Source organism: Phoenix dactylifera, chromosome 2 (assembly GCF_051530095.1).
Source record: "Phoenix dactylifera cultivar Ajwa chromosome 2, Ajwa_hap1_PhDact_Kaust_v1.1, whole genome shotgun sequence".
Taxonomy (NCBI): domain Eukaryota; kingdom Viridiplantae; phylum Streptophyta; class Magnoliopsida; order Arecales; family Arecaceae; genus Phoenix; species Phoenix dactylifera.
Window position 1 is genome coordinate 28,972,467 of NC_143191.1, and position 72,089 is coordinate 29,044,555.

At 42.1% G+C, this 72,089-nt stretch overlaps 3 protein-coding genes across 12 annotated transcripts; 1 reads left to right on the forward strand and 2 right to left on the reverse strand.

Annotated features, from left to right (window-relative positions):
* The first annotated feature begins 221 nt into the window (after positions 1-221).
* Positions 222-3,445, forward strand: LOC103698019 (14-3-3 protein 6-like). 2 transcript variants are annotated; one of them, XR_602639.5, is made up of 5 exons: positions 222-770; positions 995-1,117; positions 2,775-2,891; positions 2,994-3,196; positions 3,295-3,445. XR_602639.5 is itself a non-coding variant. In XM_017840797.4 (4 exons), exons 1-4 carry the CDS (start codon positions 279-281, stop codon positions 3,048-3,050), a joined length of 789 nt encoding a protein of 262 aa, XP_017696286.1. In that variant the 5' UTR covers positions 222-278; the 3' UTR covers positions 3,051-3,445. The 2 variants fall into 2 exon arrangements, 1 of the variants encoding a protein (XP_017696286.1); XM_017840797.4 differs by having other exon boundaries at positions 2,994-3,445.
* Positions 3,446-21,378: 17,933 nt separating this feature from the next.
* Positions 21,379-46,472, reverse strand: LOC113461419 (VQ motif-containing protein 9-like). Of its 9 annotated transcripts, XM_089928852.1 has the most exons (4): positions 45,196-46,472; positions 42,363-43,881; positions 23,716-23,780; positions 23,246-23,631 (listed from the first exon to the last, which is right to left on the reverse strand). In XM_089928852.1, exon 1 carries the CDS (start codon positions 46,068-46,070, stop codon positions 45,252-45,254), a length of 819 nt encoding a protein of 272 aa, XP_089784978.1. In that variant the 5' UTR covers positions 46,071-46,472; the 3' UTR covers positions 23,246-23,631; positions 23,716-23,780; positions 42,363-43,881; positions 45,196-45,251. The 9 variants fall into 9 exon arrangements, with proteins under 9 accessions (XP_088571924.1, XP_089784978.1, XP_038972070.1 ...); XM_039116142.2 differs by lacking the exon at positions 42,363-43,881 and having other exon boundaries at positions 23,246-23,553; XM_039116137.2 differs by lacking the exon at positions 42,363-43,881.
* On the reverse strand, positions 26,845-27,300 carry LOC148714657 (uncharacterized). Its single transcript, XM_088714421.1, has one exon. The coding sequence runs from the start codon at positions 27,298-27,300 to the stop codon at positions 26,845-26,847; it is 456 nt and encodes a 151-aa protein (XP_088570547.1).
* Positions 46,473-72,089: the final 25,617 nt, after the last annotated feature.

Genomic DNA, 72,089 nt, shown 5'->3' on the forward strand with positions numbered 1-72,089 from the left:
CATAAACTTATCGTCGAAACGACCGCATATAAACTTCCTTTTGGTGCGCCACCATAAATGAACAGACGAGATTCTTCCACACGTGTGTGATCAACGGCGGATCCAAGCAGCGCATGGAATTCCCAAACGACTCACGTTCAGCTTCTCCTCTTCTTGCGGACGACCGCACAAATTCTTTTTCTGATTCTTTATTTGATCGACAATAATTGATAATAAAATAGAAAAACGAAAAGAAACACTTTTTTTCCGTGTTCTTCTTCTCTGATCGGTGGGCAGCGATGGCGGGAGAGAGGGAGGAGAACGTGTACCTGGCGAAGCTCGCCGAGCAGGCGGAGCGCTATGAGGAGATGGTGGAGTTCATGGAGAAGGTGACCGCGGCGGCGGCGGCGGCGGCGGCGGAGGGGGAGGAGCTCACCGTGGAGGAGCGCAACCTCCTCTCGGTGGCCTACAAGAACGTCATCGGCGCCCGACGGGCTTCGTGGCGGATCGTGTCGTCGATCGAACAGAAGGAGGAAAGCCGCGGCAACGAGGACCACGTCGCGGCCATCCGCGACTACCGTGCCAAGATCGAGGCCGAGCTCACCAGCATCTGTTCCGGGTTCCTCAAGCTCCTGGACGCAAGCCTCATCCCCTCCGCCTCCGTCTCCGACTCCAAGGTCTTCTACCTCAAGATGAAGGGCGACTACCACCGCTACCTCGCCGAGTTTAAGACTGGCTCCGACCGCAAGGACGCCGCGGAGAGCACTCTCGCTGCCTACAAGTCCGCCCAGGTTTCCAGTCTTTCTCTAGTTCTCGTCTCCCCTCGGTTTAGGGCTCCGATTCGATCCGGTGCTCCGATCTGCTTGTAGGATTAGGGGTTCGGAACTGACTCGGAGATCCAGTTGTTTGATCTCATGCAATGCTAGGGTTAGGGTTAGGTTATTAATTTGATTTGTTTTGATATGGACGGGTGGTGATGATTTGTTGGGATGATTAATCTGATGTGATGCGATAGGATATTGCGGCGGCGGAGCTGGCACCTACGCACCCGATCCGGTTGGGGCTGTCCCTCAACTTCTCGGTGTTTTACTACGAGATCTTGAACTCGCCGGACCGGGCTTGCACTCTCGCGAAGCAGGTGAGCTGAATGGATCTTGGAATTTTCAGTTTCTGGTATTTTGATTTTTTTTGTTCTTTTAGTTTATAGTTCTCTTGCTATTATTAGAACGTTGGTTTTTGAATTCCAGAATATATTTCATATATATAAATTCGATTCATATTTTAGATCCATAATTTGCCAATCAATGATACACATTTGGAAAAATAGCTCTGCACCTAGAAGATACACAAGGTAGACAATTCAACAACTGAGTAGATGACCTGAGACCACATTGTTCCCTCATTCCCTTGTAATTATAAGATATAAACATGTATGCATGATGTGATGAATAACAAATCTTGAGCGATGCTGTTCGTGGATTGTACTCCTTTAAAATGGCAATGGACTTATGTGATGTGATTTGATGGTCGATGTGTGTTTTTAAATGATGTATGCGACAAATGTGAATGCATGCGCCTACTTAAGGTGGTTTGGAATGCACTAAATCAAATAAAGGAAGGGCGGCAAGGTAGTCTTTTATCTGAGCTCACAAGCTCATGTCTATATGTATATTTTGTAGGTAGATGTTAAAATATTGATTATTTTTATGAAAATTCCCCTTTCTTTTTATGATATCATTGATTTGATTTTTGTTTTCTTTTCTTTGACTCTGCTGTGTTTTGCTCAGGGGGCAATTTCTTCCTTTAAGAAAAAGGGCAATTTCTTTTCAACCGCAGGATATTTGTTTTAGTAGCTGTGGCATGATTGAATGAAATTGGGCACCTCATGTTCTTTGATTAGGCTATAATAGTCAAGAATTCTATTGGGTTGGAAGGTTATTAGTTTCTTCGCAACTAAAATTTTTGGCCTTACTCTTTTTATACTTAGGTGAATGCCCTTTATTAGTATTTGGGTTCAAAATTTGAAGTTGTTGCTATTTTGATCGAAGGTGATTTCCTTTATTTAGTACTTCAATTCAAATATTGGAGGATCCTTTATTTGTTTAGGATCTCTATCTCATTCACGACCGCATTTATAGTTAGGATATTTTCTTTTCCTTTTGTGGTCGATCAGAGTTATAGTGCCTCTCTTCTCATTGTGTTTATTCAATGCTGAATAACTCCATCAGCATGTAATCAGAATGCCTGAAGTAAATCGCTTGTTTGAATATGTACTATAAAATTGGGCATATAGCATATGTTATTGCTTTTGTCAAGTACTTCGGAACAATTATGTTTAACAAGCTGACATGGATACAATCTGATCTTCTGACAATCTGATATGTCCTTCATGTTAGTTGAATGCTGGTATTATTTGATTCAAGGAGGGTTAGCCTCTCTCTCTCTCTCTCTCTTTGCTCCCTCTAAAAAAAAAAAAGATCTTTTGTTAGGGTTATACTTAAATTTTAAATCACCTTATTCTATTAATTCATTTGGGACAAGCTTTAATGGATGTTTTTAGTTTATGAAGACTTCTTAAAATTTTGTTGGTCCCTTTAGGTTAAAGTTTCAGTATTATTTTCCCTTTTTTGGTCGAGCTTTTTCTTCCATCCGAAAAACATGTAAAGGATCATTTAAGCCCAGTATTTCTTCATCTTGTGCTATCAGGCACTTCTTTAGATCCTTGAATGGGAATTTCATGCGACTCTTGATGTATTATCAAGATATTAATCTTACCTTTCGATTGGTGCTGTTAGGCATTTGATGAAGCGATTGCAGAGCTGGATACGCTTGGTGAGGAATCGTACAAAGACAGCACTCTTATCATGCAGCTCCTCCGAGATAATCTTACCCTGTGGACCTCAGACATGCAGGTCTTTGAAAGTTTAAAATAAGTAGCCTATATTTTTTTTTATCTTTAATGTGTGATCACATTCACTTCAAGAATCCAATTAATTAGTATCTGTTGTTTCCAGGATGATGGGGTAGATGAGATCAAAGAAGCACCCAAGCATGAGGATGAACAGCGGTAGCTGGTATTTCATTGGTTCCTCATAGCTGATCAAGGGTCCCCCGCTGATTTGCCCCATTAGAGATATAGATATTACTTGATCTCATCTGGCCGCTTGATGTCTTGGCATTCCATTCGTCACCTATCTACTGCCCCGTGAAGTTCCAAGTATCATTCTGTTTGTGTTTTTAGTTTATCTTGCTCTCTCTGCTTTTCCTCTTAAATTTGAATCTTTTGCTTTTGCCTGTTCCTTTTATCATCATTAGGTTTGCTGCTGTTGGGTTTGAATTTGAAAATGCCAGACTCTGATATGCTGGCCGTCAAAGCCCCCTCTTTTATGGTATACAATGGCTTTCCTGGATGATATGTAATGACAGACTTCATCTAATGTTATTTACAGAAATAGCTTATGTACAATTATGTGCCTGCTTTTGTTATTCGTTATAGTATTATGCTCGATGAGCTCATTCAAAAGAAAATCTCGACAGGCTGTTTTTCTGACAATCCCAGGTATCCGGCTCTTCTTGGCTGAAAACTATTACGTTTTTACATGGAACTGGGTTCTGCTTGTTTGTGGAAATGGCCCAATACTCCCTCTGATATCACTTGTTTCCTGGGGTGGAAAGCGCGGCTTATCGTTTGACCTTGTCCAACTGAAACGAGGCCCCAGTACTGCCCTCGAGTGAAACGTAACCTCCAAGTAAGGATGGAGAGTAAGAAGTCCATTTTTTGTCGATATGGTAGGACCATCATGTCGTCGCAGGGGATAATTTGGTTTCACGAAAATCTTGGAAAAAATAAGAAATAAATTATTTTTATGGAGAGATCTTTTGGAAATGGAGGGAACTTCTCGAAATGGAGAGAACTTCTGGAAGATTAGTTATATAAACTTGTTCGAATTCACTAGTTTTCTATATTCAAATAAACGATCAGAAAATCAGGTTGTTCGGAAAAAAAAGAGAGAGGATATGTTTGGTTCGAGGGAAGTGGGATTTTGGAGCGGGAATGGATGGTTTATATTGTAATTGCAAATCAACTATATTCTTTTTTAAATTTTGCCACCACGCTTTTTTGTTGGTTTATAATTTGTTAAAAAGTAGTGTTTTGGGCGGTGAATTGCACTTCTTTGCATGTGATGTGTGAAATACCCATTTCAACAACAAAAAAAAAAAATAAAAAAAATAAAAAAAATTGCACTTCTTTGCCCCAAAATTGATAATAAAGGACCAAGTGGGCAGGTGGGCCCGACGGGATGGAAACTTTAGCAGAACCGGCGCCACTTGAGACCACAGAAGCAGAGAAGCTATAGGTGTGTTAATAAAACCGACACTTAACTGGCTTCTCCCTTCAATGTTCTGATTGCATATTTGCATGGACTGAAACTTCCCAGAACCGGGGCGTAAGAGGGCTTACCCTCGTATGCAACCGGAGTTAGACCATTGGGAGGGCCACATGGGGAGAAAGCCACTGTAGGTTCTGTCATCGAAAAAGAAAGCCACACCAGGTTCCATCATTGACATCAACTGCCGACACTAAAACATGATAGCGTCGCCACTAGGATAAATGTTTTGCAGGGTGAGCTGCAAGACCAGTCAAAGTGACGACAAGCCACGTTGGCCAACGTCTCTTTTTTATGCTTTCTATAGGTGCGGAGTTTGTTGCAGAACCAGTTGATCCATATTCATCTATCTCGGTCACATCAAGTCTGTTGGTTGTGGACTGAGGCGTGCACCCAATTGGACCGCATGGGCTTGGGATTCGATTTTTATTTTTTATTTTTTATAAATTTATGAAAGGGACGTTCGTGGTTGACATCTCGTGCACCAAGCACGACTTCAAAAACCTCATACTTCTCTCTCTCTCTCTCTCTCTCTCTCTCTCTCTCTCTCTCACATAAGATAGATAGTTATGCATGAATATATATCTAACAAAATTAGAAAATAAAATATCAATAGAGTTGCCTTCTAGAAGATATGCCTGGCATCTTGGAATACATGCTCTCCCAATCCTCCAAATATCATCTAGGAGCAAATAAGTGTTAGCCAACCTCATGTGGCATTGAATCCACCCGACTATTGCGGCAGAATCATCCTCAACGACAATGATGTCAACCCTCAAGATCTATCTCACATAAGTGATACCTGTCCAAGTCACTCAGCTTTGCTCCAAAAATTGAGATATCGAAGATCGGTCACTTGCCTGCAATCATTAACTTGGAGTCTGGGCATCGGATCACGAACCTTGCTTTTGCTCTACTGCCGCCACCAATTACACTACTGTCGAAATTCACTTTGAGGAAGCTCGAAGGTGGGGGCTCTTAGGTGATGAAAATCAATAAGGTCGCTATAGGAGCAGAATAGGAGTCTCAGGTATCCCGAGCTATCACAGTCTCTCGAATAGAAGATGGGTTAGTGATCTCAGCAGCCTGAATTAGAGCTCTCTCTAGAATGAACCTCACAGCCTGGCTGGTCCCCTCGAAGATGAAATCATTCTTGCCTTGCTAAATGTGATAGGTGATGGAAGCAACTCGGATACTCCAAAGTTTGGATGACACTATTAATACTACCCCACAGGAACTCAAAAAAGGCCTGGACATGCATCTTCGACTGAAGGATCACCGAGGTTGAAGTGGTGAGCCTCCATACATGCATTGCCCTCTAGCACTGGAACAAGACATGTCCAACAGTCGCATCATCCATATCATAGCAAGGGAAGGTCGGAGGGATGTTAATCCTCGAGACACTCAACATGCTCTTGTTGGGAAGGCTACCTCAAGCCACCTTCCAGATAAAAAAGCTAACTCCAGGGTGGATCCCGAGCCTCCAAATCCAAGTACCATCTAGCCTCCAGGCGGCTTCCTCTATACAAATCATAGAGATCCTTCGCCCTTACTTTTGGACTGTAGGAAGACCTCCAGACCCACATATGATGACCATTGAAAAGGAGAATCGCGAGAGAAAGGACCACCACGGCTAGCTGATCGTCGTAGAGACGGACAACTAGATTAGTGTTACACCTCCTCTCGTCAGGAAGGAATAGGTCACAGACACACATGCTTGACCTGGCCTCCATGCGGACCATAGTTGGCCACCGCCTCAAGGTGTAACAACCCAGAATCTCACCCAAAATGGCTAGTCAGAAGGTTATTATTTGGGTTTCTTGATCTTATATAAGTACCCAAGATCTCTTCGGCAAATAACCGATATAAGACTAAACACACGCCCGCACGGATCCTCATATTCTCCCTCCATTTAAGCCCTGACGTCCTCATTAGGTTAAATGTTCAAATTCATTCAAATCTAATTACAAACAGCACGATAGGCCCATGGTCAGCCTTCATGAACCCGACTGTAGTGTTCCCTAGTCCACATAGACTATGAGCCGAGCTCGCTCTGATACCATTTGCAACAATCCAGAACCTCCCTCAAAATGGCTAGTCGAAAGATATTATATGAGTTCCTTGATCTTGTATAAATATCAAAGATCTACTTCGTGAATAACCGATGTTGAATTAAACACACGCCCGCACAGGTCCTCACATACTCCATCCATTTAAGCTCTGATGTTCTCATCAGGTTAAGGGTTCAAATTCATTTAAATCTAATCACAAACACCACGATCGGTCCATGGTCAGCCCTAATAGAACCATGATGTATTGTCCCCTAGTTCATATAGGTTATGGGTCAGGTCTGCTCTGATACCATTTAAACAACTCAGGAGCTCACCCAAAATGGCTAGCCAGAAGGTATTATTTGGATTTCTTGATCCTGTATAAGTATCCAAGATCTATCCAGTAAATAACCGATGTCGGACTAAACATACGTCTGCACGGATCCTCACACAAGGGTAGGTCAGAGAGCCAACCATTCTCTATCATGTCCACTAATTGGCCATCCTCTATCAACCATCCGATATTAGACATCACATCCGGAGCATGGGCATAAATTTCTTTCTACATGAAGTAGCAGCTTTGGTTAGCCTAGATATCAGCACCAAGGGTCCACGAGCAATACTTGGCCCTCATCAGTGAGCTCTAGAAACCCCCCAGCTCTAGCAGAAATCTCTTGGCATGTTTGACTATCATGGCCTCTCTCCTAACCAGCAATGGTTGAATACCTAAGCCTTCCTTGCGAAGTGGCTGGCAGATTGTCCCCAAGGCCACCAGGTGCATCCCCACTCCCACCTACGCAAGCCCTACAGGAAGCTCATGAATATCTGCTCAAACTTCAAAAGCAAAATTTTCGACAAGATGGTGTTATTCAGAAAGTAAATCTCCCGCTTGATTAGCTAAACCCATCAGTGCAGAGCAAACCAGATTGAGCTCGCCCTCGCTAGAAATGCCACGAGATTAACCTGGATGCAAAAAAACATAGGATTGCTTACCAAGCACAGCCATACTTGACCGAAGCTTTCTTACCCAAACCAATGGCAAGGTGCGTCAAACTATGTCAAACCATGCATGCACCGCACCATCTTGTGCCTACCTTGAACAAACTTGTTCTCCATCCTGTTGAACCACGGGGGGATTTCACTCAAGTTTTAAAAATGGATATGATTTCACACTAGCCACCAATCTCATAGCCTGGACTCATCTCACGTCCAAGATGCACCAATCTCATAGCCTGAATTCAAACCTGTTGCTGGAAATTGGACCCGGGGGTGACCACTGGCTGAGAAGGAGGAGCTCCGGTAGGTGGTGCAGCGGCGGGCTGCGTCCTCCGGAGAACCTGCAAGAGACTGGTGGCCAGGGTTTCCAGCACCGGCCCTCCGATGCTTAAGTCAGAGGGAGGCTTTTGTAGAGAAAGAGAGATATTGCATGTATATGTTCGAAAAATTTCTCTTTTAGAGGAAGAAGTTTCTCTTTTTATAGGAGGGGTGCCTGGATTACCTGTGATGTGACTGGATGAATTAATGGGTTACCGTCATGATTGGAAGTGATCGTGTGAATTAATGAGTTGTCGTGGATGACTGGATGGAATTGAGTGAGTCAATAAGTTGCCGTGGATGGCCTGAGATTTTAGGCTGACTGGAGGTCCGTGGAGATTGTGTGCAATTAATTGTTGACAGTAGCTCAGGCGGAGATCGCGGGATTGTATCCCGGATGAGAAGGAGAGGGACTTGATTTTCGGTGGAGTGGAGAGGTCTGCTTCATCCTTTAACTGGGTTTTCTTCGGACTTGAGGTCGATCTAGCTTAGCTTGGCCGAGATCAAGGCCGCAAGGCTGTGAGCTCTGAGGTCGGGCGTGCTGAGGTCGGGCGTCTCAAGGTCGGGCACCTTGAGGTCGGGCGCTTTGAGATCGGGAGCCTTGGGGGTTGTTGCTGTTGCGCTCGTCATCACGTGCCGGCAAACCGTCCACGTGTTTTGGGCAATCCATTTTTCTCCTAACACTACCCTCCGACTTCCGAGTTCGAGCCGTTTGCGAGCTCGGGCGAAGGAAGTAATTACCTTCATCACGCCAGTGGGGTCGGGCAGCTTCAAATTGTCCCGCCATCCCGTGCGCTTCGAGGCATCTTTAATGAGAGGCGACGCCAATCTGCTTTTCGAGGCAGTTTCGAGCTGCGGGCCCATGATGAGGCTTCGGAATCCGACAAGACGCCGCTTCGATTCTACTTTTAAAGCATCGATCCAGGTTGATACGCCCCTTCGGTTTTCGAGGCCAACACGTGGCGCGATCTGGACGGAGAGCGGGATCTGGTTTTGTCGATCGAGGCCGTCGGGGGGGTCTATATAAATTCTGGCCTGGCCCTAAAAGCTCTCATTTGGCCACCGCAGCTGTTGCTTTCTTCTTCTTCCATCTTCTTCCCCCTTTTTCTTCTAGTTGTTGCTCAGTTTTTTCCAGCGGTGCTCCAAGGTGATTTCTGGTGATCGTCTTGATCCCTCACGTTCGGTCGGCGGCATTTCCGGTGAAACCCACAGTAGGTCTCTCTCCCTCGTTTGCTCGGAGGATTTTTGCCTCTCTGCTTCTTTTTTTCTTCCTCCTTCGTCTTCCTCTATCCGGTGAGCACAGTAATGTCAAGCGGTGCCTCGTCCTCCGGTAGGGACCTGTCTCGCAGAGAGGTCGTGTCGGAGACTGGTCATGTCCCAGACGGAGTCGGGTCCAGCTTGACCGAGGAGGAGTTGGAGTTGATCCGCGCCCGATTTTCCCTCAGCGCGGGTTTCGCCTTGAGCCCGCGAGGTCGGAAGACCGGGTGACGAGACCTCCTCTAGGTCAGATCGGGGTGTACATAGAGACACTCTAGGCTGGCCTACGATTCCTCCTACACGGGTTCGTGAATGAACTCCTGGCGGCATATTAGCTCATCCCAGCGCAGCTCGCTCCAAACTCGTGGAGGACCATCATTGGTTTCTTATTCCTTTGCCTTGCGCACAGGATACCAACCTCGGTGAACATCTTTCGCCGGTGCTTCATGTTGAAGTCCAACCCGGCAGATGGGGAATGGCTCTACCTCGCCCTTCGAGGCGGTAGGCCGTTCTTCCGAGGTGCTCCTTCCTCCATTCGTAGGTGGAAGGAGAAATTTTTCTTTCTCTCCTCCGAGCGCACGTGGGAGTTTGACCCAAGGTGGGGGCAGCCCCGGTTCAAGGCCATCAACAAGCCCCCCAAGCTTTCGGCGGACGAGCAGAGGATTCTCGATGCTCTTCGCAGCCTCGAGGAGAATATTCTTCTGAACGACCTCTTGAGCAAGGAGGCTTTGGTGAACGTCGGCCTGAGCTCGGTACGCCCCCAGGATAAGGACGGTTGCAGTACTCCTCCTCTGTCTCATTGTCCTTTGTTTTACTTGTTTCTTTTTTATCATCATTTCGTCATTTTTTGGTGCCGACCTGACACTTGAGCTTTTCCTTCCTTTCAGACATTGCACAAATGGTGACCAGCAACGCAGCCCTCCTTGCCCGATATAAGAAGTGGGTAGCCGAGGCCGGCGGGGCTCAACCCGTGCCTCGGAAGAAGGTGAGGACAGCCTCGGCTCTTGCTCCTGCCGAGGGGAGGGACCCTGAGGTTGGAACTTCCGACTTCATCCGGAAGGAAGCTCCCCCCACCGAGCGTGCGAGCTCGAGCTCTTCTAGGGGCGCGAGGAATCCTGCGCCCCCGGCTTGCCCGGCCTCCATTTCTCAGCGACCAAGTCACCAGGTCGTCCGCCTACGACATTCGGGTCCCGAGCCAGGCATCTTGGGGTCCCGAGCTCGTCTCAGCCGAGCTCAACAAGGCCCGACCTCCTGAGCTCTTCAGGGGCTGAGAGCCTCTTTGAGAGGAGGCCCTACTGTCCGGAATGGTTGGTCTGCAAGGGCGATTAGGCCCTCCATGACAGCAACATCGCACGCGAAGTATTTCGTCGTGCATTGCTCCCAGCTGACCCGGCCGAGTTCGAGGCCGCCGATCTCGACGGTCTTGTTGATCAGACCTACTGCTCCGCCATCCGAGTAAGTTATCTCATTGCTTTTATCTCCTTGCTTTAATTTTTGCATCCTTTTGAACTCTTGACCTTTGCTCACCTTCACTTTCTTTCTCTATAGCACCTTCATGAAGTCGACATGTTGGTCCTCGTGGCGTCGGAGTGTCGGAATAAGGTTCGGAGGAGCCAGAGGGCGCAGGAGGAGGCCGAGAGAAAGCTCGGCGAAGCCGAAGTCGCACGGAGGGAGGCCACTGCGAGAATGGAGGCTGCCAAGGCCGAGCTGCGATCCGCGGTCGAGCGCCTCGACGAGGAGAAGGCCTCGCATGCTCTGGCCAGGTCGGAGCTCCGCGCCTCCGAGGTGCGCCTGGCCGACGTCTGCTCCGAGACCACCGGCCTCAAGTATGAGGCGGGGGTCATTCGACTGAAGATCGAGCAACTCGAGGCTCGAGAAAAAAGGGCATTGGAGCAAGCCCAAAATGCGGTACAAATCTTTCGGGAGTTGGAAGAGTTTTGCGAAATAATGGAGGAGGAAGCTGTGGACGGGCTCATCCGCAGCTTCAAGGACTTTCGGAGGCAAATGCCACGGATTTGCCCCTAGTTCGACCGTAGTGGTCTTCGGCCTAATATGGGGATCGTCGAGAACGAAAGCGAGCTCGGGAGCTCTGACGGTGCGATCAGCACCACGCCCTCAAGCCCTGAGGCCGAACGAGAGACCGTCGAGGCTGAGGCCGAGGCGGCCGAGCAGACTGCTTGAGAAGCTTCGTTTGGAGAAGTCGCCGGAGGTGCTCCTGAAGGAGCATCTAAAGCTGCTCCCGAGGCCACTGGCGAAGCCCCGTCCGAGGCCGCTGCGGATGCTCGTAGGGACAGAGCAGCGGAGGACCCCGGGGCAGCTCCCGCTGAGAATCCCGACATGATCGTCGTGGACAACCTCAAGGCTGACGCGAGGCTACTGCTGCTCCAGAGATGCCTTAGGACTTAGCTTTTCTTCCTTTTCTTCTTTTTGTAAATGAGGTTGACCACTGCAGCCACTGTGCGGCTAGGTGGGTTGGCCTCAAAATCACACTTTGTACTTAGCCTTTGGGCTTTCAATCAATGAAATACCTTCCTTTTCAAATTCCTTTGTGTGTTCGGACTTGTTTTTATTTGTGCAGTTAGCGAATCCTTATTCCAACCGCTAGGTCTCTGGGCTCAGCTTTCGGAAAAATCCGCCAAGTCTTTAGGTTCAGCTTCCAGAAAAATCCGCCAAGTCTTTGGGCTTAGACTTCAAAAGAATTCCTCTAAGTCTTTGAGCTCGGGCTCAATGTCAGTGTAGATCGAGGTTGAGCTGCCATCGGAGCTTGCATGCCTCTTGACCTCGAATTTGGTTGAGGCATTGTTAGGCGGGACCTGAGGTTGAGTTCATGGCCAATGCGACTGGGTGTCCCTAAGCTTGGCCGGGACATCATTAGGTAGAGCTTGAAGTCGTCGTAGCAGGTCATCTCGAACTAAATTCAGGGGTCCGAACTTGGCCGGGCCTCTGTTGATGGAGAGATTTGAAGTTGATGGAGATCGAGCTGGAGGTTGGCGCTACAGAGCATCCCGAGCTTGGTCGAGGCATCCTGAACTTAGTCGGAGGATCGTGCCCGAGGTCGAGGGAGCTTGGGCTTGCGGTCGACTCCGTGATGCTTTCTGAGGTCGAGAGAGACTTGGCTCGCGGTCGACTCCACGGTGCTTTCCGAGGTTGAGGGAGACTTGGCTCACTGTCGACTCTGTGGAGCATCTCAACCTTGGTCGGGGGATCATGCGTAAGGTCGAGAGAGCTTGGGCTCACGATCGACTCTGCGATGATTTTCGAGGTCGAGGGAGGCTTGGCTCGCGGTCGACTCAGCGGGGCATCCCGACCTTGGCCGGGGGATCATACGTGAGGTCGAGGAAGCTTGGGCTCGCGGTCGACTCTGCGATGCTTTTCGAGATCGAGGGAGACTTAGCTCGCGGTCGACTTAGCGGGGCATCACGACCTTGGTCAGAGGATCATGCGCGAGGTCGAGGGAGCTTGGGCTTGCGGTCGACTCTGCGATGCTTTCCGAGGTCGAGGGAGACTTGGCTCGTGGTCGACTCAGCGGGGCATCCCGAGCGTTGTCGGAGCATCCGAACTTGGCCAGGCATCCGAGCTTGGTCGGGCATCCCGAGCTTGGCCGGGGCATTTCGAACTTGGTCGAGGTCTTGTTGGAGATCGAGACCGAGCTTGAAGTTGTCGTGGTGGAGCATTCCGAACTTGGTTGGGGCATCCGAACTTGGCCAGGCATCCGAGTTTGGCCGGAAATCCTGAAGTTCACAAGTAGATTTACATCAGGAGAAGTATCAAATAATTAAGAGAGAGCCTTAAGTAGATTAACATAAGGAGGAGTGTCAATTGTGTTCTCAAACATCGAAGACTCCTGGGAACTTTACTGATAATATATCCAGAGATTTTCGGAGTTCCAGCTTTGGAGGATGGGGGTCCCCTCAAGGGACTTCAACTTGTATGCTCCGGGCCGCTGGACTCGAGCAACTCGGTATGGCCCCTCCCAGTTTGGGGCAAGCTTTCCTTGCTTGGTAGGTTGAGAATCTTCAGCTTTCCTTAGGACGAGATCTCCCATCTTGAAGAGCTTGACCTTTATCCTGGAGTTATAGTATTGCGCCGCTTTCTGTTGATATCTCGCTATGTGGACTTGAGCAGTCTCTCTTATCTCTTCAAGGAGATCCAAGTTGCTTCTGAGCTGGGACGAATTGGAGGTAGCATCGTAGTTCTCCACCCTTAGTGACGAGACCCTAATTTCCAAGGGGATGACCGCCTCTGTTTCGTAAGCTAGATTGAAGGAAGTTTCGCCGGTGGAAAGTCGGAACGTTGTTCTGTAGGCCTAGAGGACATTGTAGAGATCTTCGACCCATTGCCCTTTGGATCGGTCAAGTCTGGCTTTGAGTGCCTGAAGAATCGTGCGATTTGTTATCTCAGTTTCTTCATTTGTCTGTGGATGGGTTACTGAGGTGAAACGATGGTCGATGCCGAGCTCGGAGCAGAACTTCTTGAAGCAGACGTTGTCGATCTGACAACCGTTGTCGGATATGAGGATGTAGGGAAGCCCGAATCTGCAGATTATTGATTTTCAGACGAAGTCTCGCATCTTTGACTCGAAGATCTGGGCCACCGATTCAGTTTCAACCCACTTGGTGAAATAGTCGATGGAGACAATGAAGAACATTTTTTGTCGGTGGCTTGGGGGAATGGACCCAAGATATCAATCCCCCATTGGGCAAATGGCCAGGGGGCGCTGATCGAGGTCAGTGGGACTGAGGGTCGGCATTGAATGTTGGCATTTCGATAACACCGATTGCATCTTTGGACGAAGTCCACGGCGTCCTTTTGGAGTGTAGGCTAGTAATATCCTTGGCGTAGGATTTTGTGGGCCAAGGCTCGACCTCCTAGGTGGTTTCTGCAGATTCCTTCATGAATCTCTCGCATGACATAATCCGCCTTTGATGGACGGAGGCATCTGAAGAGGGGAGAGGTGAATGACCGGCGGTAGAGCTTGCCTTCGTACAAGAGGTATTGGAAAGCCTGACGTTTAATTCGGTGGGCTTCGAGCTCGTCATTGGGTAGGACTTCGTTCTGCAGGTAGCTAACGAGCGCATCCATCCAGCTCGGTTCGGTCTCGATGCAGAGAGCTGGTTCAGGCTCCTCAGTTCTGGGTTATTGGAGATACTCAAGTGTTGTGGTCTTCGGAAGCTCGCTCATGCGGAAAGTCGCCAGTTTTGATAGTTGGTCCGCCTTCGCATTCTCCGCTCTAGGCATGTGCTGGATGTCGAAGGAGCCTAGTGCGGAGGTGATGTCTTACACCTTTTGGAGATACCTCTGCATTGACGGCTTTCTTGCTTCGAAATCTCTCAAAATCTGGCTCACGACCAGTTGGGAGTCACCGAAGACCTTTAAGTTCTCGACCTTCAGCTCCTTTGCCAGCTTCAGCCCGGCAATAAGTGCCTCGTAGTCCACTTCATTGTTCGAGGCGGGGAACTCAAAGCGTAGGGCATGCTCTGCAACTACCCCGTCCGGGCTAGTGAGGATGAGGCCTGCTCTGCTACCCCCTAAGGTCGAGGAGCCGTCTACATGTAGAACCCATGGCTGCCATGGGGTCTCCTCCGTTGGTGTGAGCTCGGGCTCGGGATCATCCGGCAGAGTGCATTCTACAATAAAGTCAACGAGCACTTGAGCCTTGACTGCCGGTCTCGGGCGATACTCAAGGTCGAATTTCTCGAGCTCGACCGCCCACTTTGCGATCCTCCCCGCACGATCTGACTGTTGCAGGACTTGCTTTATAGGCTGGTCGGTCAATATGGCGATAGTGTGGGCCTGAAAGTAGGGTCGGAGTCTTCGGACTGAGATGACCAGTGCGTAGATCATTTTCTCCAACTTGGAGTATTGGGTTTCGGCATCCCTCAGAACCCGGTTGGTGTAATATACTGGTCTTTGAGACTTATCTTCTTCTCGGACCAGGACCGAGCTTACCGCCACCGGGGAGACGCCCAGATAAAGATAAAGGAGCTCGCCTTGCTGAAGCTTCGTGAGTAATGGAGGGGAGGCAAGATGGCGTTTGAGCTCTTCAAAGGCTTGTTGACATTCTTCTGACCATAGAAAATCCTTCGGCCGCTTGAGGATATTGAAAAATGGGAGGCATCATTCTGCCGACTTGGAGACGAACCTTTCCAGGGCCGCAACTCGTCCAGTGAGCCATTGTACCTCCTTAACCATCTTTGGCGGCACCATTTCTTGCAGTGCTCGGATCTTCTCAGGATTCGCTTCGATTCCGCGCTGGATTACCACGAAATCGAGAAACTTGCTCGAGGTAACTCCGAAGGCGCACTTGGTGGGGTTGAGCTTCATTTGGTACTTATTGAGGATGGAGAATGCTTCGTCAAGATCAGCTACGTGATGCTCCACCGTCCGGCTCTTCACTAGCATGTCGTCTACATAAACCTCCATGTTTTGACTTATTTGGTCTTTAAAGACTTGGCTGACTAGCCTCTGATATGTCGCTCGGCATTCTTCAACCCAAAGGGCATCACTTTGTAGTAGTAGAGGCCCTTGTCAGTGATGAAGGCTATCTTTTTCTCGTCCTCAGGTGCCATTCGGATCTGATTGTACCCCGAGAAAGCATCCATGAAGGTCAGCAGCTGATGTCCCGAGGTGGAGTCGACAAGCTGGTCGATCTCGAAAAGGAAAAAACTATTCTTTGGGCAGGCCTTGTTCAGGTCGATGTGGTCTACGCACATGCGCCATTTTCCATTAGCTTTCTTCACGAGGACTACATTGGCGAGCCAATCTGGGTAGGAGACTTCTCGGATGAAGCCAGCCTCGAGGAGTTTGTCCACCTCCTCGGCTGCTGCTCGCTGTCGCTTCGGTGCGGAAATCCGTTTCTTCTGCCTTACGGGCTTGCAGGTTGGTTTCACCTGGAGTCGGTGAACCATGACCTCGGGATCTTTTCCTGGCATATCCGTGGGCGACCAGGCGAAGACATCCATGTTGGACTAGAGGAACTGGATCAATCGGTCCCGTTCAAGAGGGCTCAGGCCGGAGCCGATCTGCACGATCAGCTCCGGACAGTCTCTTCTCAAGGGAATTTGGATGAGGAGCTCACCAGGTTTTGTTCGTTCCCTCCTAAGCTCATCCCGGACCTCCAGGGTCTCGATAGGCAGCGCCTGATCCGAAGTTTGCGTCGATTCATTGGTTGATTGTTCTGCTTAGTTTGGCATTTTGACCAGTTGCTTTGCTTTGAGGGTCGTCATGTAGCATTGCTTGGCTGTCATCTAGTCCCCACGAACTTCGCCTACTCCTTGTTCGGTAGGGAACCGCATGAGCAGGTGGTACGTCGAGACTACTACTCGGAGAGTATTGAGCCCTGGTTGCCCAAGGATGGCGTTGTAGACCGAAGGCAAGCGGACCACAAGAAAATCCATCCTCATAGTGCTCTCCCGAGGGGCGACCTCGACCATGACAAGCAGGCTGATCGCACCTTCAACTGAGACGGAGTCTCCGGTGAATCCAACCAGCGGAGCATTCATTCTCCGAAGCTGGCCTTCTGTCATCCCTATTTTTTGGAAGGCATCATAATACAAAATATTCGCCGAGCTTCCATTATCAACCAAAACATGCTTTACATTAAACTTATTTATGACCATGGAGATGACCACAACATCATCATGAGGAGTCTCAACTCCTTTTGAGTCATCGTCTGAGAATGAGATGGTTTCAGAGGTGTGTTGACGCTTCGGAGGGGTCCTTCTCTCAGTCAGTTCTCAAGTCGAGCTCCCTTCAGCTAGGCCTCTTCCTATAGTGTTAATGGTGCCAACGATGGGCCTATTGTCATTTGGATCTTTGGGCGGTGCAGCATCTCTACCGGCCTTCTTTCATCACGCCGGCTCTGCACGAACCGGTTGAGCACCCCACGGCGAATTAGTGCCTCGATCTCATCTCGGAGCTGGAAGCACTCCTCTGTCTTGTGGCCATGGTCTCGGTGGAAGTGGCAATACTTCTTGGAGTAGCGCTGGGTTCGTGACTCTCGCATAGAGGGTGGAGGTCGGAGATAGTCTCGGCCTTCTATCTCCATAAGGATTTCTACCCGAGGTGCATTGAGGGGAGTGTAGTTCTCGTACCTCTCCGAGGGCATTCGTGGCCGAGGCGGGGATCTCAGTCGAGGCTGCGCCCGCTATCGAGGTGGACTCCTCAACTGAGGCAGGTTCTTCTCTTGACGGGGAGACCGACTTCTCGAGCGGCCGCGCTACTTGCGGCGCCTTTTCTGCCTTTTTGAGGTCTGCTCGGCCGCGCCCCTTCTGGAGGCGATCGCCTCCTCGGCCTTTGTATACTTCCGAGCTGGGACCAGCATCTCGGTGAAGTCGGCGAAAAAATTCTTCTCAATAGAGAAGAGGAACCTGTAGGACCGAGCTCCTGTCTTTAACGTGGACATAACGATCGACTGATCGAGCTCGCGAACCTTCCAGTTTGCAGCGGTGAAATGGTCGATGTAGTCTTTAAGGGACTCTCCCTCATTTTGCTTGATGTCGAGAAGGGAGTCCGACGTTCTGGCGTCGGCTGGCAGCAAAGTTGGTGGCGAACTGCTTGCCAAGCTATTCGAAGGAGGATATGGTGCTCGGCTTCAGTTCGAAGAACCAAAGCCGAGCCGTTCCTCGGAGTGTTGTAGGGAAGGCCTTGCAGAGCACGACCTCCGAGGACCCTTGCAGTGCCATGAGGGCTCGGTAGCTCTTCAAGTGGTCAAGGGGGTCGGTAGTCTCGTTGTAGGGCTCCACTTGGGGCATTTTGAATTTTGGCGGGACCGGTTCATCCTCGATCTGGCAAAAGAAAGGTGACTTGGTGGTGAACTCAAAGTCATCCTCGTACCTTGCCTTCTGGCTGTGGAGCGCCTCAATCTGTCGCTCGAGTTTCTCGACCTTCTTGTCGAGTTTCCCACCGTGGGGGATGGCCACGGTGGTTTGCTTCAGGACTGAGTGACCTGGGGCCGACTCGGCCTCCGAAAGCTGTAGCCTTTTGTCCTGGTTCTTCCCCAGCGGCTCTCTCCGGGGAGATGCTCGGGTCGAACCCTGGTAGCAGCACCATTCTTCATTGTTGACCCTCGAGGAGTCATGAAGATTTTGGCCTTGGGGCACCAGTCTGTTTGGAGGAAGCACCGATTGGACCTGAACCTGTGGAGGCGGCATAGGAAGGGTCTTCACACGTTGCAGGCCTTGGACTGCCGCGGCCAAGGCTTGAACTTGCTGCACTAGGGTGTTGAGCTGTTCTGGCTGGACTTGGGGGACTGGATCCGCCGGAGGCCTTGGTGGTGAGTTTTGGACTGAGTGTCCGGAGCTTGGTGCAGGACGCCGGGAGGTGTTAGAGGCTCCTTTACTTCTTAGCTTCATGGTCACAACTCGGGGCTCTTTCTCTAGCACCAATTATTGCTGAAAATTGGACCCGGGGGCGACCACTGGCTGAGAAGGAGGAGCTCCGGCAGGTGGTGCGGCGGCGAGCTGCGTCCTTCGGAGAACCTACAAGAGGCCAGTGGCCGGGGTTTCCGGCGCCGACCCTCCAATGCTTAAGTCAGAGGGGGGCTTTTGTGGAGAAAGAGAGAGATTGCATGTATATGTCCGAAAAATTCTCCTTTTAGAGGAAGAAGTTTTTTTTTTTATATGAGGGGTGCCAGGATTACCTGTGATGTGACTGGGCGAATTAATGGATTACCGTCATGATTGGGCATGATCATGTGAATTAATGAGTTGTCGTGGATGACTGGATTGGATTGAGCGAGTCAACGAGTTGCTGTGGATGGCCTGAAATTTTAGGCTGACTGGAGGTCCGTTGAGATTATGCGCATTTAATTGTTGACAATCGCTCAGACGGAGATCGCGGGATTGTATCCCGGATGAGGAGAGGGACTTGATTTCCGGTGGAGTGGAGAGGTCTGCTTCATCCTTTAACTGGATCTTCTTCAGACTTGAGGTCGATCTGGCTCAGCTTGGCCGAGATTAAGGCCGCAAGGCTGTGAGCTCTGAGGTCGGGCGCGCTGAGGTCGTGCGCCTTAAGGTCGGCGCCTTGGGGGTTGCTGCCGTTGTGCTCGTCATCACATGCCGACGAACCGTCCTATGTGTTGTGGGCAATCCATTTTCTCCCCAACAAAACCATTGATACCTTACTTGCCAGCAAAACCCACCAATGCCTGTGGTGTAATGCCATGAAGGGCTAAGGGAGCCAGCCTACCGGAGCTGGTGTCTCTAGGACCCAGTTTGGAACCAAAATAAGCATCTCGGGAATAACTGTTGTCATGCAAAAGCCATACTTAATTTCAGAAGAAAATAGAGATAAGTGGGAAATATGCAATTTTACTTTTGGAATCAGTTTTTCTATCTCCATTTAGTCATTACCTATTATTACAGTATAACTAATGTTTTTTGGAATAAGTATGATATGCAGTTGCATCGTTGTTTTTTGATTTTCTTTGTTATATCATTTTTCTGTAATCTAATCACTGTTAGCTCTCCGTAACTCTTTCCTTCTTCTTCCGTAATTACGATGGCTGCTTTACTAGCATCCTTTATTATCAAAAAAAAAAAAAAATGGTCAAAAACATAATAATTTTGATTTTTGATTACTCTTCTTATCAACAAACGATTTTTTAAGTACTTTCACTAAGCAAGTTTGGGATAGTGGAATTTAAAAGAGATATTTAAATTAGAGAACCTTCGTTCAAGCTCATTTCTCATCAATGTCCTCCGTACACACAATAAAAGAAAAAAAAAGAGAAAAAAATGGAAAAGAAAACTCTCTAATAAGATCACCTTCAAGTCCAAATTATTGTTGGTGAAGAATCTACTTTATCTCTGATAAAACCAGAATTGCACCTAGAAAATAAATTCATTGACCTTTTCGATTGTTAGGTTTTACAACAAGAAGTTAGAAATTCTAAAATGAATGAGTTTTATAAAAAGAATATTTATTTTCTTGCTTTTTGATAGAATTTGCTGTATAAGTCTAGCAAGTCAAAAAACTTGACAACAAAGTACAATGGATGAAGAAGGAACCAAAACATTTACAAGCCCACGGACAAAACCCACCGCTACAAGCTAGGAAAAGGCCGTCGAACCATTTGACTACGTAGCATCCAGCGTGACGCGTCGAAATGAGTTTGCGGGCGTTCTGCTTCATGTCAAATCACTCCAGGTTAGAATCAGAATGCTTGGTTGGTAGTCACCGTCGATTCATTGATTTGATTCCAAATTGACCAGGTACCGAACTCAATTTTCCAATTGTGAAACAATTAAGTTTCTCCTGTGTGAGCTGCCGTTGTATAAAAAAAAAATAATAATAAATTCCTCTTTACGGTAGCCTTTATCCTACAATGGCACGCTGCCCGTTTGTTGCCGCCAACGACAGCCGTTCATGTTGCGATGATGCAGTGAGATAACCCCTTAACGAATGAGGCCTACAGAAACGAACAGTGGTGATCCACGACATATACGGCATACACAACAATGTGGTGCACGCTGTACAGGATATAATCTTTTTATGTTTGCCTCTACAAAATTGTAGCCTGTCCAATAGATTTGGTAATCTTCCTTGCTTTATTTTATCATTGCATTCTTTTTTTATCTTTTTTTTAACCCAAAAATTTAGGCTAGTTTTTAAAAAATAACCTACTGTACTATAATTAGATGTGTTAATATTTTTAAGAATGCACCATCCAATAATTAAAGCTAGAATCTTTTACTACTAGATGGAGATGTGTGGCCTAGCGGCAACTTAGATAATTGAAGGGAATCATCTTGCCCTATCTGCAACACGTCATTGCTGACTTTCATGAGTGACATTCACCAGCCATTTGGTTACTCAACGTTAATTATCATTAAGAAACTTCTTAGTGATCATGGTGCAGGTTTCCATCCATACTCTGCATGTATGAGAGAGAAATCCACCCACTTTATAATGACCTAGGTCCAGATATTTGGGGAAGGGTCAGCATCTAGTATGTGGACTAATAGAATAAGCCCCAATTCACTCTTTGATGTTTGTGGATACCTTGTATCTTGGTCCAGAATAATCTTTTTATTTATTTTTTTTTCAAAGAGAAACGCAAGAAACCATCCTTGACAACCAATAACTCAACCAACGACACCATCGATTCTTGAACGCTGAAAGGGTTCACCATCATGATACCCATATCAGCAATGAACTTCCCTATCATGGATTGAAGCAACTATATAAATGCCAATCCAATCTAGTAGTGGTGGATATACTCAGCGTGAGGCAGCTACCGCAGGATCCGCTTCCTCACACCTTGAACGATCATCACACTTCGCATCAGATTTCACCCCTCTTGCAGGGCCCACTAAATTTGTACTTCATATGCACCACTAGTTCTCAATAACGTAGTGTGTGTATATATATATATATATATATATATTATTTTGAAAAAAAATTAGGTCCATCACCTCAAAAATTTTATTTAGAAGAACCACACTTTTGTTTCTTCTTTCTTGTACTCTGTACTTTTTGCTGATTTCATGTGCCACACTCACGTACGTAGTGTATGAGTCTTCGTTGTTTAAAATAAAATAAAAATTTAAAAAATTAAAAAATTAAAAAAAAGTATCCCACATTACAAATCGGCATGCTTATCGGGATTATCCATCACAGGAGATTTTGCAGTATAATATTTTTGTCTGGAAGGTGGCTTTTGCCACTTGATTTCAGGCCCACAGATTTCATTAGATCGTGTTTTATCCACTCAGGTTTAAATGATGACCGCACTGGAGGACCGCCTAAAGGTCACGGGCAATGGAATTATATATTTTAAGTAGCATGATTTATATATTTTAATAATTTATAATGTACCGGCAAATATCTCTTCTATTAAGAAGACCCTCTCATCATCATCATAAAGTTGTATAGAAAATACCTTTATCCGCAACCACATCTTCCGGATAGAGCCAGCCGCTAATGGCTGCTTTAACAATAGGTGAGACTCGATCTGCAGATGTTTCAGCTTATATTTCTGTTAATAATATAATTTCCTATGTCTAAAAGTTAGTAAATACCTGGATACAATTTTTTTTTTAATTTACTGTGGTGGTAATAAATAACTAAAGAAAAGAGAAATATTTTAGTATGATCATTAGATCCTTATTCTATAAATCTTTCAACATTCTAGAGCACTAAAATGGTAATAGGAATACATAACTCCCATTACAGCTATTTGGTTAGAAGAAACTCCATTCTCATTCCAATTCTAGAAGGAATAAGAATGCTCAATCCCTCCAAAACTCAATTTTGACTCTTTTCTGGTATTTAAATTCTATTACGATTCTGATTTCAATCATAAACCAAATGTGATAGAGAATATGACCATTCTGATTCTAAAACTCGCCTGATGAAATGGCTAAGTTTGCAAAATGTGAAAACTGAGTTGGATAACCGGCAACAAAAATCTCTACCTAAAATATCAATGAGATACAAATATGATTAAATCAAACTGAATTTTTACTGATGAAAAACCAAGATAAGCCATCATAGTACCAGACTCCGTACCGCTACCAATCTGTTACCATATCAATTTGTCCGGTACATATGCCGTACCAATTTGGTACCTATATGATATAGTATGATCGATATGGATTGGTATCAACCGATATAGCATTCTTTGATGAAACAATCGATATAGAATTGCATCTGCCAGCCCAATCCTAAGGCTTATCGGCCATAACAATTCCTTTCCCCCGAAGGAACGATTCCATCATTTGCAGGCTCCATGAAGATTGAATGGGGAACATCTAATTGAGTTCTAGCTTGGGCGAGATCACTTCAACTGCATAGCAGCTCAAAGTATTATAAGGCCAACTTTGTTTTAGCTGTGGACCGTCAACATTCCGGCATAAGGTACTCCAGCATATAGCCTAAGGTATTCCAGCATATACCTCAAATGCTATTGCAGCAACAAAACCATGGGCAAAGCTCCCTGAACCATCCATTAAAAGAACTTTCTTGGATAACCTCTTGCATTAAACAGAGCAGCAGATGTTTTTTGCCAGTAAAACAAATTAGGGACGGGTCCAACCTCAAAATTCAGATAAATACCTGTTTCTATGTACCTCGGAGAGATGGCTAAACAACCCTGTTTGCAGAATTAAGATGGAACTAACCTCAATAAGCAACTGAAGAGGCCAAAGGGCCGTCTAAGTCTGATATGGATAAATTTATGGAAACTAGATACAGTCAGATATGACACAGGTAGATTAGGATATCACAAAACAGTGTATGCATATGAACCACGTCTCCATTATAAAACAATTAGATAAAAACAAAAAATAATGCATACAAATTATAGTAGATTAAGAAAATGTCCATCCTCTATGTGGATTATACCTGGATCATAATCCATAACGTCTCCCGCCAGGTACACTAATCAACCTAATGTGAACGGTGGGTCCAACAATGGAACAGGGAGGACCTTAAGAGATTAATGTAACAAAAGAGGTTTGAGATAGGTCGGTCACCCAATGGTCAGCAAGTCAGTTGCAGAATATGACTGACATGATGCTTAAAGCAAAATGATGTTAGAGTGACAGGAAGCAACAAAGTGGCTCCGAAAAGAGAAACCATGAAGGTTATGATGTTGATGGCAAAACAAATCCAATAGCAAGCGTGCCAAGCCAGGTATCCTAAAAAGTTAAAGAAAGCATGAGGTTTATCCAAAGAAATAATGAGTAGAGATCAACGTTCGCAATCTCGGTAACAGAGCATACCACAGCAGGGATGAAGGCCACTTGATCAGGTTACTATGATTTTGATCCAACCTCTAAAGGAAACCCTGAGGCAGCAGTAAAACAGTCGAAGTAAACTGATAGTTTTATACAATATTTACAATGCAAAACTATATGTGGAAGAATTTGGTAAAAAAATACAAAGTGGATAGCAAGAAGCTAAACATGTGAAAAAAGTAAAAGAGCAGCAACACCGCCTGCAAGCAAAGGCTGTGAAAAGGAGGCTCAACTGCAAAACAGATGCAACTTGTAGATGCAAGCATTGTTTCAATTCAGCCAACATGTAGTTTCGTATCAGTATCTGGTACTCTTGATGCCATATATCATGCTTGATTGACCTACCTGAGCCTACTTGGCCCTTAAGTTGGAGAGCTGTGGGCTATCCTTCAGGGTGGGTTGAGTATAAGATGAAGCCGATGAAAGGAGAGCAGAGCAACTAGGCAATAACCCTCGCACTATTGTCGGTTGCCAAACACTTTAACCTAATTACAAATCATAAGTTTCACAAACTATTAGTTGGTGTTTTTCTTTTTATAACTAATTTGGTATCAAATTACCTGTAGTATGGCTTGTTTCATTATTTTAGATGAATTATTGCGCTTTAACTTTAGAAGATCAATGAATGATGTTGCGGAATTTGCAGGAAAATATTATCATGCTGCAATTAAATGGTTCTCCAAATAAATGCACAAGCATATCCATAGATTACCCTGTTCTTTTTTTCCCCCTCGAAAGTATTCAAGCCCTTACATATGTCTGCACGTATATATGTATGTCTAAGTATATATACGCATTTAGGCATACATATGCATGTATGGATATATGCACGTATATGTACTATAATTTAACATAATATACTTTAACCCAAGATTTACAAACTCGGCTTCGCTTGTGATTCTGGTGGGGCAAAATTAGTTTTGGCTTCAGCAATTTCTATTTGATGTTTGATTTCAGATTGCCAAAAATAATAGGGAAAATGAGACAATAAAAGTCACCAAAAAATCATCCCAAAAAAAGCAATTTGGTACCATTTTACGGTTGATTGTGTTGGTTGAAATCTTTGGCTGTGTTACATATCTTCAGTGATCTAACAGATTGTAAACATTGTTATGAAATACTAAAAATAAGAGAAACAATAAGATATAAAAATTGAAAGAAGAGGAGTAGAAAATCATAAATTTAGAGAAAATATATTACATCCCATTTGCCATTTGGGCAGATCACTATACATGATATGCATTCATGTTGAAATAAAAAGTTTTTTTCTGGTATATATTAAATTTTATACTGAATTTGGTCATTTTGATTGAAGGATGTAAGCTAATTGAAACTGAACCTATACCGACGAAACTACTGAAAAAACTCTGGCAGTTTCAGATCAATTTCTCTTGGAACTTTAAACACTTGCATGCTAGTTGCCTCCTAGAATGTTGCTGTAGTACATCATCACGTGTTTTGAAATGCAGGAACCAAATCCAACCGTAAATAGGGCTGGAAGTGGGCTTGGCTCGGCGAAGCAATGTCCCTACCCAAACCCGGCCTGAAACTTTTTTTTGGGTTTCGGGCCGAACTTAGAACCAAAATTTTTTCGATAATCCAAGCTCGAGCCTAACCCAAACCTAATTGGGCTGGCCCAAATTAGTTGTTTGGGACAATAATAAGTCTAGCACGAACTTGATTGAAGTTTAATATTTCGTAATATTGCTTCACAAGTAAATGAGCTAGCTAAAAATTGGGCTTTCTCTAAATGATATGTGATACATTATTTTCAGCTAAACCCATTTTACTTTGTCCTTTACTTTCTCGTTATTCTCTCCAAATAACAACATACAAAAAAAAATTCATTCAAGCTTGAATTCGGGCCTGAATTCAGACTCCGTTTCAAGCTTTATTCGCGCTCGGGCTTGGACGGGGCTAATGATATACTTGAGCTCGGCCCGACAAACAAATGGGCTCTACATGTAAGCCCAAACCAGGTCTAAACTTTTTTAGGTCTGGCCCAAAGCCCGGCCCAGCCCGATGGACCTCAAGTCGGCCTGAGCCCATTTCTAGCACTATCTGTAAAAGATTATAAATATTTTATTACTGTGTTATATAACATCTTTTTAAGTGCTCATGCTTTTTAATTTCTTAGGCATCATTTTTGCTCTTGCACTCATCAAGCTGCCAAGGATTGTTTCAGAGGCTGAAGTCAAAAAATAGATGAATTATAGGTAAATGAGATTGAACGATTAGTAGATTAAAGCAAAAGCAACCCAGTCCAATAGCAAAGAGAAACCAGGCTCATGTATTGCATCTTAGATGCAAAACGACAAGACTGACATTCGAGGTGTATGATAAATAGAATCTCAGTGGGTTAAATAGGCCTAAATTCAGCTTAAACCCAACTCAATAATACTATGGTCTAGATATCCGAATTTACGAGTTAGTTTTGGATCCCAAACCTAGACCTGATTTTCCAACCTAACTGGGAAGTCTCTTGCAAACTGAACCCAATAACCCCAAGAAGACCAACTTTGAAGTTGATGAAAAAACAATCATAACTTCGAGTTAATTCCATCAAGATTAGATCCAACTTCCAAGGTGACACAGCCACATCCAATAAATGGGTTGTGTTTAGGTTTAAATGGCATATCGAAACCAAAATAACCTAGATTTGGACCATGCTAGGTAGGTGCAAACCTAGCATAATTTCATACACATCATGTTAGGGGGTTCAGTCTCAAGGACTGATGCAGGACGGAGGTAGGGAAGGAGAGGCAGAGGGGAAGAGGAGAAGAGGAGGAGAGAGAAGAGGAAGAAGAAAGAAGATTAATGTTCATTCATCGTTCATTAATTCTAAACAAATGCATGCCCCATATATATATATAGGGCCACAAAATAACAAATAGGTCCCTACGAAGAAAACAATTCGAAAAAGATCCTCAAATGACAATATGCAAATTAATCCTACCCACATAAAATAAAAAATAACATAAATCAATCCAACTACAACGAAAGTGGCTGGACCGTCCTCCTGCGATGATCGTGATCCCGCAAAATAATCAGTCCAGTACTCGTGTCCGCACCAACTCCCCCCGGGTAAGAAGAAGTCGACCTCGACGAATGACTCTAATAGTACTCCAAGAGATCTGGATCAATGCGCTGGAACTCCTCACGTGTAATCCATGTAGCATCAGACTCCGGGCATCCTCGCCAGCGAACCAAGAAACGTTGAACACCCCCATCACTGGTAGAAACAGTCTGCTCATCTAAAATGGCATCAATATGTTCTTTTTGTGCTGGTGGTAAGAGTAGATGGGTCGGACATGGCATGGAATCAAGAATAGGAGTATCATCAAGCTCAAGGGATGGCTCAGTGAAAGGGTTAGTAGGAATGGAAGGGGGACCCTTGTAAGCAACCAAATCCTCAATATTAAAAGTGGAGCTAACACCAAAATCAGAGGGAAGATCAAGGACATAAGCATTAGTGCCCACTCGTTGCAATACCCGAAAGGGCCCAGCACTACGAGCCTGCAGTTTCCTAACGGTTCCAGATGGAAACCGCTCAGGCCGAATACGTATCATAACATAATTCCCAGTTTAAAATTGTTTATTTTGCTTATGAGAATCAGCCTGTAGCTTATATTGAGCATTACTCATATGAATGCGCTTGCTAATTTCCTGATGCAGAGTATGAATGTGTTGTGCAAATGCATGTGCAGACTCAGAAATGCAAATATGTGGGGACATAGGTAGGAGATCTACAGGTTTGCGAGCTTTATAACCATGAACTACCTCAAATGGACTCATCCCGATAGATATATTGATCGATGAATTATATGCAAATTGGGCAACAGGCAGAATAGAATCCCAGTTACGATTGTGTTCCCCTACTAGACTTCGCAAAAGGGTACCTAGACTTCGGTTGACGACTTCGGTTTGGCCATCGGTTTGAGGATGATAAGTAGTAGAAAATTTAAGTTTGGTGCCAACCATATGCCACAAGGTTTTCCAAAAATAGCTCATGAAGCGGACATCCCTATGGGAGACAATGGTTTTTGGTAAACCGTATAACTTAACAATCTCATCAAAGAAAATCTTGGCTACTCGAGAGGCATCAGAAGTTTTGGAACAAGGGAGGAAGTGGGCCATTTTAGAAAAACGATCCACAACCACAAAAATGGAATCATGTTTCCGAAAGGTACGAGGAAGGCCGAGCACGAAGTCGAGACTAAGGTCAAGCCAAAGACGATCTGGGACAGGTAAGAAAGTGTAGAGGCCTGTATTTTGTTTTTTGTGCTTATCTAGTTGACACGTGCGACACTGTCCCACAATTTTAGCAACGTCCCGTTTCAAACTTGGCCAAAAAAATTGACGTTTAACTTCTTCTATGGTCTTATCACGCCCAAAATGTCCAGCGAGACCACAGGCATGCACTTCCCATATCAAGAAATCGCGTACGGAAGTTCGCGGAATACAGAGCTTGGAAGCTTTGAACAAGTACCCATCTTGAAGATAAATACCATCAATCAAAGGTCCTTGTCCATCAGCAAGGGCATTATAGAGTTGACCAAAATCGGGGCAAGACAAGTAATCGTGCTTAAGTCTGTCAAAACCGGTGATGGAAACAGACATGGCGGACAACAGAGTTACTCGTTGACTTAGCGCATCAACAGCTTTGTTCGCTGCACCTGACATATGCTTGAGGATAAAAGTGTAATCCTGGAGGAATTGAACCCACCTAGCATGACGATGATTAAGTTTTTTCTAGGAATTAAGAAAACGAAGTGCTTCATGGTCAGAATAGAGAACAAATTCATTTGGAAGGAGATAATGTCACCAATACCGTAGGGCTAGATTATTGCATAAATTTTTTTTGTCATAGGTGGAATATCTCTGTCTAGCCTCATTCAGTTTTTCACTAAAATAGGCTATAGGATGACGTTCTTGGCTAAGCACACCACCCATACCTAAGCCAGATGCATCACATTCCACCTCAAAAACTTTGGTAAAATCAGAGAGTCGCATAACTGGCGCTTCCGTCATTCGTTTCTTAATGTCACTAAATGCTTTAGCAGCAGCGCGTGTCCACTGAAAGTCACCTCATTTAAGGCAATTTGTGATAAGTGACATAAGTGTACTGAACCCCTTTATGAAACGACGGTAAAATATGGCCAGGCCGTGAAAACTACGGATGTCAGTAATATTCTTAGGTTCAGGCCATTCAACAATTGCAGTGAATTTCGCAGGGTCAGCAGATAAGCTCTCAGATGAGACTATATACCCTAAGAAGTTTACGTGAGGAGAGAAAAATGAACACTTCTTAAGGTTAGCATAGAGGCTCTCGTTGCGTAAAGTCGTACAAACTTGCCTTAAATGGATTTAATGTTGCTCCTTAGATTGGTTATAAATAAGGATATCGTCAAAGTACACGACTAAAAATTTGCCCATGAAAGGTCGTAGTACTTGAGTCATCACTCGCATAAAGGTACTAGGAGCGTTTGAGAGGCCAAAATGCATTACCAGCCATTCATAGAGGCCATCTTTTGTCTTAAAGACTGTCTTCCATTCATCTCCTAGGCGAATCCGGATTTGATGGTAGCCACTTTTTAAGTCAATCTTGGAGAAAATCGTGGCACCTACCATCATATCTAACATGTCATCGAGCCGGAGAATAGGAAAATGGTACTTGACCGTGATTCTGTTAATGGCCCGACTGTCTACACACATTCTCCAAGTTCCATCTTTCTTTGGAGTAAGAAGGGCAGGTACGGCACAAGGACTTAGACTCTTCCGAATAAATCCATTTTGTAGGAGCTCTTTAATTTGCCTTAGGAGCTCTGCATGCTCAAAAGGGTTCATCCGATAATGGGGCAAGTTAGGAAGAGTTGCTCCCGGGACTAGATCAACGTGCTGAATATCACGCAAAGGGGGCAAATGATCCGAAAGATCCTCAGGAAAAACTTCTTTGAACTCCTCAAGGATAGCGAGGACTTCAGCCGGTAATGTGCTTTGAAGATGTGGGTGAAGTTCTCTAACTAGCAAGGCAAACAGGGGAGAGTCATTAAATACGTTCCTCTCAAATTCCGCGGGGCTAAGGATATGGAGTTCCTTTCCCTTTGATTTACTCTTGTTCGTACTCTTATCTAGTGTTTTGGGCCGTAAAGGATTAAGCTTAATCTTTTTGCCCTGGAATACAAAAGAGCAAGAGTTAGTTCGACCTTAAATGGTGACATCGAGGTCGAACAACCAAGGTCTTCCTAATATCAGATGACCTATGTCCATTGGAAGTACGTCACACCAGACAGTGTCTTTATAAGAAAGGATTTGAATGGGTACAAGACACCTTTCCTTAATGTGAATGGATGATGTGTCGATCTAGGAGACCTTATATGGTTGAGGTTGGGACATAGGAGTCAGACCCAAGCGGGAGACAATGCTGGAAGATATCGCATTAATGCAGCTCCCGCTATTAATGATAACTTTACAATCTTTTTCTCCGCACCTAATGTAAGTGTGAAAAATTAAGGTTCGTCTCCAGTCATCAGTCTCCTTAGGCTGGGTAATTGCACACCTTACTACATTCATAGTGGGTTGGTCAGATTCGTGGGCAATTATCTGGAGAGTAGTTCGGATACAACCTAAAGTGTGTGATTTTTCTTCAAGTTCGTCTTCGACATCTTAAATATCCTCTAAACTGGGCTCATAAATTTGTTCCTCCAAATTATCTATGTCATCCTCCTGTTCTTGTGTATCAATAACAAAGGTCTGATTTACACATTAGGAGGCAACATTACCAAACCTTTGGCATTTAAAACACTGAATTCTTGAGTTTGTCTTTGGAGGTTCACCTAAAACTCCTTTGCCTTTAATATCTTGGTTTTGGATAGTTGTAGAAGAAAAGGGTTTAGGTGGGACAGAACCGGTTGGGGGTCTGGGTCCAGATGGTTGGGCACTAGTGGGAACCCGCCTGGTGTCAGGGCGCCTAGCAAACATGGATTTGGAGAATTGCTCATGGTTTTGCACAAATGTATAGGCTTGGTCTAAAGTGGCCACTTCACGAAGGATAAATTCTTTCCTAAGCTCATCATTTAGGCCTCGTCGAAACCGGCTCAGGATCATACGTTCATCTTCAGCTACATTACTTCGCATCATAAATTCATCAAATTGAGCGATGTAATCAGTAGCTGTGCAGCTACCTTGTCTTAAATTGTTCCATCGATCTAGGAGGTCAGCTTGATAGCTTAATGGAAGGTATTTTTCTTTTAATTTTTCTTTCATTGCCACCCAATCTGTAATAGCAGGTTGATGTCTCCTAGCTAACAATTGTTCAGTGTTTTGCCAAAACAGCTTAGCTCGACCAAGGAGTTTCATTCTAGCGAATCGGATTTTTTTTTCTCAGACAGATTGTACCACTCAAAGAAGTGGTTCATTTCGCGTAACCAATTTGAGAAGACTTTCGGGTCAAGACGACCGTCAAAAGTGGGAGCTTCAACCCTAATGCCTCGCATTACATCTTCATCAAGGTCATGAAGTTCTCTGGGTTCTACGTTATGTCGATAACCTCTATCAACATTAGGAAAGGGACCAGGTCCTCTAGGGCGAGGGTAGGTGAGGATGATAGTGTTATTTTGATGATTAACAAGTAATTATCTAGAGTATGTTATAAGTTAAATCGATACTTCATTTATAAGTTTATTACTCTCAGTATATTTTGTATTAATTGATATAGATACATTTCATTGTTCATTTGAATGAATCTAACCTTGAGATGCAGCAAAGTGTGGATTGAGTCGACCCAAAGGATGATTGGGTCGACCCCGGCACATCAAAAAAACATTTGGCACACTTCTGCAAAAATGGCAAAGATGAACAGTGAGTTGGGTGGGTCGACCCAAGGATCAAGATCCTCAAAACAAGACAGAAAAATGGTTCTCTGGATTTACTGAGAGGGTCGACCCAAGAAGTAGTTGAGACGACCCAAGCTTGAGTCGACCCAAACCCTGAGAGGGTCGACCCAAAGGCAAGACAGAAAAGAAGACAGAAAAGGTTCTCTGGAAACCCTGTTAGGGTCGACCCAAGAAGAAGTTGAGTCGACCCAAGTGAACTTTGAGTCGACCCAAAGAAAGGTTGGGTCGACCCAAGTGAAGGAAGGCTGAATTATAAAGTTTCTGTGTTTCTGGAAGGGTCGACCCAAGGAATGTTTGAGTCGACCCAAGTGAAAGTTGGGTCGACCCAAGGACAGGTTGAGCCGACCCAAACACGGGCTAAAGCATAACGGCTAGTTCTGCAGATGTACTTTTTGTCCTTCCAAAAGGGAGTAACGGCTAGTTTTTGAATTCTAACCATTGGGGCTTGTCCAATGGATGTAGGAAGCTATTTAAAGTGGCACTATTCATCAGATAGAACAACCTTTCCAAAGAATATCAAAGAGTACACAAGAAAGAGAAAGTGCCCTAATCTTCTTCATCCAAGTGCTTCATTCAAGAATCAAAAGAAAGTGGTTGAGCAGATTCAAAGAGTCATCTAGAGCTCCATCCTCCCTTGAAGAGTGAAGCATTCTTGACAAAGAAGAGAGAAGTCACTACAAGCGATAAATACTTTCTAAACTCTTCTTTGTAGTTTATATTATTTCATTTGCTCATTTAGGAGTTTAAATCTTCTTTCTTTGTTTATTAAACTACTTGTAAAGGTTGGTTGGTTAGCCCGCAAAACCAACGGAATAGGTTGATTGGTGAACCCGGAAAACCAATTGTAAAGGTTCGTTGGTGAGCCCGTAAAACCAACAAAGTTTCGTTGGTGAGCCCGTAAAACCAACATAGGTTTTTGGTGAATCCGAAAAACCAAAGTGTAAAGGTTTTTGGATTGTGAGCCCGGAAAACAATCCAACTGTAATCCGCGGAATTATAGTGAATTCCCAAGGGGTCGCTTGGGGAGTGGACGTAGGTGCTAAGGAGAGCACCGAACCACTATACTTTGTGTTGTTTGTATTGTGATTTGTTTTAGCTTACTAATCATTCATTTAACTTAAGTTAGTTAAAATTAAAAGAAACCAATTCACCCCCCCTCTTGGCTTGTCACCTTGGGCAACAAGTGGTATCAGAGCAAGGTGCTCTAATAGTACTCATTGATCTCACAATCAAGAGTTAAAGATCATGACAACCCAAGTGGGATGTTCTATGAGTGAGGGGCAATCCATAAATAGACCACCTCTATTTAATGGCACAAACTACACATATTGGAAAGCTAGGATGAGGATATTCATTCAAGCTTCCAACTATGAACTATGGTACATCATCATTAGAGGACCTCACACACCCACACTTAATATAGAGGGCACTATCATACCCAAACCAGAAATGGATTGGAATGAAAGTGATAGAAGATTAGCACAGTTAAATGCAAAAGCTATAAATGTACTTTACTGCTCATTAGATGTAAGTGAATTTAATAGAATATCTACTTGCACTACTGCCAAAGAAATTTGGGACAAACTTGAGGTCATCCATGAAGGGACCAATCAAGTTAAAGAGTCAAAGATAAACATATTAGTACACAAGTATGAATTGTTTAAAATGGAATCTACTGAGTCCATAACTGATATGTTTACTCGTTTTACTGACATTATAAATGGGCTTAAGAGTTTAGGAAAGTCTTACTCTAACTCTGATTTGGTGCGAAAAATTCTCAGGTCTCTACCAAGAATTTGGGAGGCCAAGGTAACCGCAATTCAAGAAGCTAAGGACCTCAACACACTGCAATTAGAGGAGCTTCTAGGATCACTCATGACCCATGAGTTGACAATGAGGCAAAATTCAGAAGATGAGGTCAAGAGAAGAAAGCCCATTGCCCTAAAGACTACCACCCCTAAACAACAAACTGAATCGGAAGATTCAGATGATGATGAAGAAATTGATGAAGAAGGGATGGCTATGCTTGGAAGAAAATTCAGAAAATTTATGAGAGGTAAGAATAGATTCCATAGAAAGAAACCCTTCATCAAAGGTAACTCAAGCAAAGAAAAGGGTAAGGACAAAGAAAAGGAAAAAGAAACTCCCATTTGCTATAAGTGTAACAAACCCGGGCATTATAAGATAGATTGCCCAGATTTGAAATGGATGGCAAGAAAACTGAAAAAGAAGAACTTCATGGCTGAATGGAGTGAAAGTGAGGAATCAAGTTCGGAAAAGGAAGATCATCAAGAGACGGCCCAAATGTGTCATATGGCCAATGACGATGAGGTAGATTCTGAACTTGACTGTGATTTTACTGTTGATAAATTACATGATGCATTCTTAGAACTCATGGAAGAACATAAGAAACTAATTAATAAAAATAAAGTTCTAAAAGAAGAAAATCAATCTCTTGTCAAAGATAAGTTAAAACTGTCTCATAACTGTGAAACATTAAGTAGGAAACTTGCAAATGAAACCAAGAATCTAATTACTGAAAATATCAAGCTAAAAGAAGATGCTGAAAAATATAAATCCTTGGTAGATAAATTTACACTTAGTTCTACCAAATTAAATATGATTCTTGATAGTCAAAAAGCTGTATATGATAAGGCTGGTTTAGGTTATAAAACAAATAAGAAACAAAAATTCTTAAAGAACATTTTTGTAAAAGCTAAAAGTAAAAATATTACTTGTTATTGCTGCAATAAGTTAGGACATAGAGCATATGAATGTAACTATAGAAAGTCCAGTCAAAACAAAGTAAGTAATAATCAAAAGATTAAATTCAAGAAAGTTTGGGTTCCAAAAGGAACATAGAGTACTAACCCTAAAGGGCCCAACTTAGTTTGGGTACCTAAAGCTCTTTCTTGATCTTGATTGCAGGGGTGTCTTGCAGCTGATAAAGTGGAAAAACGATGGTATCTAGATAGCGGCTGTTCAAGACACATGACCGGTGACGTAAATCAATTTGTCACCTTGGAATCAAAGAAGGGTGGAGTAGTAACCTATGGAGACAATGGTAAAGGGCATATCATTGGAAAGGGTAAAATTTTTATTACTCCATCTATTTTTATAGAAAATGTCTTATTAGTTAAGGGTTTAAAACATAATTTGCTTAGCATAAGTCAATTTTGTGATAAAGGGTTTAAAGTCACATTTGAAGCATCTGTATGCATAATCACAAATCCTAAAGATAATAGCATTGTACTTGTAGGACAAAGGCAAAGAAATATTTACTTAGTAGATCTTCATGAGTTAGGCAAGAAAAATGGATTATGCTTAATTACTAATGAAGAAAAGAAAAATGAAACTAGTTGGCTTTGGCATCGAAGACTAGGACATGCTAGTATGGAATTAATATCAAAACTAGTCAAGAAGGAATTAATAAAAGATGTGCCAAAATTGATCTTTGAAAATGACAAAATATGTGGACCATGTTCATTGGGAAAACAAACTAAATCATCTTTCAAATCGAAGAATATAGTATCAACAACTAGACCATTTGAACTCATACACATGGATTTATTTGGACCTACTAGAACTACAAGTCTAGGAGGGAAGAAGTATGGACTAGTTATTGTTGATGATTTTTCAAGATATACATGGGTTTCATTTTTGGCACATAAGAATGAAGCATTTTCAGAATTCTTGAAACTATATAATAATATCATAAATGAAAAGAAACTCACCTTAGTAGCAATTCGAAATGATCATGGTACCGAATTTGAAAATCAACACTTTGAAGAATTTTGTACTAAAAATGGTATATCACATCAATTTTCAGCACCTAGAACGCCTCAACAAAATGGGGTTGTTGAAAGGAAAAATAGGACATTGGCAGAAATGGCACGCACAATGTTGTGTGAGTCAAATCTTCCAAAGTACTTTTGGGCTGAAGCTATAAGCACTGCTTGCCATATTCTAAATCGAGTTTTAATACGACCAATAACCAAGAAAACTCCTTATGAACTTTGGAAGAATAAGAAACCAACTGCTAAATATCTTAAAGTTTTTGGATGTAGATGTTTCATCTTAAACAATGGCAAGGAGGATCTAAGTAAATTTGATGCCAAGTCAGATGAAGATATCTTCTTAGGATACTCCACATCTAGCAGGGCATACAGAGTATTCAATAAAAGAACTTTAGTAGTGGAAGAGTCAGTCAATATTATATTTGATGAGTCTGATAGTGAGTCTGCTAGGAAAGAAAATATTGTTGATGATGATACAGAAATTATCGACTTTGAAAAGTTGAATATTGATGACGTGCCAAATCAAGATAAGGGAGATGATTGCGTGCCACCTCAATCCCAAAACTTGCCAAAGGAATGGAGGTATGCATATGGACACCCTAAAGACTTAATCATTGGTGATCCATCTCAAGGGGTAAGAACTCGATCATCTCTTAGAAATTTAAATGATTATCTTGCTTTTGTTTCACAATTAGAACCTAAGACTTATGAAGAAGCTGAAAAAGATACTAATTGGATAAATGCCATGCAAGAAGAATTGAATCAATTTAAAAGAAGTAATGTATGGACATTAATTGAAAGACCAAAGCATAACTCAGTAATTGGAACAAAATGGATATTTAGAAATAAATTAGATGAAAATGGATTAGTCATAAGAAATAAGGCTAGACTTGTAGCTAAGGAATACAATCAAGAAGAAGGAATAGATTTTGATGAAACATTTGCTCCTTTAGCTAGATTAGAGGCTATTAGATTACTTCTAGCATTTGCATGTTTCATGGATTTCAAATTATATCAAATGGATGTGAAGAGTGCTTTCTTAAATGGTTTTATTGAGGAGGAAGTATATGTAGAACAACCTCCTGGTTTTGAGAATCATGAATTGCCAAATCATGTGTTTAAACTACATAAGGCTTTATATGGATTAAAGTAAGCACCTAGGGCTTGGTATGATCGATTGAGCAAATTTCTGCTTAATAATGACTTTAGTAGAGAAAATGTAGATAAAACTCTATTTCTCAAAAGAAAGGACAAAAATCTATTAATGGTACAAATATATGTAGATGACATAATCTTTGGTGCCACAAATGATACTCTTTGCAAAGAATTTGCTGATTTAATGCATGGAGAATTTGAAATGAGTTTGATGGGAGAACTAAGCTTCTTTCTAGGATTACAAATCAAACAAACTAAAGAAGGCATTTTCATTCATCAAACTAAGTATACAAAGGAAATACTAAAGAAGTTTGGGAAGGAAAATCATAAAGGAGTAGGCACTCCAATGAATCCTACTAGTAAGCTAGACAAAGATGAAAAAGGAAAGAGTATTGATATTAAGCTCTATAGAGGACTAATTGGATCCTTGCTCTACCTTACTGCTAGTAGACCCGACATCGTATTTAGTGTAGGAATATGTGCTAGATACCAATCGGATCCTAAGGAGTCACATTTAAGTGCTGTTAAAAGAATCCTTAGATATTTAAGAGGAACTACCAATATAGGATTATGGTACTCAAGAGACTCCTATCTAGATTTGCTTGCATATTCAGATGCGGATTTTGCCGGATGCAAATTAGATAGGAAGAGCACAAGTGGCACATGTCAATTCTTAGGAAATAACTTAGTATCATGGTTTAGCAAAAAGCAGAATTCAGTGGCACTGTCTACAGCTGAAGCTGAATATATAGCTGCTGGTAGTTGTTGTGCTCAAGTATTATGGCTTAAGCAACAACTAGAGGACTATGGAGTTAAGCTAGATAATATTCCTATTAAATGTGATAATACTAGTGCCATCAATCTTACTAAAAATCCAGTTCAGCATTCTAAAGCCAAACACATAGAGATAAGGTATCATTTTATTAGGGATCATGTGCAAAATGGAAACATATATATTGAGCATATATGCACTGAAAAACAATTAGCCGACATATTTACAAAACCATTGAGTGAAGATAGATTCTGCATGCTAAGGAGGGAATTAGGCATATATGATCTTTTTTATTGAAGAAATATAAAAGGAAGCTAGTAGTTTCATGATACATTCCTCCAATTTCTAAAAACCCATGAAATATGAGTCAAACTTGTTATCTATAGATTCCTTACTCATGTATCATTGTCCCAGAAAGAATTTATAAGGATTGGAAGCAAGGAAATTTTTTTTTTAGACGCAAAAAGGAAGAGAAAAGAAAAATTCTGCACTTGGGTCGACCCAACCCAGAATAAGGTCGACCCAACGTTGAGTCGACCCAAGAAAATTCTTGAGTCGACCCAACGTCGGGACCCCACTGTTAAAAGGGGGACCTGAGAGCAATGTTAGGGCACTGTTTGCCCTTGTCCTCTTCTGAATACTCTAATCTCCACTCTCCAAACTCCTCCAAACTCCTCCAAACAGTAGATTACCTTAAGATCTTGAGAAATGGGACCCAAAAGAGCCGTAGCCAAGAGATCCGGAAGAGTCACACGGATCCAACATGAGGAAAGGCAACCTACGGAGCCATCTACCGTGTCTCCACGACATGAGGCACGTGCGGAGCCACCTCCTCCTCCTTCCCCCTCTGCTATACTTGCAAGATTTGCGGGGAGACCGGTTACAACGGGGAGAAGGATCCATTCCGAGTTCTTTGATCAAGAAGGGTTTCGGTTGAGGGAATGGATCCAAAGGCAAGGTTGGGAGTATCTTTGCTCCCTAGATGTGTTGATCTACCCCGAATTGGTTCAAGAGTTCTATGCCTTCTTTAAAACTGGTATGGGAGGGCTTGTTTCGGAAGTTCGAGGGGTTCGAGTTCGAGTTTCCGAGGAGAGCTTGAGTGAGCTACTTCATCTACCCTGCGTAGGAGCCACTCCGGAAAGGACAGAAGATAAACTGAGAGCCCTACAGTTGATCATGGAAAATGAGAACTTCAACTTTTCCGAGAAGGTAATAGCTAGTTCTCTTTCTGCTGAAATGAGATTACTGCTCAGTATAATAAACAGAATTTTATTTCCAAAGACCGGGAGATTCGATCTCATCACAGAGCGAGATCTAGCAGTGATGGAGTGTATGATTCAGGGGATTCCCCTAAATCTTCCGGCCATGATACTGAGACAGATGAGGAAAGTGATCTGCAACTCTAGGGTATCACTACCTTATGGTATGATACTCACTTTGATTTTTCGGCAGCATGGTATATCTGTTGAGGGGGAGGCATCCAAGAGTCTGCTTCATACTGACACATACACTGCACGGACACTTATACGCATGGGATATGAGAAAGTGAACGGGCAGTGGATTAACACTGGAGCAGGCATTCAGGGTGAGGCACCAGAGGGAGATGCACCAGAGGCTGAGGATGAGGAGCATATGGATCATCCTACTGCACCTTCAGAGGCTGGACCATCGTCATCCGTTCCTCCGAGAGATACGGATGAGTTCTGGAGCAGGATGACTGAGCTTATGTCAGCTCAGGCGAGGACTATCACTGACGGGCTGATGAGCCGATTGGACGTCCGATTGGACGTCATGTCTGCTGAGATCAGTGATCTGAGGCAGCAGATAGGAGCACTCCGGAGAGAGAGAGACCCATGGACCATCTGTGCCACAGGCTGCTGAGTCAGAGATTTCGGCACAGAGTCATCCAGCTCGTCGTGCTCCACGCCAGACACAGTCTCACCAGGCTCGACCTCCCCTCGCCACGTACACTAGGAGGATGAGGACTAGATCCCAGCCATTAGATTCTCCCTAGGCTGATATTAGCATTTCTGTTTAGAGCCTAGGCTAGATATCTAGTTCTCATATGTATCTTGTTTTTATCATGTATCTTTAAATCTTGATTAAGGAACATTGTATCTGTTTTTGTTTTTGGACATGAATGTACTCAAATGTTCCTATTTTGATCAATGAAGTTTGAATGGTTGTTATTTATTGCATCTTTTCCCATGTACCTCCTTGATGATAACAAAAAGGGGGAGAAGTAAAGAAAGAGTAAATAGGGGAGAAGTAAAGATAAAAGTAAATAGAGTAACAAAAAGGGGGAGAAGTAAAGAAAGAAAGTAAAATAATTTGTAAAACAAATTGAAAATCATATAGGAAAGCATATACATCCAAGGGGGAGCAATTTGCAACAATGAAAATGTTCAACTCAACAATTTATATCAAATTTCAGAATTTGGCACACATAAATTCAGAATTTGGCACGCACCTTTCACACCTCGATACATAACCTGAAACTCATGTTTTATCTCAAATTTTTGGAGTTTCATCTTTAATGAATTATAAATGAAAGGGGGAGTAACACAAAAAGTCAAATTGGCAACATTTAAATGATATAGGGGGAGACTTCACTCTTATATATGAAAAGCTGAAATTCTGCAAGTTAAACCCTTTCAAAAACTGAATTTAAGATAAGTATCAATAGGCTCATACTCTTTATTTTGTAATCATCAAAAAGGGGGAGATTGAGGATGATAGTGTTATTTTGATGATTAACAAGTAATTATCTAGAGTATGTTATAAGTTAAATCGATACTTCATTTATAAGTTTATTACTCTCAGTATATTTTGTATTAATTGATATAGATACATTTCATTGTTCATTTGAATGAATCTAACCTTGAGATGCAGCAAAGTGTGGATTGAGTCGACCCAAAGGATGATTGGGTCGACCCCGGCACATCAAGAAAACATTTGGCACACTTCTGCAAAAATGGCAAAGATGAACAGTGAGTTGGGTCGACCCAAGGAAAGCATGAGTCGACCCAAGGATCAAGATCCTCAAAACAAGACAGAAAAATGGTTCTCTGGATTTACTGAGAGGGTCAACCCAAGAAGTAGTTGAGTCGACCCAAGCTTGAGTCGACCCAAACCCTGAGAGGGTCGACCCAAAGGCAAGACAGAAAAGAAGACAGAAAAGGTTCTCTGGAAACCCTGTTAGGGTCGACCCAAGAAGAAGTTGAGTCGACCCAAGTGAACTTTGAGTCGACCCAAAGAAAGGTTGGGTCGACCCAAGTGAAGGAAGGCTGAATTATAAAGTTTCTGTGTTTCTGGAAGGGTCGACCCAAGGAATGTTTGAGTCGACCCAAGTGAAAGTTGGGTCGACCCAAGGACAGGTTGAGCCGACCCAAACACGGGCTAAAGCATAACGGCTAGTTCTGCAGATGTACTTTTTGTCCTTCCAAAAGGGAGTAACGGCTAGTTTTTGAATTCTAACCATTGGGGCTTGTCCAATGGATGTAGGAAGCTATTTAAAGTGGCACTATTCATCAGATAGAACAACCTTTCCAAAGAATATCAAAGAGTACACAAGAAAGAGAAAGTGCCCTAATCTTCTTCATCCAAGTGCTTCATTCAAGAATCAAAAGAAAGTGGTTGAGCAGATTCAAAGAGTCATCTAGAGCTCCATCCTCCCTTGAAGAGTGAAGCATCCTTGACAAAGAAGAGAGAAGTCACTACAAGCGATAAATACTTTCTAAACTCTTCTTTGTAGTTTATATTGTTTCATTTGCTCATTTAGGAGTTTAAATCTTCTTTCTTTGTTTATTAAACTACTTGTAAAGGTTGGTTGGTTAGCCCGCAAAACCAACGGAATAGGTTGATTGGTGAACCCGGAAAACCAATTGTAAAGGTTCGTTGGTGAGCCCGTAAAACCAACAAAGGTTCGTTGGTGAGCCCGTAAAACCAACATAGGTTTTTGGTGAACCCGAAAAACCAAAGTGTAGAGGTTTTTGGATTGTGAGCCCGGAAAACAATCCAACTGTAATCCGCGGAATTATAGTGAATTCCCAAGGGGTCGCTTGGGGAGTGGACGTAGGTGCTAAGGAGAGCACCGAACCACTATACTTTGTGTTGTTTGTATTGTGATTTGTTTTAGCTTACTAATCATTCATTTAACTTAAGTAAGTTAGTTAAAATTAAAAGAAACCAATTCACCCCCCCTCTTGGCTTGTCGCCTTGGGCAACAGTAGGCATGATGGTGACCTGGAACAGACCTATTATCAAAGTTGTTCTGCCGAACCGAGCCTTGTTGTTCTAGGATTTGTTCTAGGGTGTCGTCCCCTTCAAGACTCGGTAAATGGGGGGTACTAGCTTTCTGGAATTCAATAACCCTCTGAAGTGAATCCTCAATTGAATCGAGTCGGGCAGTAACCTGGGTGGACATTGTGGTTAGGTCATGAATTTGGGCATTGTTTGCTTGGACTTGGGCATTAGTGTTTTGGACTTGAGCATTAGTGTTTTGGATAGCTTTTAATAGAGCTTCGATTTTGGAATCCATGTCTAGGTGGGACTCAGATGAGATACGACACGACCACTACATAGATGCATAAAATGAATGACGATATGTATGTTCTTACCAATTATAAAGGTTCCTAAGTAGACCTAATGCATGAAAGTAATTCGAAATTGCAAAGTATATGCCCAATATAAGCTAAAACTACTCCCTTGCAAATAAATATTGCAAACTGAAAATTAATATGAAGCGCAGGCCAACAAGTAGTGCAGTCAAGTAGTACTAAGTTCTCGGACTATGCAAGGTGTCACGGAGCCACATAGGTCTCCCAAATATGATCTAGCTCTACAGTTAATATTAAAGAAGTGCGATTACTAGGGTTTCTGTTTGTCTTGTGAATGTGTGTGGTCGCGTGTATTTTGAATTTGTGGAACGTATTACCACGCACAAAATATGAAAATTAATGCCAAATTAAATGAACAAATTGAATCTGCAGGGAAGGGGAAAATAGAGCTGACCTGGTCTAGAGAGAGACTTCTGCACGCGAAAGATGATCAAGCTGAAACAGGACCGGGAGGGTGGTCAACGACGTCGTAGGGTCGTCACTATGATAGCTTCTGTGGAGGCGGTCGGAGCAGCTGATGGCGGCTGCGGTTGGAGCGGTCTGTGGTGGGGGTTGTCAGAGATGACAGTGGTGGCGTGGCAGCCGACGGCGGCAATTACAAGCGGCGGCGCGGCGGCGACTAGCAGCGGCGAGCGGCGGCAAGGAAGAGCGGGGGCGGCGCGCGGCGCAGTGGTGCAGCAGCAGACGTGGCAGCAGCGGTGGGGAAAGAGCGGGGGCGCTGATAGCAGTGGAAGACAAAGGGTATGGCGGTGGTGGGAGGGGCGTGGGAAGTGGTGGTGGGCACGGAAGGGCCGGCGAGCGTCCAGCGGAGTAGCAGCAACTGCGGCAGAGGGGAGAGGCGGGCGGCGCGGTGGTGCGAAGAAAAAAGAAAAATTTGGTGGTAGTGGGCGGAAGTGGTAACAGCCGAGCGGGGACGGCGTGGGGTGGCGGAAGCGGTGATTGGAGATACCGAGGAAGAGACAGTCGGGAAAATAAGGGAAAGAAGAAAACTCCCGCACGTGCGTGACTTATGCGTCATATGCAGCAATTCAATTTTTTGTTTTTTTTTAAATAACTCAAATGGACTCGGGTTGTCGGGTTAACAGACCCAACCCATGAAGACAGTCCGATCCGCAATATTCTTTTTTTTTTTTTGAATTGGTTCGGGCTAATGGATGATGGGCTAACGGGTTTAGGCCTTACCCGCACTGTAGACCATCTTCCACCTTCGACGATTCCAATGGATCACGCCTGATTTCGCGGCGGTGGTTGTGGGGAGGCGTTGCGCCGGTGGAGTAGAGCGGCGTCGAGTGGGGCGGCGGCGTCCTTCTCCTGGATCCGGCCACAGATGGTGGCAGCAAGATGCGGCCGAAGTTTTCGGGGAGACACGATGGTGTCTGATGGCGAATCGGCGGCGCGGCGAAGCGGTGACGGTAGTTGGTGCATGCACAACGACGACTGGAGGAGAAAACGACGAGCAGGCGGGCTTACTTGCCTCCCGGGCCGCTGTGGGGGTACCCGGCGACGAGGTTTTCCCTCTCTGTGTGAGACCCGAGAGAGAAGGAAGGAAAGGGAAGGGAGACAGCGGTGGAGGCAGCGACGGTGGGGGACGAAGGCGGCTTCAGCGTCTTGCGAAGGAGATCGGTGGAATGGCGCTGGGTGGGAAGCGACCGACGGGAGGGCTTTGCCCCTTTTCTCTTCACAGGGGGTGAGATGATGGAGAGGGAAGAGAACAAAGAAGAAAGGGAACGACCCTTTTTTTCGGAATGTGTGCCGTGTAGCGATCCTCCGTGCGTTCCGGCGTTTGCGGTGCAAATACTCCAGCAAAATGCAGATGAGAGAAAGGCCGAAAAAGAATCGCGGGTGTCCATCCATAAACTGGATCCCTTGACTTCAGCAACAGATGCAAAGTCGGGCCTGCTCTGATACCAAAGCTGATGCAGCACGGAGGTAGGGAAGGAGAGGCAGAGGGGAAGAGGAGAAGAGGAGAAGAGAGAAGAGGAAGAAGAAAGAAGATTAATGTTCATTCATCGTTCATTAATTCTAAACAAATGCATGCCCCATATATATATAGGACCACAAAATAACAAATAGGTTCCTACGAAGAAAACAATTCGAAAAAGGTCCTCAAATGACAATATGCAAATTAATCCTACCCACATAAAATAAAAAATAACATAAATCAATCTAACCACAACGAAAGTGGCTGGACCGTCCTCCTACGACGACCGTGATCCCGCAAAATAATCAATCCAGTACTCGTGTCCACACCAAGGACAAATCGGCGTTGGCATTGTACGGACCAAAAACAAAAAAATCATCAAGGCTCAGTCTCATTATTCTCCATTCATCCGCTCCAAAATTTAAATTTTATTTTGGGGAATTACATAAAAGGGCAATACAATAATCTTACCCCTATGTGGTTAGATACCATAAACAATGCCCAATCTCATCCCAAAAGCAAAGTATGCATGCATGCTTTTACGCTCAAGTGATGTTTCAGAATTGTCATTACGATCATCAAAATTAACAATCCATTTGGTTCATACTAAGGAAGAACTAATCGATCGAGCAGCCAATTCAAGATAACTCCATTGCCAGATTGTAACCCTTAGGTGGCTGTCCCGTGCTAGTTTCCCAGGCAGCTCAAAAATAGTGATTTTAACTCCAAAGGTCACTCTCTAGTGGACAGGCAGCAGATCAAGGCAGGCTTATTCAAAATTACACAAACAAAGAACGGAACTATGAGAAAGCACAAGACAAGGCCAGCTTATTATACGTAGCTATTTGATTTCACGGATGACAGAAACGAGAAACAGTTTGACCTTTTCTTTATCCAATCTCTTATTTCACCTCAAAAGAGGGCTAAATAGGAGCATCAAAACCATTTCACCATAAGAAAACTTGTTGCACACTAACTTCTTCATAAACAGACCAAAATACAATACAATTCAACACCATACCACCATCATTTTACAAAAAATATGTATATGGATGTCTAACCAAAGGTGTCATTCTTTTCAAGCACCAAACAACAACATTTTTGAAAGGGTTCTACGTCCACATCATCCATTTACAAAGATGAACATATTTTTTTCCACTTTCGCCAGCATCAGATCTCTCCTGATGACTTCAAAAATGCTGATTAAACTTTAAGAGTACATATTTACAGGAATAGTAAAATAACGAACGCATGGAAGGATATCAAAGATAAACCCTAGCAGATCTGCGGCAGAGAAAGGGCTTACCTTCTGAGCTGGAGAGTAGGCTGATCCAGAGAAAGGAAGCATCGGAGCCCTCCCCTTCACGGATCCCCCAACCTCGGGCTCGGCAAGGGCACTCCTGGCGAGGTCGGGAACACCATGCCCGGCGAGAGCATCATCTGGTACGCTGACCGGGGAGACGGCAGGCACCCGAACCCCAGCGGCGAAGTCGGCGGGGGGAGCAGCATCGCCGCCGCCGCCGTCGGCGAGGGAACCAGCGGAGGCTGCCCGCCCCCGCCGCTGTGGAGGCGGCGCATGTAGGCGGAGATGGGCGACTCCGCGGCGGCGCTGACGGTGGGGAAGGGGGGGAGCGGGGAGAGGGGGGGCCTCGTCCAGACGTCGGCGGCGGAGGCGGCCAGCGGCGGGGGAGCGGGGGTAAGTGGAGAGTGCTGGGGTGCCAGATGGGCGAGGGGCGGCGGGCGGATGCGATGGAGGCGGGAGGTGGCGGCGGGAGCGGCGGCGGGAGGGGGAGGAGGAGGAGGAGGCGCCGCCGGGCGGGGGTGGTGGTGGGTGGGGGATCCGGTGAGCTTCTGGACGACGTCGCGGAAGTCGTTCTTGTCGATGTTGTAGACGGGGGGCTGCGACTGCTGGGGCGGAGCGCCGCCGCTATTTATCGCGGCGGGCGGCAGGGAGGGGCGGGCGGAGTTAGGGTTTGGATTTTTGGGGAGTGGCTTAGAGATCTTATAAGAGGCCTTGTTGAGGGACTTGAGGGAGGTTTGGATGTGAGAGCTAGTGGTGGTGGTGGAGGAGGAGGAGGAGGAGGTGGTGGTGGTGCTAAGAGAGCTGCTGGTATTGGTGGTGGTGGTGGTGGCGGCGGCGGGATTGGGGATGGTGGTGGAGGAATGACAGCTTTTTTCCATGATACCTGGGGACCTCTGAATCCTGCCTATAAAGAGAGGAAATCTATGTTACGGAGATCAGAGTGATAGATAGGGTAGGATTATAATCCAACAACAAACTCTCCTCTCTTTCTTTCTTGGGGGATCCTAGCAAAAATATACATATATGACAGCTGTCTGCGGGGGGTTGGCCGTGAGTTTTACAGAGCTCAGCCCGGCTGGTTGTGATGAGACGGGAGAGGAAGAGTAGAAGGTTTTGAGAGTGCTGATGGGTTGGTGAATGGTGTGAGAGGACCGAGCTTGGGGGGTTGTTGGCGTCACTTGTGAGAGTAAATTACATGGGATTGTTGTGTAGTGAGTGACTATTAACGTAACAGAGAATATATGCTCGGTATTTGCATTTTTATCTGGGAGGAGGCGTTACATGTTTGTTGAATAAACTTGTTCTACAAGGACTGGTTATTTTTGTCCTGTAATCGTCTTGCTTGCTATTGAGTATAATAAGCTAGAAATATCATCCATATTCAGGATTGTTAATGTTAAACTATTTACTTGCTAATGACTCTGAATATAATTATTATACACTGCCGTTGCTGGCTTCTCCCTCATTTTCTCTTAAAAACTTATTATATGATGTCATTGATGTCAAACACAATGTTAGCACATGTAATATGGAGCATTCAATGCAATTTTGTTATAGAAATATTAGCAATTTTTTTTTAAATTATTAGAAATAATTTTTCCCTGATGGATGAGGTATATACTATATTGGTAATTTTATACTCTACAAAAGGAAAGTACTCCTTTACCGCCACTTTTTTTTAAAAAAAAAGTATCCTGGGCCGATATCCATAGAGACCAGTATTCTTGGGAAGAAAAACTTTTGGTCCCAATGAATAAATAACGGAAAAATACTGTCCTATGACTAAGCTTTTTTTTATACTTTATACATATTAAGTATAAAGATATAAAAAAAATTAAAATTATAACATATCTTGGAGCGCATTAAACAGCCCATTTTATTCAATTTAAAAAATATTTTGTGAATCATGTAATATCTCAGCAAAATTTAGTGAAACTGTATATTTTTTTTTTTATGTCGATATGTTGTTATTTGGAACAGGGATGTTATTTATCGTCTCCGTGCATAACACGTGGCGGTCATCTAAGGCACCGGATAAGGTTGCAAGGAAGGGCAAGAACACGTGAAAATAGTTAAAGTGAGAGGTTGGGGAGAGGACGAGCGTGGAGGGAGACCGTTAAAAGGATGCGTTTTAAAGACGTCGGATGGCGACGGCGTCTAGGCGATGTGGAAAGGCACGTGACGAAGGCTGTAGTTTTTGGGTTCCCGTGGATTTTATAATCCTTCATTAAAATAAAGGACCCCATGAAAAGGAGGTGCCTTGACTTGAAAGCTCGCCTTTTTGACCGAGTTTGGTGCGGCTCCCTCGTAAAATTTTATTTGGTGTAGTGCCTCTTCGGAAACGTTGGAGAGGGGTGCTGTGATCGACCGTTCATCAACTGGGTGGCTGCAATTGATCTGTGTTCGGTACATGGGATGAGAGGGACCCACATAGACGTGACACCAGCGAGCCCAGAAGAATCCGTGTGCTGCCAAAATCCGGTGTGACGCATCATTATTCAGATCAGCTAAAGATGAGTCCTACCGGATTCCAATGGCAGAAGCCACATAGCACTGCACGTGTCCCGAATTAGATTAACAAATGATCCCTCTAGTTTGTTACAACTTTTTTCCCCACCCTCAATGAGACAGATTGCGTATTCATGTGTTAAATTATATATATATATATATATATATATATATATATATATATATATATATATATATATATATGTGTGTGTGTGTATGTATATATGTATATGTATATGTGTATATGTATGGATGGATAGATATTTATTTTCTAATGTCGAATTTTGAAGTGGACGTGCGGTTCTCTAATTTCCACTATGTGCCCACCTACTTTTGAATTAGCTATCTAGTTAGCAATCTTTCAAAATCATGTGATGCACTTAGCTATGTTTAATTTAAAATAAGCAATGCCATGGAGTCGGTTCTGAAAATATTGGTGTGCATAAAAATTAATTTTTGCAGCACAGCAAAATTTGATTTGTGCCAGAATACATATGGGTGATTGGGCTGGTTATGTACTAGTTTATAATTGAACAATTTGTTGTGGGATGTAAATCGTCTCCCAATCTTACTCTAACCTGCCTTGGCTTGGCTGTACATTTATTCGGGGGCAGCCCAATACATTTGGGGGAACTTACTGAAGGAAAATTTTCTTGAGTTGTCCGATAAAATCGGACGCCAGGCATGAAAATTAGTTTTAAAATTTTTTTATAACAATTATAAATCTTAAACATACTAATATGTAAACCATACCTCGATCCTGCAGCAGAAGATGGTCGAGGTAGACCGGATCTAAATCCTTGAATGTTGCTTCGCGAGGCCTGGATCTGCAGGCCCTCTACTTCGCGCGCACGTCGAGCTTCACAGGAAGGTTGGACGATGTCTATATTTTGCAAAAAACACATTTTGCAAAAAGGACCCTAGAAGAAAACACTTTTCTTTTCTTCTCCTTCTTCTTCTTCCTTCTCTCCCGTTTCCAACCCGAGAACTTCGATTCTGGACCGATCGCAGAGGAGAAGAAAGGAGACCAGAAAGCCGGATCTGGATGCTTGCCACTAGAGAGAAGATTGAGAGAGAAGGACCACTTCTTCTCTCTTCCTCTTCTCCTTTAGAAAATTCCCACCGAAGCCTCTGTCTGTAAAGTTTCTTCCAAAGATTTCACAGACAGATTCACTCTTTTTTTTCCTCTCTGATTCGTTCTCTATTTCAAGAGGAAAATGTTGGTCTATCTATAGGCCAACGCAGTGAGGATTTTGAAAGAGTAGATGCCCTACAAGCCAATCGCAATATGTATTGCGAAGGGTTTTTCTTTTGATTTGTCCAAATCATGTACATGACTTTTAAATATGAATAAAGGCGTTATGTTTTATCATATGCTGTTGATTATATTTATGATAAACTCCTTAGATTAGGGCAATGGTTTTAAGACTATGATGAGATCATACTAGTGAGACTTAAAATCCTAAAATCCTAATCTTAAATATTCCCAGTCATTGGTACATTGAGTCGGGGATCAATGATTACCGGAAAGACTGGCATGTCTTATGTATGCTCGATGCAGAGGATGATTGATCTCACAATCATTTGTGTGGAGACACTAATACAAAGATATGGGTGCTCATTAGAAGAATGAGTTCACTGAATTGACCTACAAAGAGAAATCTTATGAAGTCTTACTTACATGTCAAAAGATGATTCTCTTAGTGGGAGTTGTGCAACTAATCCTTTGACCTGAGATCACCATGGTATCTTGTTCACATGAACCCATATTTTGGTTTATACTCATTCATGACAATAAGTTATGTACGAGGTCTTCTGGATATGGTGAATTGTGTACGAAGATTATGAGTAGGTCAACAAGGAATTAATCACTTCTAGTAAGAGAAGATAACATCCTATTTATTCTAATCATATGATAATTCAGGAAACCTTTGATCAAAGTAGAATGAAAATTAGAAAGACTTTCTAATGTTTCATTATTTGAATTATCATTAAAAGATTGAGAAAAATATGAATATGAAATTGAGTTTGACATATATTCATACTCATATACATATTTGGGATGCAGTTTGATTAAAGGATTGAATTGCATGGTAACTTGCCACTGAAGGGTATTTTTGGTATTTCCACCAAATTCCATATTTTCCGGGTAGACATGACACGTTGCTAGACGTCAATCTTGTCTTATAGGTTTGATCGAATTAAAGAGTTTAATTCGATCACCAATTAGAAAGGATTCTAATTGTTAAGTTTGGGTTCGCGCAGTTTGGACTTAAATCGATTAGAAGAGTTCTAATCAAGTTGGGTCAACTTGCACTCACACCTATTGCTGGCTAAGTATGGAACCCAATGGGTCACACACAAGAAAGCTTATTAAGGGTCTAATTGGATTAGATCATGTTTGCAAGATAGACATCCTAGCAGGTGTTGCAAACCCTTAGCTCTTGATTCGAATTGGATTCGAATCTGATTCTTAATTGATCTAATTTGATTAGATCATCTTCTAATATGGGTTAGCCAAGAGTTGGCACCTAATTGGCTTGGTTTGAGTCTAATTGGATTAGATTTAATAAATCATTCAATCTAGACCGTTAGATCTTGATCTACCGTTGGATGAAGACATAATGGAGAGTTGGTTTAACCCAATTGGATTGGGTTAGAGGATGGCTATCATAATTGACCATTGGATCTTAATCCCACCATTGGATGAAGACATAATGGGTCAAGTAAATGGCGCCTTGCATTGGAGCCCTTGGATCATCATCATGAAAGATCAAGAGGTGAGGCATGATGGACATGTGATTAGCATGTGATGTTGACTTGGTCAAAATATGGCACCACATGAAAGGACATATCATTTGATACACCTCTTCACTTGATCTGCACCTCCTCTTATTTGATATGGCCCTTAGATGATGTCCTTTCATGAAAGGATGTGTGGATGGGATGCATCCCTTGAAGATGCATCCCTACACCTATTATAAATAGGCAAGCACTCCATGGGTTTCATCATTCCAACTCCACCCCACTCTTCTCTTCTTTCTTTCTTACATTAGTTTCTTTCTTTCTAGCATTGCTTCTAGTGTGTCCTAAGCCAAGACAAGGTGGTCTTCTTTAGGACAAAAGGATTAGAAGTGATTTTAGAAGGTTAAAGAAAAATAGAAAGAAAGAAAAGCAAGCCATTAGAGTTCTTTAAGAATTCTGCATTAAGGATCAAAGTCTTTGGAGCTTAAGACTTAAATCAAGTTTTCGTGTGGATCAACGTTGGAGGGTGAACACTTGGGCACCTAGTGGAAATTCTGCATATTGGATTAGCGTTAGAGGTATTCTTCTATTTCTGCATTTATATTATATTATTTGATTGCTTCCATTAAGGTGATCTTAGCTTATAAGGGTTTTATGTTAAGGAACTTTATCAAGAAATTTTTAAAATTCCTAACTTCCGCTGCGCATTATAACATGCTAAAACCCTTCAGTGGTATCAGAGCCATCCTTAATTGGTTCAATCAAATAATTATGTATGATGTATGATTATTAATTTACTATGAGATAGTAATGTCATATGCTTAGAGAAATGCTGAAATGTATGATTAATATATGATATGTTATGTAATAAAATATCATGATATGAAATTTTCCATATGAAAATATGTTGAAGCATGTTAATTAATTGCTTATGATTTATACATGCTATGAGATAGCCATGATGCATAATAGTTTATTTTAGACATGTTAAATGTATGTTACAATTAAAGAATGTGCTAGAGACTAGTAAGCCCTCAATAAAAATTATATTAAGTCATAGTGTTGAAAAACTTTGAGCTAACCCATTCTAGAACAATTAATCTAATTGGTGTCTAAGGAAAGCACTAAAGGTGGTTACTTAATTAGGACCTTACTCTTTGAGTAAGGGGAGCCTCCCACCTGCTTACCTGGCCAATTGTTTGATTGCCTATTATGGATAAGCTTAATATTGATATAACACTATTGATAGCCTTCCTTCATGCCTCGATATTATTATGTCAAGATCCATGCTAGTTTGTTGTGCTAACACAAGACTTGCAATGGGGACTGATGTTATACTGTCTTGGTGCATTAAGATGCTTATGGCATATTTTAATATATTGCCTTGTTGTGCAACCACAAGGGCAATATTATTCGAATATGACTATATGGAAATGAAGGGTTTGACTTAACTAAAATATTATTGTTTGTTGTGCTAACACAAGGCAATAAGTATTTTAAGAGGACAAGATAAAGTTGAGAATTGCATGAGATGCAATTGGAAAGAGTTTCCTACCTTTGAACTCATAAGAGTTTGTTGTGTAAACACAAGACTTTTTATGATGAATTAGGATCTCAACCCTACTAAGAAAAATTATATTTTCACGTTTATCATAGGGGAGGGCTATGATATTCGATAAAAATAGTAGGAGACAAATTAGATTAAAATCCTTATCTAGTTGCAAACATGTCATCATGATTGGTCTGCTTATATTAGTTTTGTTCTTGCATATGTAGAATTATTAAATGGCTTCTTCACTTTCACTAAGAGGCATCTTAGATGCCAACAAGTTGACCGGACCAAACTATGTGGACTGGTTGAGGAATTTAAAGATAGTACTCACTCAGGAGAAAATTTCCTATATACTTGAAACCCCTGATCTTGGAGATCTAGGGGATGATGCTACAGAAGAGGAGGTTGCCACACATAAGATGTGGAAAAATGACAGTGTGACTGTCAAATGTATCATACTTGCCTCTATGAACAATGAATTACAGAGGCAACATGAAGGCATGGACACTCAATCCATACTTCTCAATTTAAAAGAGTTGTATGGAGAACAAAGCAGGACTGCTAGGTATGAGATATCTAAGCAGTTGTTCCGTGCTAGAATGAATGAAGGAACTCCAGTGCAAAACCATGTTCTTATGGTTATAGACTTGATCACCAGATTAAGTCAATTAGGTTTTGCTATGGATAGTGAGCTCAGTCAGGATTTGATCCTGCAATCACTGCCTGATTTATTCTCTCAGTTTGTTGTGAACTTTCACATGAACAAGCTGAACACCTCCCTGCCCGAGCTGTTAAATATGCTCAAAACAGCTGAAGGGCATATTAAGAAGGATAAAGGTCCACTCCTTCTTATAAATAGCACCTCTATGAGGAAATCGGGAAATAAGGGTTCTAAGAAACGATTGAACCCCAAGAGTAGCATCAAAAAGAAAAAAGGAAAGAAAAACTCCGGATCAAGTACCTATTTTCATTGCGGCAAAGCTGGCCACTGGAAAAGAAATTGCAAGAGTTTTCTTGCAAGTATGAAGACCGATGCAAGAGTTGCATCAAAAGGTATGTTTATGTTACATGCCAACTTGTCATTAAGTTCTTCAAATTCAAATTCATGGGTATTGGATACCGGCTGTGATTTTCACATTTGCAAATCTTTGCATGGACTACAGAAAATTAAAATTTTGAAGAAAGGTGACTTCGAGCTGTATGGCGCTGGAGGAGAGTCCATCCAGGCTGAAGCTGTTGGAACCTACAACTTGGAATTGCCTTCGGAAAAGCTCCTACAATTAGAAGATTGTTATTATATGCCCAAAATTATTAGAAATGTAATTTTCATTCCTTTGTTGTTAAAGAAAGGTTTTGAAATTAATGGAAAGGGCAATGGTTGCTCTATTTATTTTTCTAATAAGCATATTTGCAATGGCATTATGGAAAATGGTCTTCTAGTTTTATTACTTAATGACAATGTCTTTCATATTAATAAAAGCAATAAAAGAAAGAGAGAGGAAGTGAATAATACCTTTCTTTGGCATTGCCAACTTGGTCACATAAGTGAATCAAGAATCAACAAGTTATACAAAGAAGAGTTCTTTGATCCTTATGATTATGAATCATTAGGAACTTGTGAATCTTGTCTTATGGGAAAAATGACCAAGTCTCCATTCACTGGACATGGAGAAAGGGCAAGTGAGTTATTAGGACTTATACATACAGATGTATGTGGTCCTATGACAACTCCAGCTAGAGGTGGATACTCTTACTTCATCACATTCACTGATGACTTATCAAGGTTCGGATTTGTGTATCTTATGAAACATAAATACGAAGCCTTTGATAAGTTTAAAGAGTATCAAAGTATGGTTGAAAAACAAACCGGAAAGTGTATTAAAATCCTTCGATCTGATCGAGGAGGTGAATACCTTTCTAGTGAATTTTTAAATCATCTTAAAGAAAAGGGCATTCTCTCTGAATGGACACCTCCGTATACGCCACAACTAAATGGTGTAGCTGAACGAAGGAATCGTACTCTATTAGATATGGTAAGGTCCATGATGTGCTTTACAGATCTTTCTATTTCCTTCTGGGGTTATGCCTTAGAAACTGCTACATATGTGCTAAACAGGATACCTTCAAAATCTGTATCTAGTACTCCATATGAGATATGGAGAGGTAGAAAGCCCAATCTTAAATATTTTAAAATATGGGGCTGCCAAGCATATGTCAAAAGAAATTTTGGACATAAACTAAGTGCTAGATCAGATAAATGTACATTTATAGGTTATTCCAAAGAAAGTATTGGATATCTCTTCTATCACCCTACTGAACAAAAGGTATTTGTTAGTAGGCATGCCACTTTCTTAGAAAAAGAGTTTATCTTAGAAAATGGCAGTGAAAGAAGAATTGAACTTAATGAAGTTCAAGACCTACAAATAGAAACACAAGAAATTCTTCAACCAGATGTACCCATTGATGAGGTACAACCACAACACACATCTCCTCTCCGAAGGTCAGATAGAGTGCGAAGAGCACCTAAGAGATATGGGTTTATCATTGAGAATGATGAAGCCCACATCGTCGAAAATGATGATCCTCTGACCTATTCGGAAGCTATCATGAGTAATGACTCTAACAAATGGTTAGAAGTTATGAAATCCGAAATAGACTCTATGTATACCAACCAAGTATGGACTTTGGTTGATGCACCAGAAGGTGTAAACCCTATAGGTTGCAAATGGGTCTATAAGAAGAAGATTGGAGCAGATGGCCAAGTAGAAACCTACAAGGCTAGATTGGTGGCAAAAGGTTTCAGGCCAAAGCAAGGAATTGACTATGATGAAACTTTTTCACCAGTTGCCATGCTTAAATCTATTCAGATTTTGCTTGCAATAGCTGCATACTATGATTATGAAATTTGGCAGATGGATGTCAAAACCGCCTTCCTTAATGGTTATTTTGAGGAAGAGGTTTACATGACACAGCCAGAAGAATTTGTCTCAAGTGGGAGAGCAAATCAAGTATGCAAGCTTAAGAGATCCATTTATGGATTAAAGCAAGCATCGAGGAGTTGGAACATCCGTTTTGATACAACAGTCAAAGAGTTTGGTTTTATCAAAAATGTGGATGAACCATGTGTGTACAAGAAGACTAGTGGGAGTGCCGTTGTCTTCTTAATATTGTATGTAGATGACATACTAATCATTGGAAATGATATTCCAATGTTACAATCGGTCAAGACTTGGCTGTCAAAAAGCTTTTCCATGAAAGACTTGGGAGAAGCATCCTATATACTTGGTATAAAGATCTATAGGGATAGATCTAAAAGGATGCTAGGCTTGTCCCAGTCTAGGTACATAGATCATGTGCTGAAAAGATTCAGCATGGAAGAAAATAAAAGAGGTTATTTGCCTATGAGTCATGGCATACGTCTCTCTAAGAAGATGTCTCCTAAGACATCTGAAGAGAGGAATAGAATGAATTCTATTCCCTATGCTTCGGCAGTAGGATCGATTATGTATGCTATGCTATGTACTAGGCCTGATGTTGCTTATGCCTTAGGCATAACAAGTAGATTCCAGGCTGATCCAGGAGAGGATCATTGGATAGCTGTGAAAAATATTCTTAAGTACTTGAGAAGGACTAAAGATATTTTTCTAGTTTATGGAGGATCTGAGTTGAAACTAGAAGGATTTTCTGATTCTAGTTTTCAATCAGACCCAGATGATAGCAAGTCCACTTCAGGGTATGTCTTTACCCTAAATGGTGGTGCAGTGAGCTGGAAGAGTTCCAAACAGCAAACTGTAGCTGACTCAACTACTGAGGCAGAATACATTGCTGTAAGTGAAGCCGCTAAGGAAGCTATCTGGATGAAGAAGTTCATCTCTGAGTTAGGAGTAGTTTCCGAGATTGCTGGACCAGTCCCAGTTTATTGTGATAACACTGGAGCTGTTGCTCAAGCGAAGGAACCAAGGTCTCATCACAAATCCAAGCACATTCTAAGACGCTTCCATCTTGTTCGAGAGATTGTCGAGAGACAAGACATAGTCATTGAACGAGTAGACACCAAGAACAACCTAGCAGACCCGTTCACTAAAGCTCTACCACAACAGCAGTTCGATCGCCACCTCGATTGTATGGGGATAAAATATAAGAGCGATTGGCTTTAGTGCAAGTGGGAGATTGAAAGAGTAGATGCCCTACAAGCCAATCGCAATATGTATTGCGAAGGGTTTTTCTTTTGATTTGTCCAAATCATGTACATGACTTTTAAATATGAATAAAGGCGTTATGTTTTATCATATGCTGTTGATTATATTTATGATAAACTCCTTAGATTAGGGCAATGGTTTTAAGACTATGATGAGATCATACTAGTGAGACTTAAAATCCTAAAATCCTAATCTTAAATATTCCCAGTCATTGGTACATTGAGTCGGGGATCAATGATTACCGGAAAGACTGGCATGTCTTATGTATGCTCGATGCAGAGGATGATTGATCTCACAATCATTTGTGTGGAGACACTAATACAAAGATATGGGTGCTCATTAGAAGAATGAGTTTACTGAATTGACCTACAAAGAGAAATCTTATGAAGTCTTACTTACATGTCAAAAGATGATTCTCTTAGTGGGAGTTGTGCAACTGATCCTTTGACCTGAGATCACCATGGTATCTTGTTCACATGAACCCATATTTTGGTTTACACTCATTCATGACAATAAGTTATGTACGAGGTCTTCTGGATATGGTGAATTGTGTACGAAGATTATGAGTAGGTCAACAAGGAATTAATCACTTCTAGTAAGAGAAGATAGCATCCTATTTATTCTAATCATATGATAATTCAGGAAACCTTTGATCAAAGTAGAATGAAAATTAGAAAGACTTTCTAATGTTTCATTATTTGAATTATCATTAAAAGATTGAGAAAAATATGAATATGAAATTGAGTTTGACATATATTCATACTCATATACATATTTGGGATGCAGTTTGATTAAAGGATTGAATTGCATGGTAACTTGCCACTGAAGGGTATTTTTGGTATTTCCACCAAATTCCATATTTTCCGGGTAGACATGACACGTTGCTAGACGTCAATCTTGTCTTATAGGTTTGATCGAATTAAAGAGTTTAATTCGATCACCAATTAGAAAGGATTCTAATTGTTAAGTTTGGGTTCGCGCAGTTTGGACTTAAATCGATTAGAAGAGTTCTAATCAAGTTGGGTCAACTTGCACTCACACCTATTGCTGGCTAAGTATGGAACCCAATGGGTCACACACAAGAAAGCTTATTAAGGGTCTAATTGGATTAGATCATGTTTGCAAGATAGACATCCTAGCAGGTGTTGCAAACCCTTAGCTCTTGATTCGAATTGGATTCGAATCTGATTCTTAATTGATCTAATTTGATTAGATCATCTTCTAATATGGGTTAGCCAAGAGTTGGCACCTAATTGGCTTGGTTTGAGTCTAATTGGATTAGATTTAATAAATCATTCAATCTAGACCGTTAGATCTTGATCTACCGTTGGATGAAGACATAATGGAGAGTTGGTTTAACCCAATTGGATTGGGTTAGAGGATGGCTATCATAATTGACCATTGGATCTTAATCCCACCATTGGATGAAGACATAATGGGTCAAGTAAATGGCGCCTTGCATTGGAGCCCTTGGATCATCATCATGAAAGATCAAGAGGTGAGGCATGATGGACATGTGATTAGCATGTGATGTTGACTTGGTCAAAATATGGCACCACATGAAAGGACATATCATTTGATACACCTCTTCACTTGATCTGCACCTCCTCTTATTTGATATGGCCCTTAGATGATGTCCTTTCATGAAAGGATGTGTGGATGGGATGCATCCCTTGAAGATGCATCCCTACACCTATTATAAATAGGCAAGCACTCCATGGGTTTCATCATTCCAACTCCACCCCACTCTTCTCTTCTTTCTTTCTTACATTAGTTTCTTTCTTTCTAGCATTGCTTCTAGTGTGTCCTAAGCCAAGACAAGGTGGTCTTCTTTAGGACAAAAGGATTAGAAGTGATTTTAGAAGGTTAAAGAAAAATAGAAAGAAAGAAAAGCAAGCCATTAGAGTTCTTTAAGAATTCTGCATTAAGAATCAAAGTCTTTGGAGCTTAAGACTTAAATCAAGTTTTCGTGTGGATCAACGTTGGAGGGTGAACACTTGGGCACCTAGTGGAAATTCTGCATATTGGATTAGCGTTAGAGGTATTCTTCTATTTCTGCATTTATATTATATTATTTGATTGCTTCCATTAAGGTGATCTTGGCTTATAAGGGTTTTATGTTAAGGAACTTTATCAAGAAATTTTTAAAATTCCTAACTTCCGCTGCGCATTATAACATGCTAAAACCCTTCAGATTTAAGAGGAGTTATGAGCTGCCGTTATCGAGTTAAATGTAAGATTCGTAACGTTTGTTTTAGAAAAAACAAATGTTGGAGAAAATCGTCCAATTCATCCGATTTCAAAAATCAAATTTAACCATAATATAGCCGGTTCAAAACCGAACATTTCAGTCTAGATGGCAGAGCGGCCGGAGGCCGAACGGTGGCACAGCGTGGCTTTGAAGCATCGGTGGAGAAGGCTATATTTTGCTCCGAGGTGTTTCTCCCATCGCGGTTCATGAGAAAAACTCTTAAGGGTCCACGATTGTTAACGGTCCATGGATGGTCCATAGGATTTTAAAACATGTCAGGCGTCAACCATTTAAGTGGGATATGGGGATTAGCCAAATAGAAAATGGGTTAACCCATTTTGTAATAAAGCAAGCCTATTTGGTTCTAAACCAAATTGACACCCCATTTGAATGATTTTTGACCCGAAAAAATTCCACATGAGTCCGACTCATGGGAGATTCAATTGGGTCCAGTTTCGGCTCGATCCAAGTCCAACTTAGATCAGACCAAATACGAAATTAAATTCCAATTAAATCGTGATCGAGCCCAATTACACTAATTGAGACCCAATCAAACCCAATCTCAACAATTGAGTCCTGATCAAGTTCAATTACATTGATTGAAACTTGATTGACCCAAAATACAGACTTAATTAGTTGTTCATCCATAAAATTTAGCATGTACCTCATGTTCAGTGCTAGCTGAACATAGACAGAACCAAATTCCAAATGACCCACAATTTAATTCTTAATTAAATTGGGTGAAGACCTTCCTACTTAGCTTGACTGATGTGCGTGACTCCAATAGGTTCAAACACTAAGCCGGTAGTACATGGATTACTCCATACACTAATCGAGGTGACCATCTAGCAATGATACCCGACGTCCGGATAGGTCGAATATGAAAAGCAACATTCAAGAACCTAGACGTATGGTTATTGCATAATTCATCCCTATGACCATCGATGCTCAAAATCACCTTAGAGTGGACTGTCGAACTCTGGATTCGGTCATCCATAGTGTATTTCAATTAATCAATTCAAGTGACCTATCATTTGGTTTACCCTGGCCAAAGTTTTACTGAATTAAAATACAGCGAGACATCAACTCCTATAATCTAGAGTGGTCAATCCCATCTTGACTCATACACAGACTTCGCGAGTACTTGACTGCACCCAGCATCTTTTCGATCCCTGAATTAGAAATTCAAGTCGTCCAGTGCCTAAGTACAGTGAGTTGCTTACAAGTCACCGTGATAGTCTCAGGTCTAAGGGGTACTTATGCCCATACGCTTCGCGAGCTAACTTCTGACAGTGGAGTGCTCCATAGGTGAGTCACTGTTCAGTGACGATGTACTGTTACATCTCACCTGTATGCCATACAGTGTCTCCACACTCCTTGGTTTAAGAGGACAACCAACTAAATGGCACGCAACGACCTATGCGTGACATAGCTATTGTCCAATTGACAGCTCATCATTTGGTCACGAACTGGTTTAAGGACTAAATGATAAAATCTTCTTTATTCACTAAATTAGTTTTAAGGACTTCATCATAATAGACAAGAGTTCAATATGAAGATGTATCACTTGTGATGAATAGAAAAATGCTAGAATAAATTTTTATTTATTTTAATAAAATATATACATAATCTAATTTCTTACAATTAAAAAATTAGCTTTGGGACACAATTCTCAACAACTTCCACTTGGACTAAAGCCAATTTGCACAGTATCTTATACCCATCTTCGATTTGTGATAATCGAACTTCTTTACAGAAAGGACTTTAGTGAATGGGTCAGCTAGGTTCTCCTTTCCATCGATCTTCTGAAGATTGACGTCACCTCATTCCACGATCTCTCGTACAAGGTGGTAGCGATGCAGAATGTGCTTGGTCCTGTGGTGAGACTTTAGCTCCTTTGCTTGTGCAATAGCTCCAGTATTGTCACAATACAAAAGAACTGGACCGTTGATTGAGGAAGCAACACCAAGTTAATTTGCGAACTTCTTGATCTAAACAGCTTCCTTTGCGGCATCTGATGCAGCAACATATTCTGCTTCGCATACAGAATCGGCTACTGAATGCTGCTTGGAACTTTTCCAGCAGACTGCTCCTCCATTCAGGGTAAACACAAATCCTGACATACTCTTACTGTCATCATGGTCTGACTGAAAACTAGAGTCTATAAACCCCACAAGTTTCAAGTCAGATTCTCCATAGATTAACCATTGGTCCTTAGTATTTCTCAAATACTTAAGGATGGTTTTCACCACCTTCCAATGGTTCTCATGTGGATCAGACTGATACCTACTCGCTACTGCTAGTGAGTAAGCAACATCCGATCTCGTACATGTCATGGTGTACATGATAGAACCTACTATAGAAGCATATGGAATTCTACTCATACGCTCTCTCTCCTCGAAAGTTGTTGGACAATCTTTCTTAGAGAGAGAAATTTCTTGGCCTATCGGAAGATAGCCCTTCTTGGAATTCTCCATGTTGAACCGCTTCAACATAGTGTCGATGTATGTGGATTGGGACAATACAAGCAACCTCTTAGATCTATTTCTATAGATCTTCATCCCTAGGATGTAGGATGCTTCTCTCAAATCCTTCATGGAGAACTGTGATGACAGCCAGAGTTTCACATTCTGTAATGCAGGAATGTCATTCCCAATTAAGAGAATGTCATCCACATATAAGACAAGAAATGTGATCGCTGAACCGTTAGCCCATTTGTAGATACAAGGTTCTTCTTCATTCTTAATGAAGCCATATGTTTTGATAGTTTTATCGAAACGTATGTTCCAACTTCGAGAAGTTTGCTTAAGTCCATAAATGGACTTTTGCAGCTTGCATACTCTGGACTTGTCTGTGGATGTGAAACCCTTAAGTTGTATCATATACACCTCTTCTTCCAGCTCTCCATTTAGAAAAGCTGTTTTCACATCCATTTGTCAGATTTCATAATCCATGTATACTGCTATAGCAAGCATGATCCGAATAGATTTTAGCATTGCCACAGGAAAAAAAGTCTTGTCATAGTCGATACCATGACGTTGACGATACCCCTTGGCAACCAGACGGACTTTATAGGTCTCCACCTTTCCGTCTATGCCTCTCTTTCTTTTGAAAATCCATTTGCACCCTATGGGTTTTATCCCTTCGGGTGGATCAACTAGTATCCATACACTATTGATTTCCATGGATTCCATTTCGGATCTCATGGCATTAAGCCATAACTCAGAGTCAGACCTCTGCATAGCATCCATATAGGTGATCGGATCCTCATTGTTCTCATCGAGCTCAATGGGATCTGCGTCTTGAACCAAAAAACCACGGTATCTGTCCACTTGACGCGGTACTCTACTTGATCGCCTTAATGGTGCTTCTACATTGGGCTCCGGGTTTGATCTGATTGAATCCGGTTCTGTGGGTTCAGTAGATTGTGTTAAATCTTCCACCTGCTGGACTTCACTAAGTTCAACCTTAGAGGCAACAATTCCTTCACTAGGAAATTCATTTTCCAAAAAGGTTGCTTTAAGTCCTGCGAACACCTTTTGTTCATTAGGAAGGTAGAAGTAATAACTCCTAGTTTCCTTGGGGTACCCTACAAAATAGCACTTATCGGACCTAGGACCAAGTTTGTCAGTTTGAGAACGTTTAACATAAGCCGGACATCCTCAAACCCTATGGTATGAAAGTGTCGGCTTACGCCCAGTTCATATCACATATGGAGTCTTCTCAACAGACTTACTTGGAGCCTTATTTAGTATTATACACGCAGACTCTAAAGCATAAACCCAAAAAGATAGAGGCAGACTAGTAAACCCCATCATCGATCAAACCATGTCTAATAGAGTTCGATTTTTTCTTTCGGATACACCATTGTGCTGAGGTGTTCCTGCAGGGGACCATTATGAGAGAATCCCATTCTCCTCTAGATAAGTCAAGAAATCACCGAAAATGTATTCTCCTCCTCGGTCTGACCGAAGGATCTTAATACTCTTTTCAGTTTGTTTTTCTACTTCATTACGAAATCGTTTGAACATTTCAAATAATTCCGACATATGCTTCATCAGATAGACATACACATACCTGGATAGGTCATCTGTGAAGGTTATGAAGTAGGCATAACCACCTTTGGCACTTACGTTCATAGGTCCACATACATCAGTATGTATGAGGCCAAGAACATCGTTGGCTCGTTCACCTTTTTCAGAAAAAGGTGACTTGGTCATCTTACCTAGAAGACAAAATTTACAAGTTGGCAATGATTTACAATCATTGATTTCTAAAATGCTCTGTTGGGCTAACCTATTTATCCTATTTTTATTTATGTGACCTAGCCGGCAATGCCACAAATAGGCTTCATTGACATTATTCAACTTAAGGCGTTTATTAGAAGTGTACATTACATTCACAAGCAGTGATAGAGTATAAATGTCATGTTTCAATTGTCCACGAAAAATTTTAATACCATTCAGAATGATATCACAAAAATTTCTTTTATTGATAAACAATAACCATTTTTGGTCAAAAGGCCTACAGAGATGACATTCATCAAAAATGCTGGACAATAATGACAATCATCTAATATAACTACTCTAGATTCAAAAACAAGCTCAATGACTCCTAAAGTTAGGACTGGAACTGATCTTTCATCTCCAACGTTTAGGAATCTTTCGCCATTCTTGAATCTTCTACTAACTTAAAATTTCTGCAACGAATTGCAAATATTAATTGGACTTCCGGTATCCAATACTCAAGCAGTAGAATCATAAACAAAAAAATTACAAGGTGTTATCATATAATTACCTTGTGCGGTAACTGTTTGCTGCTTTTTCTTCTTAGGCCTGTTTGGATCAAGGGACGCTATGTAAGCCGGATAGTTTCGCTTCCAATGACCCATCTTCTTACAGAAGAAACACTCTGCCTTGCTCTTATCGGCTTTATGCTTCTTAGTCTGGCTGGGCTTAGAGACCCCAGTACGAGCTTCTGCATCTTCTTCTTCTTTTCTTTCTTAAAGGAAGAAAGTCCTGCAGAAGTCCCACCTACCACATTCACCGATTTCTTTTTGAGTTGGTGATCCTTCTCATAGGTCTGCAGTAAACCTAGCAAACCATGATAGGATACTTTAGGTTTAGTTATTCTATAATGACTAAGGAAGGTCAGGTAGGAATTGGGAAGTAAGTTCAAAATGGCGTCCTTGCCCAATTGCTCGTGCAAAGGAAAGCCAAGTTTACTCAGGCGATCGATTTGTTCGACCATGTACAATACATTATCAGTGACCCATGCCCCTTCCCTCATGCGGGCATTGAATATAGCGCAGGAGGTCTTATGTCGTTCGACATCATCAGATGTGCCGAAAGACTCCTTCAACATTTGAAGGATTTCCACTGGCTGCGCTTCCTCGAATTTACGACTAAACTCATCATTCATCGAGGCCCTCATGATGCAGCGCACTGTAGTGCGATCGTTGAGCCACTTCTGATAAGCGTCTCTGATTGCATGTGGTGCATTAGCTGCAAATTTCTCAGGTGCTGGATCCATATCACATACAGGATCCGCTCATGCTCTTATACTATTTTCAACTTTTGATACCAGCTATCGAACTTAGGTCCACTAAGCTTATCATTGTCTAATAGTGGTCGGAGGGACAATGAGTTAGCCATATCTGAAAAATAAAAAAAAAACCAACTAATCAGTATATGATTTATTTAATCCTAAAGACTTGGACTTTAGTCTAAAGTTTTCTCCCACTATTTTAATCGAATTAATAGCCTCTACCTTTAATTCAAGGAATTACTTTAATTCCCTAGTGGGTACTAGAATCCGCATAGACTGCATACGGGCCCGAGGAAGGCTCGGCCAACCCATGTGCATCTAAGAGTAGGTACATTACCAATTGTTTTTCTAAACAATTTCTGGTAATCTATTTTGCCCCAGGTGGTAATCAGTAGGCGGAGGCCTTCACTGAAAATCTTGGTTAGGTCCAACCATTAATGAACTAACTTGATGACACTACCTAATGTATGATCAAGCCCGAGGAAGGCTCGGCCAACCTAATCACAATTAGATAGCTCAAAAAGCTATCATATAATGAAGGATAATTCCAAAGTTCAGTGGAACACCAGACGGAAGCGTCCTGCATGTTCAACTGTAATATTGGACCCATTATCATTCACCTTAATGGGAGGCTATAATCTAGATGTTATAGGCCAATTCCATCGGCCAACCTGGCTCTGATACCAGTTGAAGAAAAAATTTCTCGAGTTGTCCAATAAAATCGGACGCCAGGCATGAAAATTAGTTTTAATTTTTTTTATAACAATTATAAACCTTAAACATACTAATATGTAAACCATACCTCGATCCTGCAGCGGAAGATTATCGAGGTAGACTGGATCTAGATCTTTGAACGTTGCTTTACGAGGCCTGGATATGCAGGCTCTTTACTTCGCGCGCACATCGAGCTTCGCAGGAAGGTTGGACGATGTCTGTATTTTGCAAAAAATACTTTTTGCAAAAAGGACCCTAGAAGAAAACACTTTTCTTTTCTTCTCCTTCTTCTTCTTCCTTCTCTCCCGTTTCCAACCCGAGAGCTTCGATTCTGGACCGATCGCAGAGGAGAAGAAAGGAGACCAGCAAGCCGGATCTGGATGCTTGCCACTAGAGAGAAGATTGGGAGAGAAGCACCACTTCTTCTCTCTTCCTCTTCTCCTTTAGAAAACTCCAACCGAAGCCTCTGTCTGTGAAGTTTCTTCCAAAGATTTCATAGACAGATTCACTCTCTTTTTTCCTATCTGATTCGTTCTCTATTTCAAGAGGAAAACGTTGGTCTATCTATAGGCCAACGCAGTGAGGATTTAAGAGGAGTTATGAGCTGCCGTTATCGAGTTAAATGTAAGATTCGTAAGAGAAAATTGTCCAATTCATCCGATAACAACCGGATTTCAGAAATCAAATTTAACTGAAATGTAGTCGGTTCAAAACCGGACATTCTGTTCCAGACGGCAGAGCGGCCAGAGGCTAGATGGTGGTGCGGCATGGCTTTGAAGAATTGGTGGAGAAGGCTCTATTTTGCTCATAGGTGTTTCTCCCATCGCGGTTCATGAGAAAAACTCTTAAGGGTCCATGGTTGTTAACGGTCCATGGATGGTCCACAGGATTTTAAAACAGGTCAGCCGTCAACCATTTAAGTGGGATATGGGGATTAGCCAAATAGGAAATGGGTTAGCCCATTTTGTAATAAAGCAAACCTATTTGGTTCTAAACCAAATTGACACCCCATTTGAATGATTTTTGACCCGAAAAAATTCCACATGAGTCCGACTCATGGGAGATTCAATTGGGTCCAGTTTCGGCTCGATCCAAGTCCAACTTAGATCAGACCAAATACAAAATTAAATTCCAATTAAATTGTGATCGAACTCAATTACACTAATTAAGATCCAATCAAACCCAATCTCAACAATTGAGTCCTGATCAAGTTCAATTACATTGATTGAAACTTGATTGACCCGAAATACAGACTTAATTAGTTGTTCATCCATGAAATTTAACATGTACCTCATGTTCAGTGCTAGCTGAACATAGACAGAACCAAATTCTAAATGACCTATAATTTAATTCTTAATTAAATTGGGTCAAGACCTTCCTACTTAGCTTGACTGATGTGTGTGACTCCAATAGGTTCAAACACTAAGCCAATAGTATATGGACTACTCCATACACTAATCGAGGTGACCATCTAGCGATGATACCCGACGTCCGGATAAATCGAATATGAAAAGCAACATTCAAGAACCTAAACGTATGGTTATTGCATAATTCATCCCTATAACCATCGATGCTCAAGATGACCTCAGAGTGGACTGTTGAACTCCAGGTCCGGTCATCCATAGTGTATTTCAATTAATCAAATCAAGTGACCTATCACTTGGTTTACCCTGGCCAAGGTTTTACTGAATTAAAATACAACGAGACATCAACTCCTATAATCTGGAGTGGTCAATCCCATCTTGACTCATACACAGACTTCACGCGTACTTGACTGCACCCAACATCTTTCTGATCCATGAATTAGAAATTCAGGTCGTCCAGTGCCTAAGTACTGTGAGTTGCTTGCAAGTCACCTGATAGTCTCAGGTCTAAGGGGTACTTATGCCCATACGCTTCGTGAGCTAACTTCCGACAGTGGAATGCTTCGTAGGTGAGTCACTGTTCCGTGACGATGTATTACTACATCTCACCTGTATGCCATATAGTGTCTCCACACTCCTTGGTTTAAAAGGACAACCAACTAAATGGCATACAACGACCTATGCTTGACATAGCTATCATCCAATTGACAGCTCATCATTTGGTCGCGAACTGGTTTAAGGACAAAATGATAAAATCTCTTTTATCCACTAAATTAGTCCTAAGAACTTCATCACAATACACTGGAGTTCAATTTGAATATGTATCATTTGTGATGAATAGAAAAATGCTAGAATAAATTTTTATTTATTTTAATAAAATATATACATAATCCAATTTTTTATAATTAAAAAATTGGCTTTGGGACACAATTCCCAACACATACTAAGAGAAGTTTTTTTTTAATGATGAAAAAAATTAATAAGTATAAATTACTTTAAAAATTTATTAAAAAATAATTATGGGTAGTGCTTGGATGGTTCTAGATTTAATAGAGAAAGGTCTTAGGAGCTGTAACATTGGCTGTTCAAATAAAGTTCTTGTTCATTGAGTGGTTTATTCAAAAAAAAAAATGATATAAGTTTTCTAAAGGTTAACACAAATAAATAAAATATAGCCTATCTATAAACTACATTAAGAGACAATCCAGAGAAGGGCAAGAAACCGTGTTTCTTGACAGTTTGCTTGGGTGAGAAACTTACCAAACTCCGACGCCCAAAACCAAGCAAGAGGAAGAGAAGGTCACTCCTGTTGAGAGCACAAGAGGAAGCTCAGAATCTCGGCTCTGCCTCTGCCCTCCGACCCTCTACTCAATTTCTCCTTGTGGTTAGTTTTTATTTTTTGAATTCATCAATTTAGATATGTCATCTTTTGAGGAAAGTCAGTTTGGCATTCCTTCTGTTTCTGAGGGAGAAGAAACTAATCCCCAACCCCATGTTCCTAGTTCCTCTAGAACTAGTGAACCGAGTGAAGATCAAACCTCTTCTCGTAAGAGGACTAGTGCTGTATGGAATGAATTTGATAGAGTTATGGTTGATGGAGTCTGGAAAGCTAAATGTAAAAAATGTGCCAAACTTTATAGTTGTAGTAGTAGTGGGGGAACAGGGCATTTAAAAAGACATCAAGAGAGTCATAGGATGCATGATTCTCATGCTCAAACTCAAAGTACCCTTAATATATAAGGAGGATTACTTGTAGGTAATTTTGCATATAATCATGAAAATCAAAGAAAAGCACTTGTAAAATGGATAGTTAAGGATGAATTACCTTTTAGTTTATGTGAATCTTTTAATTTTGAAGAATATGTTCAATTAAACCTACAACCTACTTACAAAAAAAATAGTAGGCGTACATTTAGAAGAGTAGCTATGACTAACTTTTTAGCAATGAGACAAAGTTTAATTGAAACACTTTCTACTTTAAATGTAAAAATTTCATTAACTTCTGATATTTGGTCAGCATCTGTAGGTAGTAATTGTTTTATTGCCATTACTGCTCATTATATTGATAATGATTGGCAATTAAATAAACGTATTCTTGCTTTTCGTGCTTTTGATTTTCCACATTCTGGGCAACAAATTTCAAATGTCATTTATCAAACTGCATGTTCATATAATATTAATGATAAAATTATGTCTATTACTTTTGATAATGCATCTAATAATAATTCTGCTGTTGCATTATTAAAAGACTCATTGCATCCCATGTTAGATGGAAATTTATTGCATATTAGATGTGCATGTCATATCTTAAATCTTTCTGTTCAAGCTGGCATGGGCATGATTCAAGATGTGATTTCAAAAATTAGAAATGCAGTTTCTTTTATTCATGCTTCAAGATCAAGACTTCAAGAATTTAAGAAACTATGTATAAATCATGGTAAACGTTTTAAAAAATTTAAACTTGATGTAATTACTCGTTGGAACTCAACATATAGCATGATACATGATGCATACCCATATAAAAACTTATTAAGTGCATATATTAATGATCGTGGATTAGGCTTTACATTGACTGAAACTGATTGGAATAAAGGAAAAATTTTGGAAGATTTTTTGCTTAGTTTTTATAATGCTACCAATGTTCTTTCTGGTATTTATTATCCAACTTCATGTTCATTTTTACAACAAGCATATATAATTAGTCAAAAATTTGCAGAACATAGATATGATGATGTTTTAATGCCTATTATTGACCTAATGGAATCTAAATGGAATGAGTATTGGGACAAGATATGTCCTATGCATAACTTAGCTGCTGTATTTGATCCTATAGTTAAATTAAATGGCGTGCTAATTTTACTTGATGCATACTGTGAAAATATGAATCAAGATCCTGAACCTGCTAAAAATGAGGTAAAACAACTTCTTTATGATATTTATGCTATATATGATGAAAAAATTCGTGGATCCAGATTTTCCGTACAAACCTCTATTTCTTCTTCTAGTAGTTCTCGTTCGTCATCTATTTTTTCATTCATTGCACAGAGAAAACACACACATGCTTCAAGTTTATCTTCATCTTCTTCATCTTTAAGTAGTGAACTAGAATTTTATTTACGAAATGATCTTCAGTCTGCATATGATGAAAATCAAATAGACAATCTAGATGTATTAACTTGGTGGAAGAGTGTTAAAAATTAATATCCTGTTATGTCTGCAATTGCATGCGATATTTTAGCTGTGCCGATGTCCACGGTAGCATCGGAATCCGCTTTTAGTGCAGGTCGGCGTGTTCTTGACGAAAAGAGAAGTAGGATGACGGACGAAACGGTGGAGATGCTTCTCTGCTTCAAAGATTGGTTGGATGCTGAGGCAAGACTTCAAGATAAAGGTGGACATAATACAACATCCTTTGATGATGATGATACAAACACTACTGAAGAGTGAATACTGATTCACTAAATCACTGATGATTAGTAAGATTTCTTAATTTTTTATAATAGTACATTTTTATTGTATTCTGGAGGTCAGACCAAGGTCCAAACCTCGGCCCTTTCTTATTGTATTCTGGAGGTCAGACCAAGGTCCAAACCTCCCTTCATGTACCATTTTGATTTAAATTAATAAAAACTGGTAGGGGTCTATGCCAAACCCCCCACCATTAAGGTGGCTTTATATTAATAAATCCTTAGTTTTCAATATTTATTAATTTATTAAAAAAATTTATGAAGCATTAATTTTTATGGAGACGGGCCGTGCCTGGCCCGGCCCAGGCCCGGACCGGGCCAGGCCCGCGGGCCAAGAGAGGGCCGTGCCGGCCCAGGCCCGAAGCGGGCCGTGCCGGGCTCGGCCCGCGGGCCAGAAACCCGTGACCCAGCACGGCCCCCTTACATGGGCCGTGCTAGGCACGGCCCGGTACTGTAGCTAGCGGGCCGTGCCAGGCACGGCCCGCTTCGTGCCGGGCCGTGCTGGGCCGTGGGCGGCCCGGCCCAGTGCCCAACTCTAGCTGCAATGCTGCTTCTGAGTTTGGCCTCATCATGCCCGATCGAGATTTAAAGAAAAAGTCCCACTAGGAAAATTTTTCCCCATCGCTTTTCTGCTGTTCTCACTGCTAAGAGATGTGGTTGGCTGGCTGTAAACGTAGAGAGATTTCCGAGCTATTTTGATGTACAAAAATTTCACCTTGCTCTCAAGAGCTATTTATACATACATACATACATACATATATACATACATGTATACACAACTAATTGCTAGATTCCAAGGATAAGCTAAATCATCTCAGCACTGAGAAACAACTAGCAGATTTATTTACAAAATCTCTAAGTGAATATAGATTTTGTATGCTTAGAAGAGAATTAGGAGTATGTGACCTCTTTGCTTAGGAAAAAGTTCAATGGTTCATAAGGCACCTCTCTTATCTCTAAGATTCCTCATGAGATTCTAAACGATGCTCAAATGATCCAAATTGAACCTCCCTCATCAAAATTGTTGATCCTAGGGGTCAAATTTAATTTTGAAAAATTATGGGTGAGACTGTGCTCGAGCCGACTCGGGGACTTATTCGAGTCAACTCGGGGTAGAGCCGACTCACGGTAAAAGCATAAGTCGACTCGAGATCGGGACGACCTATTCATAAAGGCGGAACGACTCGAAGCATCTTCTTTTCTCAACTCCTTCTCCTCTAGTCCACAAACCCTTCGGAGCTCATCATTGCAAAAACCCTAAAATCCATCTTAGTTGTCCTCTTGATTCTTCCTAAATTTCATGGAAATGGGTCCAAGAAAACAACTCGCCGTGAGGAAGAAGAGATCCGCTAAGGCACCGACTGAGGAAAGAAGAACCAAGCATAGGAATGATGCTCCGTTCCGTGAAAAACCTAGGGTTGCCGCAACACCCTCATCTCTAGTCCCATCTTTCGCTCCGTCACCAAGATCTTGTGCGGGCAAAGTAGTGACGACCGCTAGAAGGATTGATTTTGAGTTTTTAGAGCAAGAGGGATTCCAAATATGTTCAAAGCTTAAGGATCTTGGGTGGGGTATCTTTGCTCTTTGGATCTACCAACCTACCCGGATCTAGTCAGAGATTTTTGTAGTTTCCTGAAAAGAGGCTCAGGAGGCTTTGTATGCACAGTGAAGGGAAAACAAATATTAGTAGATGAGCACCTAATCTCCCGAGTTTGGAAGATGCCCACTGATGGTCCAGCCCCAATAGTGCATGGGGAAAAGGAATCTGCTCTGAAGGCAATCCTAGGAAGAGACGAGGTGAATCCATTAGAGGTGATATCTACCAATCAACTGTCAATGGAAATAAGGCTGCTGCATCACATTATTGGTAGAATCCTATTTTCTAAAACTGGTAGATTTGACTTTATTACTGAAAGAGATATTATAGTAATGCATTGTGTAATTGAGGGTATACCTCTAAATTTGCCCAAGATGATGATGCTATATATGAGTGAAGCGGCCAGTAAGGCCAAGGCTAACTTACCCTATGGAATGGCACTTACATTGATATTTAGGGAGTTTGAGGTTGAAATATCTAATGGGGAACCCAAAAAACTTTTGTACAACACTGATGTCTACAATGGAAAGTTACCATGCAGAATGGGTTTTAAAAAAATAGAAGGAAAATGGGAGAAGAGAGACTTTGGGAAGCACCCACTGACTGAAGGAGAACCTAGTGGAGCTCAGCCGGAAAGCTCACACAGATCCTCCTCACCCGCTCCAGCTGCATCCATTCCACCCCCTACCTCCACAGACCAGCCAGCTACATCCACTCTTAGGTTAGAGGAAGATCAACTACGGATGTTGGCTAGCTTCATTATGGATGAAGCAAATGCTAGAAGCCGGGTTGAGAATACCCAGTTGTCTGAGAGAATTACTCTGATTGAGAGGGACATAAAGATCATCTCTAATGAGGTTACACTTATCTCTGAGAAGATTACAGCTACTGACCAGAGTGATATGTCTTATCTTGCTAGGGAAGCAGCTCTTTTGAGAGGAAAAATTGAACAA

Coding starts and splice junctions, on each gene's coding strand:
- LOC103698019 (XM_017840797.4), top strand. CDS start 279: ATGGCGGGAGAGAGGGAGGAGAACGTGTACCTGGCGAAGCTCGCCGAG. Junction 771..994: donor CTGCCTACAAGTCCGCCCAG/GTTTCCAGTCTT, acceptor GTGATGCGATAG/GATATTGCGGCGGCGGAGCT. Junction 1,118..2,774: donor CTTGCACTCTCGCGAAGCAG/GTGAGCTGAATG, acceptor TGGTGCTGTTAG/GCATTTGATGAAGCGATTGC.
- LOC148714657 (XM_088714421.1), bottom strand. CDS start 27,300: ATGATACGTATTCGGCCTGAGCGGTTTCCATCTGGAACCGTTAGGAAA.
- LOC113461419 (XM_088715798.2), bottom strand. CDS start 46,070: ATGGAAAAAAGCTGTCATTCCTCCACCACCATCCCCAATCCCGCCGCC.